Raw genomic sequence first — 72,089 nt, 5'->3', positions numbered from 1 at the left:
AATGCATTTTGATGAAAAAAAAAAGTTTTACGTTCAAACGTAAAGGTCGTGACTTGCGACAAACGCCTAGTTTCCTGAATCGGGTCACAAATGTGTTTGATGGACCGCGAGAAAAGAGCAGGAATAGGCTTTTGTAGGCTACAGTCCAAGCTATGTCTTCCAATGCTGTGACTGCTGTCGGCATCCAAAGATTATCCAACTTGAATAAAGGCTTGGAGGTAAGGATGACAGCAGTGGTGTAGTCTACGGCGACACGGATATCACTTATTATTGATATCTACATAGCGCGTTGATGTGAATCACATCGCTGCTGTCTCATTTAGCTATGGGCGCCTTACGGATTGTGATTGTTGTGGATGAATCCAAAAATGGTTGAATTCAAGAAGTTTAAGCTGCCTATCAATAATTGTTTTGGACAGCCAATGAAAAAAGCGCTCTTGCAACAGCTGCATAATGCAGATCCCAGCCTATGGAATGAAAGTGAGGCTTTTATTGCTCCATCTAATTCATGCTGATACTTAAAAAAAAAAAGATCTACAGGGCTAATGGACACATGTTCAAACTCGCACACTTTTGATGGACTTAAAATGGCAATCTTTTGTTGCTTACATCCATTTTTGGACTTATAAATATATATATCCATTGATTCTTGAAGAATATAACTTGTAAATTCCTCATGAGCTTAGTTCAACTGTCACACTCCATGAGAACCCAAAATATAAACTTGTTTTTCTCCAATGTTTGTAAACATTGTAAGTGTAAACAAACACTGTATAGCATCATAACATGGTTAAATCAATACTTTTGATATCATGGATGGTCGGTCCTTACATCCATAGCTCTGTCTATTCATCTGAGAGTGGTTACATTTATCCATGCCCATCTCTCAGCTTTTTGCCAAAACATAGGTGGGGCGGCCACTTGTTATTGTTTCATCTCTGTATTTCCCTATAAACAGCTGCATGTTATCAAGATATCAAAGTGTCACCAACAAAAAGGTAAACAATAGGCCTACAGCAAATGCAGCATATGACAGTCATTTTGCAGATGTAAATAGCACTTTACAGTAGTGCTCAAAGCATGCCATTTCATGAGTGCAGCATTTATTTTTCAACTCAACCCAATAAGCCCAATCAGTCCTCCATGACAACAAAACCATAAACAACAGAGTAGAGCTGTCTAATAAGTCCTTCGTTCTGGGGTTATGTTCAGGTAAAACAATTTGGCAAATCTATACTTCCATATTTCCAAGTACTATTCTTGAAGATCAAGGGCTATAACATTTATCGGAATGACTGGAATTCTGTTAGACTTTGGTTTTTAATGTAAAGATATCATTTAATCTAATTATTACATGTAGTAGAAAGTGATGGGTTAGAAGAAGTCTACATAACCAACCCATTAAGTAACATTGAACATCCATATATGACCAGATATGTAAACGTTAACATTGATTTATCCTGCAATAGATGTTGTTCAATTGGTAACATACATTTTTGTCTTCTTCTAATGACACTTAATGGGAAAGTAATCTGAAAGTAACTGAATGTAATCAGATCACGTTACTGAGTTTGGGTAATCCAAAAGTTACGTTACTGATTACAGTTTTGGACAGGTAACTAGTAACTGCAACGGATTACATTTAGAAAGTAACCTACCAAACCCTAGCTACCTCAAATACCTAACCCTGCACATTGACCCGGTACTCCCTGTTTGTAGCCATGTTATTTTTTACTCATTATTGTTATTCATTACTCACTGTGTATTTATTTCTCACGTCACTATTTTATTTTTATTCTATTATTTTCACTCTAAGTTGTTGGAAAAGGACCCGTAAGTAAGCATTTCAGTTGTTTATGAAGCATGTGACAAATTTGACATTTGATTTGAAGTAAGCATTATGATTTGATCAATCAATTGAACTGAAACAAATGTATTTTAGGCAGCAGGAACAGAGCTAGGCAGAGGAGCCTACCATAGCTATACACTGGTAGAACTCTACACCCAGTCAGAACTCTCTACCCCCAGTCAGAACTCCATACCCCCAGTCAGAACTCTCTACCCCATTCAGAACTCTCTACCCCCAGTCAGAACTCTCTACCCCCAGTCAGAAATCCATAACCCCAGTCAGAACTCCATACCCCCAGTCAGAACTCCATACCCCCAGTCAGAACTCCATTCCCCCAGTCAGAACTCCATTCCCCCAGTCAGGACTCTCTACCCCAGTCAGTGAGAAGACATCTAATTGCTAATCTATAATCATTTTAATATGCTCTTTGCCTTTTTGCAATTGATCTATCGCCATCCGTAACAGCACCACCAGAGGCTACAGTAATCCCATCATAGGTGAGGCTGCAATACATATGGCCCTAAGAATCCAAACAGCTGTATTAACCTTGCCACCAACTCTCTCTCTCTCTTCACCCGATGCGTCCGTCAATTACTTTTGTTATTGATAACCTCGTCAAGCAGACAAAAGGGAGAAAAAAACAGTCAGTCACCATTTCTACTTTTTCTACCATTTCAACTTTTTTCTACCATTTCTGGAATCAGCATCAATAAATGTTTGGCTCATATTCACTGTGTGTAGGCCTAATATTAATGGTGTTATGCCTACTGAAACTGGTGGGGCAGGTGCCCTCTCAATTCGATCCATTTGTAAATAAAAAAAATAAACAAGGTATAGCTTATTTTATTGATTCAAATATAGAGAATATGGCCTTCAGTGTCCACTCCAAAACATCAGATAACACTTACGCATATCATTCTCTTTTCATGGACGCCATAACAGGTTATTCACTTCATGCCAACGTGCATAAGAATGTGTATAGATCACTCTCTCAACTGTGAAGGGACCTCTGACCCTTTGAAATTAGACAATCTAAAGCAGCGGTCAGGTCACTCTCAAGGTTGTTGTTGGCCCAGATGGTGAACTCCATTCAATTACATTTAAAATACCAGAATATAACCACAAATGGGCTTTTAACGAATGACAACCAGATTTTAAGATTGAAGAGATTAATGAAAATATATATTTATGAACAAGAATATTGCTCCGTGTCTTGTCATTGGGCCTAGATTCAATCCGGGCCGCGGCAGATCCATGTTATAGCGCGATGGACCTTTCAAGGCAATTTCCGATTGAGCCGACATATGCAGCTTTTACCGTGAATGTGGTCTCCGCGAATACAGGTACATTGCCTGTAAAACATGCATAGAGGACAAAACACGATCAGATTGTATTTGGCCCTTGGTTCAGTTACACCACTGTCGTGATCATCATGCATCAATAAATGTAAATGTAATATTGTTTAATTTTACTGATATTATAGCTCCAGGCGCATAAATGAATACATTGATATACATGAATATATTGAAATGTCAGTATATATCAAGGTAATATACATCATACATCTTTATATAATATTAACTGTACAGTTTAAATTGTACCCATATAACACGTCCACAGGGGCATCTGTCTGCATTCATAAATAATACATAAATATCTTTCTAATATATATAAATATCATCCGCAATATAATGAAACATTGAAGCATAACCCTCAGGTTATATTGACGTCCCACACAAAGTGGCCCTCCTCTGGAGTCCACTTCATTAACCCTGGTCAATAGAACCCAGAGAAAGAGAGAGAGAGGGGGAGAGAGAGAGGGGGAAAGAGAGAGATTGAGAGAAATAGATGGAGAGAGAGCGATAGAGATGGGGGAGAGAGAGAGACAGATAGAGGGAGAGGGAGATGGAGAGAAAGAGAGAGATGGAGAGACAAACAAGAGAACACATTTCAATCTGCCTATTTCGGATCCAATGACCCAGAATAATGACCTCAAGGCTTAACTCAGATATCCCCATTTAAATCCAAAAATAGAATTCAAAATGTCTCTAAGAATGTTTGTTTTTTGTTAGATTTTCAGTTTCCAGAGGCCAAAGTTGGTTCTGTGTTTGTAGCTATGTAGGCTAGATGAGACTCGAGAGGTCAGGATTTGATCATAAAGGCAAGCTTCTGATAAAAAGGTTGAAAGATGAGGAAGTCTATATGAGGCTGAGCTGGATGAGGTGAATAAAGGGTGTGTGCTTATCAAATTAATTAATTTATCTAAACAAGATTAAAATACTATAAGGTTTAATCAGACAACCTTCCTTCCAAAGCCCTGAGGCTGTGCTCTGTCTTTCAGACACAATCAGTATTCATTAATATATATTTTATGGTGTTATTGAAGTTTTAATAAGAATAACAAACAACGGGTAGGAAAGACTAACACTCTGGAAGTCAGGCACTCTGGCTCCCTCTGGGAAACGGTTATTATTATTAAGTGCGAGCATAACCTTTTATCTCTCTGTCACTTACAGTTATTCATTTAGTTTTAATGGAATTTGGAGGGAGGGAGGGAGGGAGGGAGGTGAGGTTGTGGAGGGAGGAGTTAGAGAAAGTTAGACAAGCTACAACGATTGCCTCACGACAGAACAAATTGACTATATTATTTCTCACAAAATCTAAATATAGTAATTTAAGTTTGACTTTTTAAAAGAAATGTTATAAAGCTACTGCTTTGATTATATTTAAAATACTACTTAGTATGAATTTTAATCAGATAAAAAAAAAAACAGATGTCGGAAGTAAATTCAGACAACTTTGAAGAACTGACATAGTGTTACAAACCATCTACTGTCTGGCATGTACGTTCTATGCTCCAAAATACACCTACGAACCAGAACTTTGATTCCCGGTTCAATCTACACATGAAAATGTCATGGAAAATTGATATGAAATTTCTGCTCCTATGAGAAATGCATTATGGCCTTCTGCTGCCTTCCCGGTAGTACCGGGGAAATAACAGGGGGGGAAATGGCAGTTGCTCCTGATGATGCTTTCAAAAAATGCTTTCAAATAAAAGGTTATTTGCTCTCTCTCCTGACAGGGGTCAATGATTTCTCATCCTGTTCCTCACTCAAACCAAAGGAGATGTGACATCTGAATATCAAATATAAGAGGCTTGAATACCAAGTATAAGAGAACACCGAGAGACTTTAGCGCACAGACAATCAGGGCAGAGACTTCAGCGCACAGACATTCAGGGTACAGACAATGGATGATGATGACTCACTGGCAACCAATAGGAAGTGAGATGGAAACAAGAGTAATACACATTTAGGTTTAACATAACATGAGCATATTTATGTCTCTTCTCAGTAATTGTCAAATTAGCTCTGGGGCAATTTTACCTGAACCGATAAATGAGCTCAACTAATGAACAAACACTATATAGTGAAGTGTGAACTTTACTGTCTTATCTGTTTTGAGTGGAAATGTCCTGAGGATGTTTCAGTCCTAGAACAAAAACAAAGTCCTGAAGAACAAAAGTCTATGAGGGAGGAAGTGTCCTGAAGAACAAAAGTCTATGAGGGAGGAAGTGTCCTGAAGAACAAAAGTCTATGAAGGAGGAAGTGTCCTGAAGAACAAAAGTCTATGAGGGAGGAAGTGTCCTGAAGAACAAAAGTCTATGAAGGAGGAAGTGTCCTGAAGAACAAAAGTCTATGGGGGAGGAAGTGTCCTGAAGAACAAAAGTCTATGAGGGAGGAAGTGTCCTGAAGAACAAAAGTCTATGAGGGAGGAAGTGTCCTGAAGAACAAAAGTCTATGAGGGAGGAAGTGTCCTGAAGTGCACCTTTATTTGCCATTTCAAATTCAGTGGTAATTTAGCCACCACCATCGTCCAATCCCAAACCTTCCAGGAAATGATGAGCAACAATTTGGAGGTGAGCAGTAATGGTAGCAGGTGAAGAACACAGTTGCGAAGATTCAGGAGTGATTAATGGAAACTCATTTTTCATGGCAATTAAAATGATTAAAGCCAGAGGGCCTTTCTGCAGTAACTCCGAATTGCTCCAGGAACAAGGCGGTGCCACAAACCTGAAGAACCAAAATTGCATTAGTGGTCGAGGAGAACTGTATTAAAATGCAAATGTACAGCTGTTAATAGTTCTTCAAAAACAATAATCCCCCACCGTCAGTCATGTGTCAAAATGGTTAATGGAAAAATACCCCAGAGACACGCAAGGTCCTTTTTCTATTCTGACTTTGATTAAAGGAAGAAATTCTGCTCAGGGAAAACTGTTCAGGGCTGGATGGGACTGGGTCTCTGTCCCAAATAGCACCTTCTTCCCTGTGTAGTGCATTACTATTGATCAGGGGCGATAGGGATTTTGTCAAAAGAGGTGCACTATTTAAGGAATAGGGTGCCATTTGGGATGTACCCTGGGACTGGATGGGGATAGGATTGGCAGAGTGTGGCTTAATGTGGGCAGGATCCCAAACTCATTGTTCAGACTTCCTGATTCCAGAGATAGGCCTTCTCATGGGAATAGCCTGTCTGTGTTGCCGACAAGGGGGAAGACGATCCCATCTCTACAGCTCTAAATCTGACCTGCATGTATTAAAGACATTCATCACCCCGTTGTGTTTAGCACTTAACCTGTATTGAGTAACACTTCAATGAAATGCTTATGATACATCTGCCTGCCTGTGAATGAAGAGGGAGGTTAGGGAGCAGCTGTGGCTGAAGGAGTGTCACACAGAAAGACATAATTGAATGAATAGTCTACTTGGTTATTCTGTCACTTCATTATGATTCTGCTGGGGGTTATAGAGAGATGAGAGTGTTCTCTCTCACCAGAGGGCAAAATGCCATTTTCATTCCAACTAGACAGCATGGGCCATGGGGAGACATGTTGTTGTTGCACATTGAAGCAAATTTATTAAGGATATTATGATTCGTTATGAAACCTCAGATAACACAGAGACTAAGTAAAACATGTATGTCTGTTTATGACCAATCACCCATCCCTGATCATCAAATTGTGTCTTGATACGTGTCTGTCACTGAATAGATATAATGGCCACGTTAAAGGGAACCTTCACCTCTAGACACTATTTGGGGTGTTTTCCCAGTCACCCTACATTATTATGAGAGGGTGTTTCAGGCGTAAGTATGCATTATAGCTGTATTTTGTCATTTTAGCATTGGGAAAGTTCAACCAATGACATCATTGGTTGAATGAGTCTGCTGTCTGATCGAAAAATTAATGGATTCATGTGTTGAAGCAATTATTGTGGTCTTTATTTTGCAGATTGCACGATCAGGTTCATTAGAGCTATTGAACATGTCTCAATGGTGTTCCTATCTGCCAAGACATTGCAGGATAGCTAGGTTGACTCATTTTCCCTAGCTTTGTAAAGACTACAGCCTGATGGGAGCCATACTTCCTTGTCCCCAGCCTCGAAGGCAGGCTTTTCAAAATGGGAGTGGTGCTAGTTTACAGGTTCACGGGAGGTATGTTACCGTGTACTGTCTACCTGAGACTGCTAAATAATTAGCTACAATGGCTACTTCAATCCAACAGTTTCATCTGAGTGCACAAATCAGTATGCCTACCAGTATGCCTTCTGGAGCACAGACTCCAGAAAACCAACAATGGCGAGGGTGTTACTTGCTGATATGTCCAAAGCCTTTGATCGAGTAGATCACACAAAGCTCCTGCAACATCTGTCTGACATTGAACTGTGTCCAAGGTTACTAGCCTGGTTCACAGCTACACCACAGGAACAAGACAGAGGGTGATGGTTACTAGCCTGGTTCACAGCTACACCACAGGAAGAAGACAGAGGGTGATGGTTACTAGCCTGGCTCCACAGTTACACCACAGGAAGAAGACAGAGGGTGATGGTTACTAGCCTGGCTCCACAGATACACCACAGGAAGAAGACAGAGGGTGATGGTTACTAGCCTGGTTCACAGCTACACCACAGGAACAAGACAGAGGGTGATGGTTACTAGCCTGGTTCACAGCTACACCACAGGAAGAAGACAGAGGGTGATGGTTACTAGCCTGGTTCACAGCTACACCACAGGAAGAAGACAGAGGGTGATGGTTACTAGCCTGGCTCCACAGCTACACCACAGGAAGAAGACAGAGGGTGATGGTTACTAGCCTGGCTCCACAGCTACACCACAGGAAGAAGACAGAGGGTGATGGTTACTAGCCTGGCTCCACAGCTACACCACAGGAAGAAGACAGAGGGTGATGGTTACTAGCCTGGCTCCACAGCTACACCACAGGAAGAAGACAGAGGGTGATGGTTACTAGCCTGGCTCCACAGTTACACCACAGGAAGAAGACAGAGGGTGATGGTTACTAGCCTGGTTCACAGCTACACCACAGGTAGAAGACAGAGGGTGATGGTTACTAGCCTGGTTCACAGCTACACTACAGGTAGAAGACAGAGGGTGATGGTTACTAGCCTGGCTCCACAGCTACACCACAGGAAGAAGACAGAGGGTGATGGTTACTAGCCTGGTTCACAGCTACACCACAGGAACAAGACAGAGGGTGATGGTTACTAGCCTGGTTCACAGCTACACCACAGGAACAAGACAGAGGGTGATGGTTACTAGCCTGGTTCACAGCTACACCACAGGAAGAAGACAGAGGGTGATGGTTACTAGCCTGGCTCCACAGCTACACCACAGGAAGAAGACAGAGGGTGATGGTTACTAGCCTGGCTCCACAGCTACACCACAGGAAGAAGACAGAGGGTGATGGTTACTAGCCTGGCTCAGCAGCTACACCACAGGAAGAAGGCAGAGGGTGATGGTTACTAGCCTGGCTCACAGCTACACCACAGGAAGAAGGCAGAGGGTGATGGTTACTAGCCTGGCTCAGCAGCTACACCACAGGAAGAAGGCAGAGGGTGATGGTTACTAGCCTGGCTCACAGCTACACCACAGGAAGAAGGCAGAGGGTGATGGTTACTAGCCTGGCTCAGCAGCTACACCACAGGAAGAAGGCAGAGGGTGATGGTTACTAGCCTGGCTCAGCAGCTACACCACAGGAAGAAGACAGAGGGTGATTATTACTAGCCTGGCTCACAGCTACACCACAGGAAGAAGGCAGAGGGTGATGGTTACTAGCCTGGCTCACAGCTACACCACAGGAAGAAGACAGAGGGTGATTATTACTAGCCTGGCTCAGCAGCTAGGAAGAAGGCAGAGGGTGATGGTTACTAGCCTGGCTCACAGCTACACCACAGGAAGAAGACAGAGGGTGATGGTTACTAGCCTGGCTCACAGCTACACCACAGGAAGAAGACAGAGGGTGATGGTTACTAGCCTGGCTCACAGCTACACCACAGGAAGAAGGCAGAGGGTGATGGTTACTAGCCTGGCTCACAGCTACACCACAGGAAGAAGACAGAGGGTGATTATTACTAGCCTGGCTCAGCAGCTACACCACAGGAAGAAGACAGAGGGTGATTATTACTAGCCTGGCTCACAGCTACACCACAGGAAGAAGACAGAGGGTGATTATTACTAGCCTGGCTCAGCAGCTACACCACAGGAAGAAGGCAGAGGGTGATGGTTACTAGCCTGGCTCACAGCTACACCACAGGAAGAAGGCAGAGGGTGATGGTTACTAGCCTGGCTCAGCAGCTACACCACAGGAAGAAGACAGAGGGTGATGGTTACTAGCCTGGTTCACAGCTACACCACAGGTAGAAGACAGAGGGTGATGGTTACTAGCCTGGTTCACAGCTACACCACAGGTAGAAGACAGAGGGTGATGGTTACTAGCCTGGTTCACAGCTACACCACAGGAAGAAGACAGAGGGTGATGGTTACTAGCCTGGTTCACAGCTACACCACAGGAAGAAGACAGAGGGTGATGGTTACTAGCCTGGTTCACAGCTACACCACAGGAAGAAGACAGAGGGTGATGGTTACTAGCCTGGTTCACAGCTACACCACAGGAAGAAGACAGAGGGTGATGGTTACTAGCCTGGTTCACAGCTACACCACAGGAAAGACAGAGGGTGATGGTTACTAGCCTGGCTCCACAGCTACACCACAGGAAGAAGACAGAGGGTGATGGTTACTAGCCTGGCTCCACAGCCACCACAGGAAGAAGACAGAGGGTGATGGTTACTAGCCTGGCTCCACAGCTACACCACAGGAAGAAGACAGAGGGTGATGGTTACTAGCCTGGCTCCACAGCTACACCACAGGAAGAAGACAGAGGGTGATGGTTACTAGCCTGGCTCCACAGCTACACCACAGGTAGAAGACAGAGGGTGATGGTTACTAGCCTGGCTCCACAGCTACACCACAGGAAGAGGACAGAGGGTGATGGTTACTAGCCTGGCTCCACAGCTACACCACAGGAAGAAGGCAGAGGGTGATGGCAAATGGCACATTTAGCCCTGGGTCAGAGGTCACTTCTGGTGTGCCACAAGGGGGCGTGGTTTCACCTTCACATGTCCACCCGAAAAGTTGTCTTCATTGACACACTGGACACTGGGTATGTAGATGATGTAGGGCTGTCCTGAGCCATACCATTAACCAGCATCCAAGAGGACATTTCCATGGGCTTAGAGGTGAAGCAGCTGGAAGAGTGGGCCACATCCAACAACATGCTCCTGAATGGGGAAAAGTCTGTGGAAATTGGGATGTTTTTCTAGAGACCATCCACAACCTACACCACTAATTACCCACGAAGGAGGGTAATTGACAAACAAGTAAGTTCATGTGCTGTCGGTAGATAACTACCAATATAGCTCTCTTCTAAACGAGGCAGTGTTGTGTAGTACAGTACAATTTGGTGATTGATTTGGCCATAATGGGGGCTTGCTAGAACCACTACAAGCCAATAGTTGTTTGTTATATTTAAAATGTATTGTGGTATAACATTATAGCTAGCTAGCAAACTAGCCTAGCTAGCCTCATGCATCTCATTATGAGCAAAACTGTAGAATTGTTTCGATGATGATGGCGGAGAGTAAAGGAATGAGTTTGGCTTGATGACTCATATTAGTAACTATACCTGTGTCTGTGAGATCTCTCATATTCTACACCATGCTGATACAGTAGGAATGCAGAGAGTACACAACGGTTGCCCATGGATGTGTAATAGTGTTTTCGTCTTCCTCTCAGATAATACCACTTGGATACAAAGAAGTTGATGACTCTCAAGAGATGTGAACCACCCAAACACACCATTTGCAAGTATTCTCTTTGCAGAACTGTAGTACTTATTAGAAGCATTATTAGTATATTTTCCTTCTATTGTGTACTGTATATGTCATACATTGCCATAACTGTTCCTGCATACTGCTGTGTAAACTCACCTCGGTCTCCACAGCAAGTCAAAGCCCTGTCTACTTATATGCGATATTGACAGACAAATCTACTGTCTAATTAAAACAGGTTTAAATATGCTGTACCCGTAAAATGTACAGAACCAGTGTGCGAAGCTGTCATCAAGGCAAAGGGTGGCTACTTTGAAGAATCTCACATATAAAATATATTTTGATTGGTTTAACACTTTTTTGGTTACTACATGATTCCATATGTGTTATTTCATAGTTTTGATGTCTTCACTATTATAGTAATAATAATAATAATAATAATAATAATGTAGAAAATAGTAAAAAATAAAGAAAAACCCTTGAATGAGTAGGTATGTCCAAACTTTTGACTGGTACTGTATGTACAACAGCTAGCAATGTCTACAGTGAATTCAGAAAATATTCAGACCCCTTCCCCTTTTCCATATTTTGTTACGTTACAGCCTTATTCTAAAAAGTATTACATATTGTTTTTCTCATCAATCTACACACGATACCCCATAATGACAAAGTGATATTTATTACAAAAATATTTATTACAAACAAAAAAAAGAAATGATTTATTTACGTATGTATTCAGACCCTTTGCTATGAGACTCAAAATTGATTTCCGGTGTATCCTGTTTCCATTGATCATCCTTGAGAGGTTTCTACAACTTGATTGGAGTCCACCTGTGTTAAATTCATTTAATTGGACATGATTTGGAAAGGCACACATATATCTATATAAGGTCCCACAGTTGATAGTGTATGTCAGAGCAAAAATCTAACCATGAGGTTGAAGGAATTGTCCGTAGAGCACCAAGACATGATTGTGTCAAGGGTACCAAAAACTGTTTGCAGCATTGAAGGTCCCTAAGAACACTGTGGCCTTCGTCATTCTTAAATGGAAGATGTTTGGAACCACCAAGACTCTTCCTAGAGCTGGCCATCTGGCCAAACTGAGCAATCAGGGGAGAAGGGCCTTGGTCAGGAAGGTGTCCAAGAACCTGATGGTCACTCTGACAGAGCTCCAGAGTTTCTCTGTGGAGATGGGAGAACCTTCCAAAAGGACAACCATCTCTGCAGCACTCCAACAATCAGGCCTTTATGGTAGAGTGGCCAGACGCAAGCCAATCCTCAGTAAAAGGACCATGACAGCCAGCTTGGAGTTTGCCAAAAGGCACCTAAAGAACTCTCAGACCATGAGAAACAAGATTCTCTGGTCTGATGAAACCAAGATTGAACTCTTTGGCCTGAATGCCAAGCGTCACATCTGGAGGAAACCTGGCACCATCCCAATGGTGAAGCATGGTGGCAGCATCATGCTGTGGGGATGTTTTTCAGTGGCAGGGACTGGGAGACTAGTCGGGATCGGGGGAAAGATGAACAGAGCAAAGTACAGAGAGATCCTTGATGAAAACCTGCTCCAGAGCGCTCATGACCTCAGACTGGGGTGAAGGTTGACCTTCCAACAGGACAATGACCCTAAGCACATAGCCAAGACAACACAGGATTGGCTTTGGGATACGTCTCTGAATATCCTTGAGTGGCCCAGCAAGAGCCCAGACTTGAACACAATCTAACATCTCTGGAGAGGCCTCATAATAGCTGTGCAGCGATGCTCCCCATCCAACATGGCAGAGCTTGAGAGGATCTCCACCCGGCACAGCTAGAAGAGGACTGGCAACCCGTTAGAGCCCAGTTCCTCTCCAGGTTTCTTCCTAGGTTTCTGCCTTTCTAGAGAATTTTTCCTAGTCACCGTGTTTCTATATCTGCATTGCTTGCTGTTTGGGGTTTTAGGCTGGGTTTCTGGATAGCACTTTGTTACATCTGCTGATGTAAAAAGGGCTTCATGAATACATTTGATTGATTGATCTGCAGAGAAGAATGGGAGAAACTCCCCAAATACAGGTGTACCAAGCTTGTAGCGTCATACCCAAGAAGACTGTAATCGCTGCCAAAGGGGCTTCAACAAAGTACTGAGTAAAGGGTCTGAATACTTATGTAAATCTGATATTTCAGTTTTTTAAGTGTTCAACACATTTGCAAAAATGTTATTTAAAAAAAAAAAACATTTTAGAATGAGGCTGTAACGTAACAAAATGTGGAAAAAGTCAAGGGGTCTGAATATTTTCCAAATGCACCGTACACCACAATGCAGATGTAAGCAGACTAGGCATTCTATATTACACTACAACATCAGTCTAACTGAATATGGAGTTAGTTGGGTAATGGCAGCTGGTGTAGTAAGCTTTGGCGCTGTGGCGATGTTGACAGGGATGTTAGATTTGGGGGGCTGAGATTTTGTCTCCTCGTAGACAACTGTCTGGTCCATTCTGCACTCCACAGCCAGGTTGACAAGCTTCTCCTACAGTTTCTTCACCCACTACTTTGACTTCTTACAGAATATATGTTTGTACTGCAAGCGTCCTGGAAAGAAATGAAGACTGGTCATGAAGATGTGTAAAACATGAAGACTGGTCATGAAGATGTGTAAAACATGACAACTGATCATGAAGATGTGTAAAACATGAAGACTGGTCATGAAGATGTGTAAAACATGACAACTGACCATGAAGATGTGTAAAACATGAAGACTGGTCATGAAGATGTGTAAAACATGAAGACTGGTCATGAAGATGTGTAAAACATGACAACTGACCATGAAGATGTGTAAAACATGAAGACTGGTCATGAAGATGTGTAAAACATGAAGACTGGTCATGAAGATGTGTAAAACATGAAGACCGGTCATGAAGATGTGTAAAACATGAAGACTGGTCATGAAGATGTGTAAAACATGAAGACTGGTCATGAAGATGTGTAAAACATGAAGACTGGTCATGAAGATGTGTAAAACATGAAGACTGGTCATGAAGATGTGTAAAACATGAAGACTGGTCATGAAGATGTGTAAAACATGACAACTGATCATGAAGATGTGTAAAACATGAAGACTGGTCATGAAGATGTGTAAAACATGACAACTGATCATGAAGATGTGTAAAACATGAAGACTGGTCATGAAGATGTGTAAAACATGAAGACTGATCATGAAGATGTGTAAAACATGAAGACTGATCATGAAGATGTGTAAAACATGAAGACTAGTCATGAAGATGTGTAAAACATGAAGACTGGTCATGAAGATGTGTAACCATACAATAAACCATGTTCATCTGTAAACTAAATGATACAGTGGACTGGTATGTGTTTTGTTACACTCAGAGTCAATCATTGTTACACTCAGAGTCAATCATTGTTACACTCAGAGTCAATAATTTTGCATCAGGCTGTTAGTAAAGACGTGAACGTTTTGAGGGGGGCTGGACTCATAGACAGTAGAGTTGTATATTTTTTGTTTATGAGCACCTACAGTTGTGCGGACAAGCACTGCCACCAAAGGAGTGAATAGGCTAGAAGAGTACACTAACAGCCCCTTTGCCCCCATGCCAAGGAACTGACTAGCTAGAGAAAGGGGGATACCTAATCAGCTGTACAACTGAATGCGCCTGCCGTATTGAACCCAACACTTCTGAATCAGACCGGTGCAGGGGGTTGGCCTTAATCAATATCCATGTCGGGAACAGTGGGTTAACGGCCCAAAAAGACAGAGTTTTAACTGGTCAGCTCGGGAATTCGACCCAGCATACTTTCAGTTACAGGCCCAACGCTCCTACTCGCCAGGCTACCTGCTGCCCTGGTAATGTTAGCTACGTTTCCTCACAACTCTTAGCATCCTCTTTGAAGTGAAATGGAAAATTGATAGAATAGCATCACTTGTCAACGTTTGATGATATGGCAACCTCATCAGTTGAGAATTTTGTTCCGTTTCGAAATCCTCTGGCTACAGACATTTCGATTTCTCACGCCTCCATGGGACGGCCCTGACGTCCTGAAGTCGCTATGAATTCTGGATATTGTAGTTTGCTTACAACCAGGCGATGTAGATTGCCTGTTTCTACCAGTGAGATACAGAAACGCTCATATATGGCATACAAAAATTCTAAATTGGTATGACATATGACATAATAACATATTAAATGGACATATATAGTGAAATAGAGGAGAGCTGACATTAAATGGACATGTAGAGGTGAAATAGAGCATGAAGACATTAAATGGACATATATAGTGAAACAGAGCAGAGGTGACATTTAATATTGTCTCGATTACTGTGGTCAGATAAATCTGAATCAATCTGAATCTTATCGATAAAGATAGGGGCTGTAGACATACTGTAATGAAACAGCAGGGAGCTTCGAGCACGAGGTCTGGCGCGCTATCGACTATGCCGCGAAAGCATGTTGAACCGCAGAGGCTATTTCCGCGCTTGTAAAGACAGGGTCGTTACCCCCCTTTCAAAGAGCGCGTCTTCGCGCTAGCTTGAGAATCTAAGACTTACAGGAACGCGCTCACCGGCTAAGTACAAGCACTGTCGTGGATGTGAGGTCCGATCACTTCTGACACCAGTGTAATGAAACAGGCAGAGAGCAGGTCTCGAACCCTCGATCTTCGAGGTCCGGCACGCTATCGACTGTGCCGCAACAGCAAGCTCGAGGGGCAGGGTCGATTTCCGCGCTTGTAAACCCAGGGTCGTTACACTACTATTCCTCGTGGAGCAATTTGTCTGTAATACAGTATGTTTGAGTGTATACGTTCAAAACATATGCCAAATATCACACATTAGAGTACATCCCTGTAGACTTGTTAAAAGTGAATAATTCAGGGCTAAACTTTAGGAGGCCTATTCCTTAATGAGGCCGGCTGTAAAAGCACCCTGCAGACAGCCGATGAACACACAAACCTGGCACACACTTTAATTACTGATAAATTGTGAGCCAGATAAACGCAGCGAGGAGCGGATTTCTTCTCCAGAGGGTTCTAATCGCTGTAAAGCCGAGTGCTGATCCTAACTGCCGACTACGAGGCTTCCATGGCAGGTGCCACTGCACTGAGGAGTCCCACAACAGACGCTGCTATCTGCTATTGACTCGAAACGGCACTCACTCACAATCTCCTCAATCTCTCTCACAGGGACTGGAACACAACTTGGCTTCCATGCACAACTTCTCTCTGTAGACTATAAGGAAAACACGGTATCATAGATCAGAGTGACTCTAGGAAGAATTGAAGCTTAAACTCAGGAAGTATAGAGCTTACTGTATATGTATTGTATGGTCTTCTGATTGGTCTTGGAGTGAATGGTGTGATCAGTTTTGCTTTGATGAAGTTGGAAAAAGTTTGGTTCTTGTCTTGATCAGGAAGATCAAGAACCAATTCTAAGAAGTTCCGGAATGTATAGGCTCTATAAGGAATGGTAGATAAGGATAACATTTATTTTTATATATCTTATTAAAATGTTACAGATTATGTAACATTATGATGCGCTAAGAAAAGCATGGAGCTCAGTTTGATCTGTATCTTTGGAGTGAGATGTGTGAATACTGAGGAAATCGATTAAATGTATACTATGCACTATTAGGTACAGCATGTTGGAAGACTCAATTATGTTGAGAATAATTATTGTACATGCTTCAATGTCTGGCAATTGAGATATCCTTAATATCTATTGACCTTGAAATCCTACCATCATTATAATCATTGAGACATGCGTATAAAGAAATCACACTCAAGAACATTAAACTGATAAAACGTACAGTATTTTTATTCATATGTACACCTCCATCCCATCCGTCCCCCATAAATAAATGTTTTAGTCATACAGTTGATGAGTACGTATAATATATTTAGACAGTTCTACAGCGTATGTACAGGGTAGCTGTTTTCAAGGATTCACGTCTACATCATCAGCAAAATCAGTGTCTTTGTTTGAGGGACCAATAATGAGTATTAATGGAATGAGAGAGAAAGGGAGAGAGAGTGAGTGAGTGAGAGCGAGAGAGCAAGAGAAGGAGAGAACGAGAAAGAGAGAGTTTGTGGGAAGAGGGAGACAGCTTTATGTGGGCATATACAGACACAGGTCAATTCGGGATAAACTATGTACAATACAAACCATTCATACAAATTAGGCTCTCTAAGACATAAAATTCATTACATTACATGTTTTATTAAGTCAATGACAATGAGCAAAGCCCCAAGTCAATAACTGAATATTAACAATAAACTTAATAAGGCTGTGATTTTCTAATAATAATCTGAGCCAAGATTTATACAGGGACACTCCAAATAAGCTGAAGAATGAACAGCATCATTTCTGAACATGTAAAATGCTTAATTTTTTAAATCTTTTTTTATAAAACATGCCTGCGGGAGAAGCCTGCTCAATGCTAGCTGAATGCTAAGTCCGTCAGGCCATGGGACCATCTCCACCTGATGCTTCGATTGCACACCGACACACTCCTCTTCTTCAGCTCTCTCGCCTTTGGGGTCGAAGGGTTTGGAAATGTGTGGGAATCTTGAAGGCCTTCAAGGATAAGAGTCTGGACTGTTATTTCTGAGAGAGCGGAATTGAACTACCTTGAATGAAGAGTATTGCAGGTGCAAACAAAACACAGGATCCTGTACGTTGCAGTCCAATTGGTAGCTCACAGAACTGAACTTTCATACAGAAAGTTGGCCCTAAGGAGCAAAGTAAGAAATACTAAAAGGAGAAAATCTAGGCATTTAGAAACAAACTGGACCAAGCAAATGTACCTAACATAACATAAAAAGTTGTTACAAACTAATAAGACTTACATGAAATGCTGATTTTACTTAGTTACAAATGGAACTATCAACCTCAAATATGTACACATTATGCATCTATGAAATCATTGATGGAAAAAAGGTATGAAAACAATAAAACAAATGGATTATAATCAATATTATTTGTTTAGTCATAGTATTTGTATACTAATAACATAGTTATAATTATACAAATAATAATGGTTTTGCACAACATTTGAATTAAAAAAAGTACTGCTCCCATAAATATTCACTTTCTGTATTGTCATCAAAAGTCTTCATTTTATATATAGGTAATTAATTCATTTTACACATTCTTTTATGTTCAGAACATTACAGCTAACATATATTTCTCTGGGTGGGGAAAAATAAGAAGCCCCACTAAGTAACTTTCTGCTCCACATTGGGGTTGTTGTTGTGGGAGTAGTCAGCCAGAGGGGAAGTAGGGAGTTTCACTGTGGTAGTTGTAGTCCGGACAGACTTTCTGCACCAGCTTGTAGTCAGTGCTGTAGAAGGAGATGTAGATGCAGATTACTTTAAAGGGCTTGGAACAGAGCCAGGAGACGTGGCTCTGAGTCTGCTCCTGGTAACATGTCTTGGATGGGTCGAAGTTACACAGCGTGTTCCTGGCACCCTTCTCCACCTTCTCGTACTCGATGCGGCAGTTGAAGGACTTGGAGTCCTTGGCGTCAATCACGGACTGCTGGGCTGCCACATCGAACTCCACGATCTTCGTTGGCGGGACGAGACTCACAGACACGTTTCCCTGGCCTGTGGAGTTGTGTCTGAAGTAGACGCTGAAGGTTCCGTTGCCGTGGTCCACAATCTTCCCGGTGATGAGGAGGTTGAGCTTGACTGTCTTGATGTTGGAGTGGAAGTCTCCCCAGCCAAACATCTTCTTGAACTTGCCTGTCTTGACCATAGGCCGCCGTTTGGCTCTAGGTCTAGAATCATGGAGGTCGGTGGAGTTCCTCAGCCAGTCCCAGAGGTCCTGCTCGGAGTAGGGCTCCGGGGTGTCGTAGCGCAGGTCCAGGGCCGTGGTGTTCTCTTTGCCATGGAGAGTCTGTGACAGCAACCTGCTGATTGACAGGTCCTTGCCGCTTTCTGTCCATATGTGTTTTAACGTTGACTTGGGGCTGCCCGATTTGAGGAGGTCTCCCTTGGAAGCATGTACACTTGTCACCTGAAACAAAGAGAGAAGAGGAGATACGTTTCTCTAACTGGTTTGTCATACATTTAGAGGCTGTTACAGGAGACACGGTAGTACTAGAGACAATTAAACATTTATCTAAACAGACAACGAGACACATCAGCAGATATTAATATCAGATTCTGAAAATATTGACTTCACATTCAGGCCCAGCACACAGCTTCCTACAAAACTGACCGATCAAAAGGGATTCTAAAGTGGGGAGATACTGGTAATCCATCTTCCAACGATCTTCAATTTAAAAATGTAGCAGACAGCCCCCATTTGGGAGTTAGAATGTGAGAGACAGAACACAGCGATTCTCTCTCTCTCTCTCTCTCTCTCTCTCTCTCTCTCTCTCTCTCTCTCTCTCTCTCTCTCTCTCTCTCTCTCTCTCTCTCTCTCTCTCTCTCTCTCTCTCTCTCTCTCTCTCTCTCTCTCTCTCTCTCTCTCTCTCTCTCTCTCTCTCTCTCTCTCTCTCTCTCTCTCTCTCTCTCTCTGTCAGTCAGATAGTAGAAGGGATTTCCACTTGGCTCCCCCAGATAGATAAATGCAGTGGCTATTCAGTGAATAAAGACCAGACTATTAAACACAGAGCGCTGCTTGGATTGATGATTGATGAACCCCCAGGATTTCACCATTTAGCCAAGATGAGCGGAATTAGGTTCATTCAGGCCCCGGCGGCGGAAAGTGACATTGATTGGCTGATTTCTACTGTAAGACATGACAGCAGATCCGTCTTGCCCAGGGTTTTTGCATTTTGTGGGCTGAGGCACTCCGGGGTCGATATGTAGAAAATAAGGTTTCGCTACCAATAAGTTTGCTCTTTGGACATGAATTTACTTCCTCCCTACAGACAAGTTTAAACATATCATTGTGTAGGGAAATATGCCTATATGGTTCCCATAAGGCTCTTGGTGTAGAGAAAAAATAAATAAAAATAAAAACGTTGAATGACCTGGGGTGTGTTTTGAATTGCACATTAAAAGCCATTTGAACCTAGCTTGGAATAGAGTAGAACATTATCATATAATTTCTGTAGGAAGTGTTCTTTGCGCACTGGCCAGAAGTAGGATCTTAATTTGAGCCAGTTTGCTACAACAGGAAAATAATCCTGCAGTAACAGGAAATGTGAATAATTATGTGGATTATAATGAATAATTATAGTAGTTACAGGTGACATTTTACAACCTCTATTTTAGCCTTGTTTCTATTGACCACAGGGTAATGGGTACAGTATTCCACTCTGAACCTGCGTATGAAGAATAGCCTTAAGCCCTGACTGCTTGAAATACCTTGAAGTACCAAATTCATAAGTTCCCATTAAACTACATATTGCTACTAAACATACACAATTTCATTGATTACATAAGGAGATTACAATACAAATGTATTGATCAGAAATCTTCTCTGCATCTGGTTTAATTCAATGGAAACGTTTACAGATTCATTGAGATAAAATATGAAGGAAGATTAGCCTACTGAACAGGGCCGAATACATGGATATTGATTAAGGCAGCCCTCCGCAACGCTCTAATTCAGAGGGGTTGGGTTAAATGCGGAAGACACATTTCAGTTGAATGCATTCAGTTGCACAACTGACTAGGTCTCCCCTTTCCCTTTCCTTTCCCTTTAATAGCATATGCAATAATGTGTATTTTTTGTTGTTGTTGAGCTCATTCATTTGCATGATGTGATGGCACACTAAAATGTGGATATTTATCCATACTTACTGTTTGTCCATTGTCCACCATAGACAGCCACCGCACAATATACACACACACACATCGATCTACGAAGCTTTGGGCAGTTTATCTGACTTCATCATCCAGCATGCTTTGGGCTTTGGGCCAATGTGTTTGACTCCATTTTACAGCATGCTTTGGGCCATGGGCCAGTGTGTCTGCTGAGGCTCAGTGCTGCCAGATGGGTAGTTTACCTTGGGGGACGGACGGTGCATCTGGTAAACATGGACAGCACTCTGGCCAGCAGAGGCCTGAGCCTCACAGCTGACTATAGCCAGACACAGACAGATGGCTTCCCCTGGGCCTAGGCTATAGGTACAGGGAGATGGCTGGGTCAGAGAGAGCTGTACATGCTCTGTGTGTTCAGGATGTAAGTCATTACACAACGCAACAGCAGTCGACACAGTGGTTCATCAATCATCAACAGCAGATGCTATGGAATGACACACACATACATGTACGCACACATGAACCAATAAATGCACAAACACACACACAAACACACACACGCACTATAGCAGGATACCATTTGACCCAAGCAGCAAGAGGACTAATGTGCATCTATAGTGCCTGGTTGACCTCCACTCCAGGTCACAATACTGTTAGTCTGTCTCTACTGCAAGCTAGCTGATAACCATCACAACTCAGCTAGCTGATTACCATCACAACTCAGCTAGCTGATAACCATCACAACTCAGCTAGCTGAAACTCATCACATCTCAGCTAGCTGATACCCATCACATCTCAGCTACCTGATACCCATCACATTTCAGCTAGCTGATACCCATCACAATTCAGCTACCTGATACCCATCACATCTCAGCTAGCCGATACGCATCACATCTCAGCTAGCCGATAACCATCACAACTCAGCTAACCGGTAACATCACAACTCAGATAGCCAATAACCATCACAACTCAGCTAGCGGATAACCATCACAACTCAGCTAGCTGATAACCATCACAACTCAGCTAGCTGATAACCATCACAACTCAGCTAGCAGATAACATCACAACTCAGATAGCCAATAACCATCACAACTCAGCTAGCGGATAACCATCACAACTCAGCTAGCTGATAACCATCACAACTCAGCTAGCAGATAACCATCACAACTCAGCTAGCTGATAACCATCACAACTCAGCTAGCCGATAACCATCACAAATCAGATAGCTGATAACCATCACAACTCAGCTAGCCGATAACCATCACAACTCAGCTACCTGATAACCCTCACAACTCAGCTACCTGATAACCATCACAACTCAGCTAGCGGATAACCATCACAACTCAGCTAGCTGATAACCATCACAACTCAGTTAGCTGATAACCATCACAACTCAGCTAGCCGATAACAATCACAAATCAGCTAGCCGATAACCATCACAACTCAGCTAGCCGATAACCATCACAACTCAGCTACCCGATAACCATCACAACTCAGCTAGCCGATAACAATCACAAATCAGCTAGCCGATAACCATCACAACTCAGCTAGCTGATAACCATCACAACTCAGCTAGCTGATACCCATCACATCTCAGCTTGCTGACACCCATCACATCTCAGCTAGCTGATAACCATCACATCTCAGCTACCTGATAACCATCATATCTCAGCTACCTGATAACCATCACACCTCAGCTACCTGATAACCATCATATCTCAGCTACCTGATAACCATCACATCTCAGCTACCTGATACCATCACATCTCAGCTACCTGATACCATCACAACTCAGCTAGCTGATAGCCATCAAAACTCAGCTAGCTGATAACCATCACAACTCAGCTAGCTGATAACCATCAAAACTCAGCTAGCTGATAGCCATCACAACTCAGCGACCTGATACCATCACATCTCAGCTACCTGATACCCATCACATCTCAGCTATTTAATGCCCATCACAACTCAGCTAGCTGATAACCATCACAACTCAGCGACCTGATACCATCACATCTCAGCTACCTGATACCCATCACATCTCAGCTATTTAATGCCCATCACAACTTAGCTAGCTGATAACTATCACAACTCAGCTAGTTGATAACCATCACAACTCAGCTAGCTGATAACCATCACAACTCAGCTAGCCAATAACCATCACATCTCAGCTAGCTGATAACCATCCCAACTCAGCTAGCTGATAACCATCACAACTCAGCTAGCTGATAACAATCACAACTCAGCTACCTGATACCATCACATCTCATCTACCTAATGCCTATCACAACTCAGCTAGCTGATAACCATCACAACTCAGCTAGCTGATAACCATCACAACTCAGCTAGCTGATAACAATCACAACTCAGCTACCTGATACCATCACATCTCATCTACCTAATGCCTATCACAACTCAGCTAGCTGATAACCATCACAACTCAGCTAGCTGATACCCATCACATCTCAGCTTGCTGACACCCATCACATCTCAGCTAGCTGATAACCATCACAACTCAGCTACCTGATAACCCTCACAACTTAGCTACCTGATAACCATCACAACTCAGCTAGCTGATAACCATCACAACTCAGCTAGCTGATAACCATCACAACTCAGCTACCTGATACCAATCACAACTCAGCTAGCTGATAACCATCACAACTCAGCTAGCTGATAACCATCACAACTCAGCTAGCTGATAACCATCACAACTCAGCTACCTGATAACCATCACATCTCAGCTACCTCATAACCATCACATCTCAGCCTCCTGATAACCATCACATCTCAGCTACCTGAGAACCATCACATCTCAGCTACCTGAGAACCATCACAACTCATCGCTGAATGGACTGCTGTCACCAATGACATGCCAAAATCCCCTTATACATAATTTAGTGGTGATTCTGAAATAGCACCCTATTTCCTATATGCAGTTGGGCACTTGTTTTGCCCAACCAAGCCCACTACATAGAGGTCTGGTCAAAAGTATTGCACTATAAAGGTAATAGGGTCCTGAAGATATGATGGAGTGGAAGTTTTTCTTCAACTACTAGCAAACAGAGAACACCAATAGAAAGCAGCATAGTCCAAACTCATCCATTCATTAAGAGTTTGAGAACAAAATGGATGCCTTAAAATTGTTACAACTGATGCAGTCTAAAAAGATATACAAAGCTGCAATATGTAACTTTTTGGCGACCGGGCCAAAGTCACATAGAATGTGAGTTCTAGATCTGTCATTCTCATTGAAAGCAAGTCTAAGAAGCGGTAGACCTGTTCTATGTGCTTTATACAATGATTCTTTACACTATACTTGTTTGTTTTGTCACAAACTAAAATTAGGCAAAATATTTGAATTTTAACAACCAGGGAACGACGGAGTGATTTCTGCATATTGCACTTTTAACTACAACAGCAATCTATAGCTCCTTAGGCTGGAAAACCAATATTTACTGTCCTTTAGTGATGGCAGACTGTTTTCATCTATGGAATATTAAAAGTCTTTATAGTGCTGTGATGCTACAGTATATATTCTAATAAAGAGAACATTGATTGTGTGGCTATAGTTAAGTACCATATCATTCTGTTTAAACAAATGAAGACATGGTCTAAGACTTAATGCAAACACCACAGATAGGGGTGACAACATGTCAGCCTTTAGTCTAACAGATAAACACACCCCTTATTAACACCCCCTGAAATCAATATCCAGAGCCCCTTAGCAATATCTTAAATCAAAACAAAATGATTTTATGTGGGGGGCAACAGAGTTTGGTTCAACCTACAGTACATACTGCCAGGGGAAATACTGTGCCTTGTGACCCCAGTTTAGGATGTGCATGTTAATGATGAGCATGAGAGAAGACTATATGATCAAATTAAACTATCAAAATGTAATAGTTAACATGATTATAATTATTATTGCTACATCTGAGTACTGATTAGCAGAAATCAAGGTTTCACAAGGCGTAAGTTCATTAACAGAACATCAACCATAGTTTGAGCTATGACATTCACCGCAGTACATTAAAGAGTTTCATACTTGAATAACATGACATGATATCACACACATAAAGTTGTCCTACTTAAGGTCTGCCAAAAAAGTGAAGGCATTGCCCATACTTAACATATACCACAATGACACTTTACAATGAAATGATATGGTTTATATTTTTCACACAACACACATTTCATACTGTTAAAAAACAACCTTCTACTTAGCCTATTGGACGACTGAGTTGATGTTAATATTAGAAAATCGAATTTAGTCTTCATTTGCAAAAGAGAGTCGACAAAAGATTGGAGAAGAGATGAGCTTCCTAACGTTCTACTTAGCTCGTATTGAAAACCTCCAATCATATCCATGGTAAAGAAACTGCAAAGCTTTTCCTGAGATGTAATTCTAGGGGAAGAATGAAGTCCGGCAGACTATAATGGGTTGAATGAAAATATCCCTCATGAAAGACGATGGAGAAAGGGAACAGAAAGAGAGGGAGAGTCGACAGTTCTATAAGAAGGAGAGAGAAGGACAGTGGAGGAGTGACCCTGGGCATACATACAGTTAACCTCCAATTGAGTAAAGTATTATCAGCGAGAGTATAGAATCTTCTTTCAGTATTGATTGGCCAGCTGTAACTAATAAGAAACGGGATCTTCACAAGACAATACTCATAGCTAACCACATCCCTTGCAGCCACTGTAACCTTGTACTGTATGCATCTAAATATTTCCTCTGAACCTTTTTCTTTGTTTCTTTGTTTTTTTGTCATTGATGACTTTTTTGTAATACTTGAATGCAATGGAGAATGTGAAACTATTGCTCTTTCTTACAGAACAACAACAACACTCTGTTTTCTTTTGAATCAATATCACTACTGCCAACCTCTTCAAATACATTACTTTTGCTATATATTCAGTCAGAACCCATTCAACAAGGGTACCATTAGCTGACAGTCCCCGATTTCAGGCACTAAACTTTAAAAAAACAACGTTTTATTTGATCAAACACTATACATCTGACCGTATGTTGGCTCATACAGTTGGGATCCGGTCCTCTATTCCCCTACTATAAGTACAGGGCCGTAAAACAGAGTCATCACTAACATGACTACTCAGTATGCTTGCCTTGGGCTGAAACCATTGGTGCTGGAGAGCAGAGCCGGCACTGCAGAGAGCAAGACAGCTGTTAAGCAGTGCTGTAATATCACATTGTGACCATGCACTAGAACTGCCTAATGGTCTTGTAAGAAGGCTGTTAGATGCACAATTAAAGCAGACTCTTCTTACTGTGTATGTGCCTGTGTGTGTGTGCGTGTGTGGATGAGAGAATGTGTGTGTGGATGAGAGAATGTGTATGTGTGTGTATGTGTATTTGTAAAATGACCATAGGCTCCATGTGGCATCGGTAAGTAGGTAATGTGATAGAAAAGCACAGTCCCAGACACACAGTAAAGGAAGTGGAGCAGAGACCACTGTTTTAAGGTGATCAGGGGCCTGGAGCTCCAACCAACCAAGCAACCAACCAAGCAACCAAGTAACCACACTCTAAAAGGACATTTACAACCTGTTTGTTCCCTTCCACCATTGTTGTGCTTTATGTTGGTATCTAGAACAAATATATGAAAATAAAGTGGCATTTGCTGTGAGCTTTTAAATGTAATCAGCTTGTGTGACTGGCGCACGTTGTCTTGCTCTCCTCCCTACTGCAGCAAAAAGACACCACAGCAGAGCAAGTGTTCATTGCGCTGAATATCATTTCAGCCATTTATTTTCTTACTGAACATCTCTTGTTACCGATATCCCTAATTTGTTGAGGAGAAACATTCCCTATTTCCGCAACCCTTGCTCTCTTTACGTGAAACACGTAAGCATCATATGCATATGACCAATAAGGCCTGACCTATAGCCTATCATAATGACGTCAATAAAATGGTTATAACAAACTCCATACACATTTATATCGACACCAAAATGGATGCGGAGGAGGCAAAAAGGAAACTCGAAATGGGCAAATGTTTACTGGATAAACAGGAGGTAAAGGGGAAGTCAGATCTGTGGAACACAAAGATCTGAGATCACAAAAAAAGGCAGGTATAATAGCAAGCGTTAGGTGAGTATTATGTGTGCAAATAGTTGCTCTTAGATTACAATATTATAATTTTGTCTGAACATTTGGAACAGTGTAAACATTTAAGTGATATTGCCCAAGAAGCTGGTGTTTGAAGGATATATTGCCACGGGTGTTGTTAGGCCCGAAAACCAGCTTCAAGGGCATTATCACTTTTATACAACGGGTTACCAACATATTCAAATAAACATTATTTTGATGAATTTATTCATACTATTTCATCCTTCCACAAGTTATAGTCACCACACAAATCTAAGGTTGCTACCCAAGCTGGCTGGTCGTTCGTTCTATCAGTTCGGTTGCCAGAGACGTGACCCAGTCGTTAACTATTTTTGTTCTGCATCTATGGACACAACCCAGTCGTTCATTCTAAATGTTCCATTATCATACTGGCTAGCAACGTTCTTATCCCTTGCTTGCTATCTAGCCAAACACGGATAACTTACTATCACATCAAACAGTGCAGCCAGAATAACAGCAGCTACATTTGCATTTGTTTAAGCTGTTTTCTAGTGACATTTACATTTGGATACATCCGTAACAATGATGTACGATTTCGCCTGGTATAGGAAATTTGCTCTCTCGTCAGGACACTGTTGTTCAGAGGAGCTAGCCAACAACACAGCTAACACAATCACTTAAAACAGAAGCTGGAAAGATTTCAATATTGAAACAATGTTGCAAATGTCAGAGAAAAAGACAGCAAGGTTTATACAAATCTCCGCTGTTAAAAACCAAATGCTAGTCTAAAAGAAATGGGAGATAATGTCTAGATGCTTTTTATTGTGGAGATCAAGTTGATAAATTGACTGGCTGGGTTGATGAGACAATGGATTGCGCATTGAGATGGACAGTCTAAATAGGCATTTCAACGTCATAGCCTTAGACTCTGGTAACTTGTGGAATAGTCACCGGCAGGGAAGCGGTTTTAACTAATCAGCTTCTAGGATTAGATCTAACCGTTCATATAACACGAAATAAATAAGTTTACCAGAGCATTGACATCACCAGACCCGGGCTTTCGGGGCACTGAATCCCTGCTGGGATGATGTAAAACAAACTAGTCTACACTGCATTACACACTGCAATGAATACTCCAATCATGAGCCCTGGCCTGCCCTGCCTTTTTAGTGCTGCTTAAAACCAGCATTTCTGTGTACGGTGGCACTTTAGGAGGTGGAGTCAAAGTGTTTTTCCAAAGTAATTTTTGATTCGTCCAAAGAAATGTTAATTCTCTGAGGGCGAGAGTGCAAAGATGAGAAGGACGTTGGTAACCTTCATTAGCTTGCCACTACAATAGGACATTTTGTTACTGAACTCACAGTAAGCCAGATTTGAGTAACTTGTTGTTGACTCAAAAGCTGCACTGACAGATAAAATACTAACTAACGTTAGGGACTACCCAGTCTAGCTAACAGTGCTGCTAACATTAGCTATCCAGTACATTTTATGAGCAGGATTTTGACAGTAATTGATTAGCTATCTAGACACTGAATCCAACTGCTTGAACTCAGTTCACCATCCGACAAGTATCACTAACTAACCAATTACTGTCTAATCAAGTACTGTCCGAATATGCAAAAAAATGACAATAAAGCTAGCTACCTAACTTAAGGCTAATATGACATTAGCTACTTTTGTTAACATCAGCTAAATTACAGTAGCTAGCTACCGTATCTGTAGAAAAAACAAAGCAATATATACAGTGCCTTGCAAAAGTATTCATCCCCCTTGGCATTTTTCCTATTTTGTTGCATTACAACCTGTAATTTAAATAGATTTTATTTGGATTTCATGTAATGGACATACACAAAATAGTCAAAATTAGTGAAGTGAAATGAAAAAATATATTTGTTTCAAAAGAATAAAAAACAGAAAAATGGTGCATGCATATGTATTCCCCCCCTTTGCTATAAAGCCCTTAAATAAGATAATAAATTAAATAAAGTCTGCCTGTGTGCAATCGAAGTGTCACATGATCTCAGTATACATACACCTGTTCTGAAAAGCCCTAGAGTCTGTAACACCACTCAGCAAGGGGCACCACCAAGCAAGCGGCACCATGAACACCAAGGAGCTCTCCTAACAGGTCAGGGACAAAGTTGTGGAGAAGTACAGATCAGGGTTGGGTTATAAAAAAATCTCAGATACTTTGAACATCCCACGGTTCACCATTAAATCTATTATAAAAAAAATTGAAAGAAAATGGGACCACCACAAACCTGCCAAGAGGGCCGCCCACCAAAATTCACGGACCAGGCAAGGAGGGCATTAATCAGAGAGGCAACAAAGAGACCAAAGGTAACCCTGAAGGAGCTGCAAAGCTCCACAGATGAGATTGGAGTATCTATCCATAGGACCACTTTAAGCCGAACACTCCACAGAGCTGGGCTTTATGGAAGAGAAGAAAATAAGCAAACACGTTTGGTGTTCGCCAAAAGGCATGTGGGTGACTTCCCGAACATATGGAAGAAGGTACTCTGGTCAGATGAGACTAGAATTGAGCTTTTTGGCCATCAAGGAAAACGTTATGTCTGGCGCAAACCCAACATCTCTCATCACCCCGAGAACAACATCCCCACAGTGAAGCATGGTGGTGGCGGCATCATGCTGTGGGGATGTTTGCCATTTGCAGGGACTGGGAAACTGGTCAGAATTAAAGGAATGATGGATGGTGCTAAATACATGGATAATCTTGAGGGAAACCTGTTTCAGCCTACCAGAGATTTGAGACTGGGACGGAAGTTCACCTTCCAGCAGGACAATGACCCTAAGCATACCGCTAAAGCAACACTTGAGTGGTTTAAGGGGAAAGATTTAAATGTCTTGGAATGGCCTAGTCAAAGCCCAGACCTCAATCCAATTGAGAATCTGTGGTATGACTTAAATATTGCTGTACACCAGTGGAACCCATCCAACTTGAAGGAGATGGAGAAGTTTTGCCTTGAATAATGGGAAAAAATCCCAGTGGCTAGATGTGCCAAGCTTCTAGAGACATACTCCAAGATACTTGCAGCTGTAATTGCTGCAAAAGGTGGCTCTATAAAGTATTGACATTGGGGGGGGTTGAATAGTTATGCACACTCAAGTTCTGTTTTTTTGTCTTAATTCTTGTTTGTTTCACAATAAAACATATTTTACACCCTCAAAGTGGTAGGCATGTTGTGTAAATCAAATGATACAACCCCCCCAAAAACATTTTAATTCCAGGTTGTAAGGCAACAAAATAGGAAAAATGCCAAGGGGGTGAATACATTCGCAAGCCATTGTATAAGATGGACATAGATTATTTATTATTGAGGAAGAGGTCGAGAGATGCAGCTCAGCAAACACAGAGACGGTTGTTGTATTTGCAGGAGTAAGTGAATCGATTTTGTGTGTGTTTACAATACAATTATGTAGCAAGTAGCTACATAGATGGGTTGGCTGACAGTGTCACAATCAATTTGTGAGCTTCCATGGGGCAGAAGTCAGCCTGTTGTGATTCTGGATGGCCAGATTGATAACAATAATGACAAACTGATATGTGGGGAATTGTAAGTGGCTCATTTCAGCATGTTTCATCATGTTATCAAATAAAATGTTAAAATCACATTTTATTTGTGTGACGCTCGTCTGAAGAAGTGGACCAAGATGCAGCGTGGGGTAGGTTAATCATATTCTTTAATGATCACCAGAAAAACAAGAACGAGAGAACCAACGAAACGTACAGCCTTGTAGGGCTCAACAGCAACAATACAAGGACAAGATCCCACAACATAGATGGGAAAAAAGGCTACCTAAGTATGATTCCCAATCAGAGACAACGATAGACAGCTGCCTCTGATTGGGAACCACACTCGGCCAAACACAAAGAAATACAACACATAGAATGCCCACGCAAATCACACCCTGACCAAACCAAATAGAGACATAAAAAGGCTCTCTAAGGTCAGGGCGTGACAATTTGTCACATACACATATTTATCAGATGTTATTGCGGGTATAGCGAAATGCTTGTAGTAAGGTGTTTAGTCCCAGATTCCTCATTGATATCATGTCTTGTTTTGAGGTGTTTTGACTGATTTCATGTCAATGCAAATATGGCAAAAATTTGCTAGCAGCTAACCAACAACTCTAATGATGTATTTGAGACAACAAGTAATTATTGTGCAAATGTATTTGTTTGCAATAAACATTGGAGACGAAATATACCTTACATGTTGTCAACTATCTAAGCCAACCTCATCTGTTTTTCCCCATGGTTGCATGCATGTCGATTGTGTTGCTAAAGCGACAGAGAGAGAGAGAACACAGGTATTGTGGTTAGTGAAGGGTAAGACAGTTGAATATTAATTGGGCTTAAGATTGAGTGAACTGCTAATAACACAATTATGTCATGGCATTAGAAGCTTCTGATAGGCTACATGACATCATTTGAGTCAATTGGAGGTGTACCTGTGGATGTATTTCAAGGCCTACCTTCAAACTCAGTGCCTTTTGCTTGACATCATGGGGAAATCAAAACAAATCAGCCAAGACCTCAGTAAAATAATTGTAGACCTCATCTGTACAAACAATAGTACGCAAGTATAAACACCATGGGACCACGCAGCCGTCATACCGCTCAGGAAGGAGACGCATTCTGTCTCCTAGAGATGAACGTACTTTGGTGCAAAAAGTGCAAATCAATCCCAGAACAACAGCAAATGACCTTGTGAAGATGCTGGAGGAAACAGGTACAAAAGTATCCATATCCACAGCAAAACGAGTCCTATATCGACGTAACCTGAAAGGCCGCTCAGCAAGGAAGAAGCCACCACTCCAAAACCACCATAAAAAAGCCAGACTATGGTTTGCAACTGCACATGGGGACAAAGATCGTACTTTTTGGAGAAATGTCCGCTGGTCTGATGAAACAAAAATATAACTTTTTGGCCACAATGACCATCGTTATGTTTGGAGGAAAAAGGGGGAGGCTTGCAAGCTGAAGAACACCATCCCAACCGCGAGGCACGGGGTTGGCAGCATCATGTTGTGGGGGTGCTTTGCTGCAGGAGGGTCTGGTGCATTTCACAAAATAGATGGCATCATGAGGCAGGATAATTATGTTGATATATTGAAGCAACATCTCAAGACATGAGTCAGGAAGTTAAAGCTTGGTCGCAAATAGGTCTTCCAAATGGACAATGACCCCAAGCATACTTCCAAAGTTGTGGCAAAATGGCTTAAGGACACCAAAGTCAAGGTATTGGAGTGGCCATCACAAAGCCCTGGCCTCAATTCCTATAGAAAATATGTAGACAGAACTGAAAAAGCGTGTGCTAGCAAGGAGGCCTACAAACCTGACTCAGTTACACCAGCTCTGTCAGGAGGAACGGGCCAAAATTCACCCAACTTATTGTGGGGAGCTTGTGGAAGGCTACCCAAAACGTTTGACCCAAGTTAAACAATTTAAAGGAAATGCTACCAAATACTAATTGAGTGTATGTGAACTTCTGACCCACTGGGAATGTGATGAAAGAAATAAAAGCTGAAATAAATCATTCTCTCAACTATTACTCTGACATTTCACATTCTTAAAATAAGGTGTTGATCCTAACTGACGTAAGACAGGGAATTTCTTCTAGTTTTAAATGTCAGGAATTGTGAAAAACTGAGTTTAAATGCATTTGGCTAAGGTGTATGTAAACTTCCGACTTCAACTGTACTAACACGCTTGGGAAAGAGTGAAGTCATAGACAGGTCTTCACCTACAGTTTAATTTAGTTTTCTAATCTTTATGGATGGATTAACATCCTAGTACTATGTAATATAACTAGAAAACATTGTTAATATTTAGTTGGAGAAAGGATTGTATGCTGGTATGTACATATGTGTAAAATTGTGAAGTGTAATTGGAGGGGGTGTATTTGTTTTTGTGTAATTAAATGAGTAGAAATATTATCCTGTAGCTAATTGACATTGGAATCTGTGATTTATTGCCACAAATATTATGAAATCCAATTTTCAAGTGCGTTTGGTGCCTGCGTTTGTACATAATGTATCTGCAAATGTTATCCTCCCCACACTCTACAGTTATAATACAAGTTTACTGCTAATGTGAGTTTACGCAGTTCCAACATAATCCCAAAAATGGCAGTTCAAAATCCCAATCCTGCTAAATTACACCTAACTAAAACATTATTTCATGCAAAACATTCATTTGTGGTCTAGGCTGGCACCCTTTGGATTGTTTTGGAACTGCACAGTGCGCGCAGGATGACTAGCTCACATTAGTTAGCAGTAATGGGACCAACATCAACATGAGGCTTTTTCTTTATTGCTAAATCAAATATTGGACATTGTTTATAAAAAGATTACAACAAAAGAATGAGAAATACTTTTTACAACAATTTTCTTCATGGAAAATGACGATATAGTTATGCACTTGTAATTAGTACTTGCTTATAGATTTTTTTAGATGATTAACACCATATTCCATGGTTTACTGACCACAATCCATTGAATTAATATTAAGAAGTGTTGATTATTTGGCGTCAGGAGAGCATAGCGCATGGAAGAAAGCTATGCAACATAGCCTTATGTTTCTGCACAATGTTCTCTGCTAGCGTGCGAGGTCAAGAGTGCGGGGCGCTTCATATTGGTTGCGCAGGGATCAAATCCCCCCCACCCTGAGTCAGCCCCAGGTCTTCAGGGCTAAGCCTGGGATGTTCTGAATGTCTAGTGACGTCCCTGCACCAGAGAGTTCTAACAAGAAAAAACATATATATAGTTGTATATAAAGCCTTTAATACAGCAGACTAAAAACAGTTGCATGCATTTATGAATTGCGGTTTATGTATTGTTTATGCTAATTATTATTAAAAGCTCCCTTTGTTATTTAATTGCTTGATTGTATTTCAAAGCATGAATGTCTCCTATTCTGTCTGGTGGCATGAACGAAAGAGTGATTGACTGACACAGCAGCCTATATATTGAATTATAAACTGGGCGGTTCGAGTCCTGAATGCTGATTGGCATATACCACGGGTATGACAAAACATTTATTTGTAATGCTCTAATTACGTTGATAACCAGTTTGTAATAGCAATAAGCCACTTCAGGGGTTTGTGGTATATTGTCAATATACCACGGCTAAGTGCTGTATCCAGGCAGACCGCGATGCGTCGTGCAGAAGAACAGCCCATAGCAATGGTATATTGGCCATATACTACACCCCTTCATGCCTTATTGCTTAAATATAGGCTAAAAATGTTACGATATTTAGATTTAACAGGATGCGTTCTTAGGCCTACAGCTTGATGGTGGTTATACAAGGCTAATATAGAAAGCGTACTAATGATAAACAAAATGACTTATTATTATAATGACGATCGTGATAATTATAATAACAATAAGAAGGAGATCAAGAAACAAAGAGATCTTCTGTTGATTCGGACAATTAATCTTGATGGTTGTACAGTCGTCTCAAATAAAACTGTGAAGGACCTCTGCGTTACTCTGGACCCTGATCTCTCTTTTGACGAACATATCAAGACTGTTTCAAGGACAGATTTTTTCCATCTACGTAACATTGCAAAAATCAGAAACTTTCTGTCCAAAAATGATGCAGAAAAATTAATCCATGCTTTTGTTACTTCTTGGTTAGACTACTGCAATGCTCTACTTTCCGGCTACCCGGATAAAGCACTAAATAAACTTCAGTTAGTGCTAAATACGGCTGCTAGAATCCTGACTAGAACCCAAAAATTTGATCATATTACTCCAGTGCTAGCCTCCCTACACTGGCTTCCTGTTAAGGCAAGGGCTGATTTCAAGGTTCTACTGCTAACCTACAAAGCATTACATGGGCTTGCTCCTACCTATCTCTCTGATTTGGTCCTGCCGTACATACCTACACGTACGCTACGGTCACAAGACGCAGGCCTCCTAATTGTCCCTAGAATTTCTAAGCAAACAGCTGGAGGCAGGGCTTTCTCCTATAGAGCTCCATTTTCATGGAATGGTCTGCCTACCCATGTGAGAGACCCAGACTCGGTCTCAACCTTTAAGTCTTTACTGAAGACTCATCTCTTCAGTGGGTCATATGATTGAGTGTAGTCTGGCCCATGAGTGTGACGGTGAACGGAAAGGCTCTGGAGCAATGAACCGCCCTTGCTGTCTCTGCCTGACTGGTTCCCCTCTCTCCACTGGGATTCTCTGCCTCTAACCCTATTACAGGGGCTGAGTCACTGGCTTACTGGTGCTCTTTCATGTCGTCCCTAGGAGGGGTGCGTCACTTGAGTGGGTTGAGTCACTGACGTGATCTTCCTGTCTGGGTTGGCGCCCCACCTTGGGTTGTGCCGTGGCGGAGATCTTTGTGGGCTATACTCGGCCTTGTCTCAGGATGGTAAGTTGGTGGTTGAAGATATCCCTCTAGTGGTGTGGGGGCTGTGCTTTGGCAAAGTGGGTGGGGTTATATCCTTCCTGTTTGGCCCTGTCCGGGGGTATCATCGGATGGGGCCACAGTGTCTCCTGACCACTCCTGTCTCAGCCTCCAGTATTTATGCTGCAGTAGTTTGTGTCGGGGGGCTAGGGTCAGTTTGTTATATCTGGAGTACTTCTCCTGTCTTATCCGGTGTCCTGTGTGAATTTAAGTATGCTCTCTCTAATTCTCTCTTTCTCTCTTTCTTTCTCTCTCTCGGAGGACCTGAGCCCGAGGACCATGCCTCAGGACTACCTGGCATGATGACTCCTTGCTGTCCCCAGTCTACCTGGTCGTGCTGCTGCTCCAGTTTCAACTGTTCTGCCTGCGGCTATGGAATCCTGACCTGTTCACCGGACGTGCTACCTGTCCCAGACCTGCTGTTTTCAACTCTCTAGAGACAGCAGGAGTGGTAGAGATACTCTTAATGATCGGCTATGAAAAGCCAACTGACATTTACTCCTGAGGTGCTGAGTTGCTGCACCCTCGACAACTACTGTGATTATTATTATTTGACAATGCTGGTCATTTATGAACATTTGAACATCTTGGCCATGTTCTGTCATAATCTCCACCCGGCACAGCCAGAAGAGGACTGGCCACCCCTCATAGCCTGGTTCCTCTCTAGGTTTCTTTCTAGGTTTTGGCCTTTGTAGGGAGTTTTTCCTAGCCACCGTGCTTCTACACCTGCATTGCTTGCTGTTTGGGGTTTTAGGCTGGGTTTCTGTACAGCACTTTGAGATATCAGCTGATGTACGAAGGGCTATATAAATTTGATTTGATTTGAAAAAGGAGGCTATAGGAGCGAGAGCTGCGTGCATATTATGTGTGACAAACAGCTGCTGTTAGATCAAATAATATTTGATTTATTTGTGTTGCACCATTATTTTTACATAATATAATCATATACAATTTCAGTATCATATATCTTGGAGTGATGGACTATGCCATCCCCGTAGCCTCCACAATGGATCAGTCCACTGAGCCATGCGCAAATCAGAATGGTGTCTTGTGCACCATGAATATACACTGCGACTGCTCGAATAAATAAATCTCGGTTGACCAACATCCTATTGACCAAACAATCGACCAGTCGACTAAATGGGGTCATCCCTACTATCTATCAAAGAACACTATGTGAGATTTTCCTGTATTTCCATTTCTATATAAAAGCCAGTCCCTATCAGATAAGAACTCTCACCATAACCATAACAACACATTGTGAGAACACGTGTACAGTGCTGTAAACTGACTTCCTCATACAATAGACCCTCTGTTTGTCAACTTTCTCATCTTCTGCTGCATGATGGAAGTCTAATCTTCCATTTTCAGAGTCTCCATCTAGACTTTTCTTGTAGATAATTACATGGTGATTGAATAAAGGAAAGTACATTTACAGACTGCTTGTGTACCACAGCAGATGATCAGGGAGGAAAAGTACAGTGGTATCCTATAGCACCACTAATTTACAGATGATCAGGGAGGAAAAGCACAGTGGTATCCTATAGCACCACTAATTTACAGATGATCAGGGAGGAAAAGCACAGTGGTATCCTATAGCACCACTAATTTACAGATGATCAGGGAGGAAAAGCACAGTGGTATCCTATAGCACCACTAATTTACAGATGATCAGGGAGGAAAAGTACAGTGGTATCCTATAGCACCACTAATTTACAGATTATTTTTATGAACTTCTATAGCCAGACAGAAATGTGTGATAAGTTTGTGTTTAAATATTGATTCTAATACCCAGACACACAATGATGTTTGTTCGTGTTCTAGAATCCTGATTCTAATATATCTTGAGGCTCCATAAATCAAAGCTGGCTTTATGTTGTCATCACGTAGATGGCACGACGCCAAATTCACCCCAATTAAAGACCTGAGGAGGAGAGTTAAAGGGGGGAGAGTGTTCCCTCAAAGGGAAGAGAGGGCACCTGTTCACCTGTCATATCCTCATAGCCTCTTCTGATCAGTGACTGAGCGTTTTCCCCTCCTCAGAGCAGCTCGTTCCAATGCAGAATTAATGAAGGCAAACAAAGCTAAAGTCTCCTCCTCTTCCTCCCCTCACTGGCAGCCCAGAGCACGCAGCCCTTTGTGTGCTCATTCTCTCTCCACTTTGGTCCCTCTCAACAAATCTTCAGTGTCACACTTAATGAGATTTTCAGTTTGTAAAGTAGGTAGAGCAGCAATGCCCTCCCTCCCCCTCTGTCGCTGCCACCACCATCTCCCCTAATGTGTCTAAAGTGTCCACTTCTTCTCTGTAAGTCGTCTTAGTCTTATGCATTTTTAAGGCTTTTAAAAGCACATTCAATTATTCACTGTACAAATATGAATATCTGGTGTATAATACAAAATGTTATGGTATTATAATATTAGTTCCATCATTTATAATGATCTGTTTGAGAGAGGTCTCGACGCAGCGACAAAACAAGGAAGGAGTCATTTAATCGTGTTTCGACAGAATTATGCAAACATACAAAATTAATTTCCTTAGCTAAGTAAATGTCAATTAACAATTTGCTGATTAGCATAACACTAAATGACGGCTAATGATCTCCTCTTACAGGACATGGAGTGTAGCGTGTCATACAGTTTTACATTTTGATTTTAACTGGGTTAAAATGGGTTAAATTGGACCTTAGGGATGGTTTCCTGGACCCAGATTAAGCCCTTGAGAGTGATTGATGGCAGATTAACCCACAATTCAAAGTTAATGTCTCGCATTTGGATATGATTCCTAAACTGACAAGTGTGAGTGTGTGTATGTGTGTGTGTGTGTGTGTGTGTGTGTGTGTGTGTGTGTGTGTGTGTGTGTGTGTGTGTGTGTGTGTAGTAGTAGTAAACAAGACACACACACACACCACAACAGCACAGTCAGCTGACCTTTCAGAAACACAACACCATTGCAAAACAGCTTAGAATTAGTTTCTACAGTGCCCTTTATTTATCCAGGTTAGTTTCACTAACCAGGTTTCCATCCAACCTTTTTATGCGAGTACAGTACATGTCGGATGATTTTTTTAATGACAGGTCTGATGGAAACAGGACATTTTTCAGTAAACTTTCCAAATGTCAGCAAAAGAAAATATGCTAGACAAGGTGGGATCTTTTCGAGTCGGTAAAATGAACGATGTGAGAAATGCAAGTATTGATATAATAACCATCATATCGAAGTAAACTTGAAGTCACGCGATGATATGTTGTGTGGTCCTCCCACTACGACTCGGGAAAGCATGCAGTTTATTAGGCTACAGATGAAATAAGTTATGATGAACTTCATGCTCCTTTCCAATAAATACTGAGGGTCTTATTCTGGTGTCATGATCGTTGACACTTAGCTACCGTTTGACAAAAATAATCATGCTCTTTTGTCCATAATAACAATCTCATCATGTAGGTTGCGTGCACTGTTGGCTAGAGCAATATCAGAGTCCGTACATTCCCTATATACCGCAAAACATTTTTGTAAGAAATTGCGATAGAAACCCATTTAACTTGCCTTTTTTATTCGGTACATGGGAATTTAACCCCAAAAGGTATTTTATGTGCACTACGTCAACAAGTCAATTTGATGGAAACATCTCTGGAGGGAAAATATGCATGTTGTTTTTAATGCAGATTTTTGAATATTCGCATGAAAATCGGTCACCAATTGGAAGGAATCCTAGCTACTGAGAGAAAGGTGATTAGTTAGTTAGTAGACTAAGATTACATGTATTCCTCGAACCTTTCTTACAGGCAGAGAGAGAGCTGACTTGTAAATAGTCTGTAATAAGAAACACAGGAGAACCTTGCTTATGAGCGGAAGAATGAAGATTTCATCCTGTGAGGTAACGAGAAGGTTCCAGGAGTCAGGTAAAGGAAGATAGAAAGAAGAGAGAGAGAAAGAGAGTCAGGTAATCAGGGAAAGAGAGAGAGGGAGAAACAGTCAGAGAGAAAGAGAGAGAGAGAGACACTGTATATATATATATATATATATATATATAATATGACATTTGGAATGTCTTTATTGTTTTGAAACTTCTGTATGTGTAATGTTTACTGTTAATTTTGATTGTTTATTTGACTTTTGTATATTATCTACCTCACTTGCTTTGGCAATGTTAACACATGTTTCCCATGCCAATAAAGCCCCTTGAATTGAGAGATTGAGATTGAGAGAGACAGGGTAGAGAGAGAGAGAGAGAGAGAGACCCACATTAAAAAATACTACAGTTTACTGTAGAATACTACAGTACATACTATAGAATTCTGTAGTAAACTGTAGTTTGCTGTATAATACTATACTACACACTGTAGTATCCCTCGATCATGTGTAGTTCTAGGTCATTTTGTAGAATACTGTAAAATACTATAGTAAATACTGCAGTATTATCCACAAAAAAACATTGTATTACATTTTACAGTAATGTCCGCAAAACCCTTCACAGTCCGCAAAACAAATAGTAAATACAACAGTATTTCATTTGAATATACCATGCACCATTCCACTCCCCCATATCCCAATTTTTGCCACCCATAAGTGAGAAACTTATTCCAAGTGTACAGTAGACTATATATTGTGTTCTATACAGGGTACATACAGAGCACAAGCTCTGAACTAATCATTTTAACCCCAGTCTTAACTACCTTCTTCGTCAAAGATAATAAAACAAAAACACTGCAGTAAATAATATAGTATACTACAATCCGCAAAAACACCACATTAATTACAATAGTATATACGACAGCTTTCTTTCACTACAGTATTTATACTATAGTTAACTGTAAATACTACAGTATAATACAGTAAATACTTCAGTCCTCAGAAAACTCTACAGTGAATACTACAGTGAAGTCCGCAAAAACCCTGCAGTGAATACTATACGATATAAATATATTAATGCTACATTATTTAGACTCTCTAATAGTATGTTTTATATGGGGTGTAGAGAGAGAGCGATGGGAATATATCGACTTTGCTCTTTGGGGAGTCCTCCTACATTCTCATGCATGTTCCAGTCATTGTTGGAAATCAAAGTAAACCCATAATCCAATAAACTGCCATTTCTGTTTCCAATGACCCCAGCGGACCTCATTTTAAACCCATGACAAGTTTCAATCAATATGATTTAGTGGTTGAGGACACTAATAACTCAGGTGGAAGAGACGAAACGAGATGGATTTGCAGGATCACACTAACAAACACACACACACACACACACACACACACACACACACACACACACACACACACACACAGAGGATCCCTTCACTCCTCCTGTATTGGGCGTCTGTAATTGCATTTTATAAATGAGTTTTAGTTTCGAACTTTCCTCCATTGATTTTTGGTCAGGAGGTGACACAGTACATTGTGAAAAGGAGGAGGAGAGGGAGAGAAAGGAGAGGTGTCAATAGCAGCCCCTTGAGGCATATCCCACGGGCTAATACATTAGATTAACGTCCAAATCCGATTGAATTATTGACAGTGCAATAAAATATCAATGTGAAACATGCCAATGCTTGAAAGCCTATTGTTCATGTATGGTTGATAGATATAGCCACACACAGTTGAAAGCATTTCTATCACACACAATAAAGTTTAACAATATGATTGGGATCTATAAAGAACATCTCAAAAACATTTAAAAAAACTACATTTAGCTAAATTCAGAAGAAGAAAAATCAGAAAATGCTTTTATAATCACCAGAAAAACTTTCACTATTTCTCAGAACTCCCAAAAAGAGAGTCTTCCTAATGAAACCTGAAACAGCCAACTTAATTCCATTTAAATCCAGCCAAATGACTTTCTATTCAAGGCATGCTGCCCAGGCTACGCTGATTTAACAAACTACAGATAGTAATAGCTAAGTGATTGAAGTTCATTTTCATTTCGATGAAGTAGACAGGTCTGCCAAGCACTAGCCTAGCCTAGCATCTTAGTGCTCCCACTGGAACTGGCTTCAAGGGATTTAGTTTAGAGGCAGAGAGGAAGGCCATGGTTACACACACGTACACACACGTACACACACACACGCTAATGCATGGGATCTAGAAAGACTAAATGAACAGCGGCTATTCCAAGATCAGCCCTTATCTGCCTGAGTGTATGTGTACGCGGTTGTGAGTGTGTGCGGGTGTCTACCTGCGTGCCTAGTGTGAAGCTCTGTCCCTAAGGCAGCAGCTACTATTCCTGGGATCCAGCTAAATTAAGGCAGTTATACATTTAAAAAACATTACAATACACAACCTGTTAAGTGTGTGCCCTCAGGCCTCTACTCTGCTACCACATATCTATAACACAATCCATGTGTACATGTGTGTATAGTGTGTATGTTATGGTGTGTTTGTATGCATGTGTCTATGTTTGTGTTGCTTCACAGTCCCCGCTGTTCCATAAGGTGCATTTTGATCCGTTTTTCATATGAACATCAAGACAGTACAGTGGACAGGTATGCCTCCTCTCCTCTCTTCTAGAGCTCAGAGTGCTGATGTGAAAAATCAAAGGCTTGTGTCAGGACTGAATGCAGAGACCGTCTCCTCTAGAGGGGAGAATCAGAGTGAACATCATGTTCTGCATTTCATTTCATTTCATACCATGTCATGTCCTCTCTCATGTTAAAAAGAGCAACATGGGACTGTGGTCCCTCATCTGCACCGTATAACTCCCCTCTTACATGTTTGTCGTGCCCTGACCTTAGAGATCCTTTTTATGTCTCTATTTTGGTTTGGTCAAGGCATGAGTTGGGGTGGGTATTCTATGTTTTGTGTTCTATGTTTTCAATTTCTGTGTGTTTTGAATCTCACTTGAGAACCATACTTAGGTAGCCTTTTCCCACCTGTGTTTTGTGGGTAGTTATTTTCTTCTTCCTGCACCAGACAGAACTGTTTTGTTTGTTCCGCTTTGTTATTTTTTGTTCTAGTGTTCAGTTTGATTAAAAATCATGAACATGTACCACGCTGCACCTTGGTCCTCTTCTTCAAACAGCCGTAACAATGTTCTACCTAATATAATGAGTTTGAACTGGTTGAGGGGCTGACTAACATCATTACATCAAAGCTGCAGTGGTTATGTGACCTGTGAAGGCTAAACCTGCCAACGCGCCACTACTTAATGAAATGGCAGTTGTAGACTTGAATCAATTACCCTTCCATATGGTACATACAGTACATCCACACAGAGCCATCCCATTTAGGACTATACTGCAGTGCATCCAAGCAGGAAAAGGCCACTGTCCCTCAGGTATGCTGTCACCATGCCAACATGTACCCCTCAGACACTGGGGACAGACAATTCACACCACACACACACACACACACACACACACACACACACACACACACACACACACACACACACACACACACACACACACACACACACACACACACACACACACACACACACACCCCAAAGAAAGACCTAGGCCTGTAGAAATGGCAGTATAGCAGACAAGCATCACTAGAGACTAAGGATTATATCATTATGATTAGTTGGCTTTGCACAGAATCATGGTGCAGGGATGAATGCCAAGTAGACAGCCAGCACACTGAGGTCTTCATCATTTACACACAATGTGATGTTGTGGAATGTAATGTATTGCTATGCTTGGGAGACACAAGACACATTTCCCCAAAGGGGTTCAATACAGTAAACTATTGTCTGAGTATTCACTGTCTGACTTGACCTTTTAAAAGCTACACTATTTTACTTTTTGGGCGACCAAACCAAATTCACATAGAAATGTGAGTTACAGATCTTTCATTCCCGTTGAAAGCAAGTCTAAGAAGTGGATAATCTGTTCTACTGTATGAGCGCTATTTCTATGCTTCCCGTTCTGAAGATTCGTTTTTGCATCTTTTACTTTTTGTTTTCTACACCAGTTTCAAACAGCTGAAAATACAATATTTTGGGTTATAGAAAATATATTTCTCAGCAGTTTAAATGATACAATTATTCTCTACACAATGACTGCTTGTTTTGTCTCATAAACTGAAATTAGGCAAACTATTAGAATTTATCGCAACTTCTGCATATTGCAGCTTTAATAGATGGCCAACCACGATCCCCAGCAGGGTTCTTCATCTCAACCGTGCAACCTTGTGTGTAGCCAAGTTGACAAAATAAAACCAATCTGTCAGACAGTACACGGTCCTGATTTAGCAATTTATACAGTGCTTGCTTCTAGAACAGCCAGTGAAATTTGAACAAAAGACTGTTCAGGCTGTCTTTGTCTATGTGGAGAGCTAGCCTATTGTCCAGTTCCACGACAGAGCTTTTGTAGACGATCACATCCATTTAAAATCACACACAGGCACGCACGCACGCGCAAGCACACACACACATGTATGCACACACACACATACATGCACACACACGCATGCAAGCACACACGTCTTTTTGTAGAAGTGACGTCCATTTAAAATCGTCTTTGTCCTCCCAGTCTGCCTTTCAGCCTGGCGCCATGCTCCATTAATCACACAAGACAGACAGAGCAATGCTGCAGACATCCTTACACACACACACACACACACACACACACACACACACACACACACATGCACACGCACACGCGCACACGCACGCACGCACAGGCACAGTCAAATGGACACGCGCAAGCACACACTGATGGGGAACGAGGCTAATCTCAATTTCTAGGAGGTGATGGGCCTACGGCAGATCTACAATGTGTGTACAGTCCACCTTTAATGCTGATCTTGTAATTTACGCAACTTACTGTCTAACAGCCACAGAATTAGATGTGCGCTTGCCTGTTCTTATTTTCTCTTTTTGTCCTCAGATAAAAGGACACTGAAAGAGTTCACCAAGAAGTACACAAGCTACAGACTACAATACCCAGTGCTATATACACTATACACACCTCTATATACTGTATGGCTCTGAATACAAACCCTTGTCCAACACTGTGAAGCAGTCTTAGTGGAATCACATGAGCGAATCAACAGTGAGCAACATTATTCCAGTCCTTCCCCGCACTTTAGTCGTGAATAGAAGGACAACAGCAGCACAACATCGGACGGCCACAGATATTCCTAGTCTGCTGACTAGGAAAAGCTGAGCAGAGCAGCTTACAGCGCTGTGGGTGTGATGCATAGCCAGAGAGAGAGAGAGAGAGAGAGAGAGAGAGAGAGAGAGGAGAGAGAAAGGGAGGGAGGGAGGGGGAAAAGATTATTCAGAACGACTTACATTTACAGGCTGTGCAGAGAAAGCAGCAGCAGCATTACAAATGAAAGTGGATTTTAAATGCTAGATTTAACCTTAAATGGTTTTGCTATGTGGTTCTTATCAAGTCTTTACAATGGTACGGGAGGGTCAGCTCACTGCGCCTTTATCCAGCCCAGGAAATAGCATTTTCTGGGCAGAATTACACCTGAATGGATGAACACCTGCCGAACAGTATGTATTCTTCAGCTCCCACTGCAAAACAAGAAATTACACCTCCTCTTGATAACTCACACACAGATTTAGAGTAGTGGAGTTGGCTCCCAATCTACCATTGACTTATTAGGCGCAGTACCTGTGATGCTCCAATAGAAAGAATCCTTCATGGACAATAACAACTGATGTGATGTGTGGCTTGGAATCTAAATGTTTGAAATACCCTTGAAAACTTACAGCGTATGAAATAGACCCTTTGGCCTCAAGTTTCATTTGGCAGCAGATGAAGCTTGCTTGGAGTTAAATTAGACCTCCCTTGCGCTCTTTCCCATATTTTCCCTATATTTTAGATTAGTTCCTCCCTCACTTCCCCCTCTTTCCCTTCTCTCTCGTTTTCCTCCCTCCTCTGCTTATCCTTCTATTGTGGCAGCAGCATGCTGCCCATCCTCCATCCATGCATTATGAATTCAACTTAACTCTACCCAGCCAATGGATAAATTGTCACCTCGTCGGATTCTTAAAAATCGTAGTTCTGCTTGTGTCACATTCTCTACTACAACTTGATTGTATTAACTCTGTTTCTTCCCCTGACTGAAAGCTGCTCGTTTTAGTCCACCCATTGAGAGGAAGCTATTTAAACCGAAGATTATGGAACCAATTTCAGCACTCCCCCCTCCCCCAGTACACCTGCTACTCACGTCTTCTATTATTGGTCTAACGCTTCTCTAAACAGACTACAAACATATATAAAGAAGGATTGAGTTGTTGAGAGCAGTCATGCAGACTTCATTTAATGGCTTAGGACATCAGCAGACTTCGGGTATGATTTGATGAATGACTATCAAATGTGGTGCCCTGAAGCAAAAGATCAGGAGCTTGTCTTAGCCTACTTCATGTGTAACACAATGAATATGTAACAGCATTCATTAAAACATTAGAATAGGACTAGAAACATTAGAGAACATTATTGTAAGCCATAAGAACAGGACCAGAAGACATGAGAAAATATCATAATGATTGGGAATTGCTTTATTGTCTGGGCCATTAACTTGACACTTTCAGACAAATACTTTAACTTAGAGTGTGTATCTGAGTCTAAGAAATAGTGAGTTAAAAAGTACGGGGAATGTGGGGAAAGCATGCATTTTCCTTCAGCAGGACCTCACCATTCTGTATATTTTGAGAGTAGTTTTAGAGGCAAAAAGTGGCACAATTTCTGGGAATCTCTTTTCCAATATGCTCAGCATGCCACATAGGTAAATCATTTCTGCCTGACAGGCATGAGTGTGTATGGCTGTCCGTCACTCCACAGAATACTCAAAACGGCAAAATACCATATCCTCCCACACCCCCACACACACACACATCACACACACACACACACACACACACACACACACACACACACACACACACACACACACACACACACACACACACATTGAGAGGGAGATTATGAGCACCTGTCAGTGGCCCTGTGAAGCATTGGCTGTTAGGGACGCTAATGTTTTAAGTAATGGCATGTGAGGTCTGGCAGATCATCTGTGCTCCGGCAGAGCTGAGGGCCGGCTGCTGAGAAGAACACACCAACACACACACACCTCACTGCCTGTTAGTGGGACTCCCATCAGAGGGCATTGATTTGATAAATGCTCGCATATACAGAGATGGCAGAGAGAGAGAGCGAGAGAGAGGTTATGAGAATATTTATTCCAAACGACTTACAAGGAGAATAACCAAACTCTCTTAAAGTAAAACATGTCAGATGGTTTCATTTCAGAAGCATGTACGGAAACAATTAATTTTTTATATCTTGCAGGTTTGTTTGGCAGGTTGTCAAATGATGTCAGAGGATGTGTCATCATATGGTGATGTCATCGTGAATATAAAGCTGATAGTGGTATTGAGTTTTTTCTCTCTCCAGACAGAGTATTCTATCATTATGCATGTTTTCTCTGCATGGTTGGACAATACACTATAAGTGGAATTATTTTACAATTCTCATAAAGAACACATTTGTGGTCAACGTGAAACGCTGCACACACAAAGACCAGCAGCAAACAATAACCTAGACATCGCATCTAACTCTGAGAAAAGAGACTTTCATTATAGAATAGAGCGAGATATAGTGACAAGGAGATGGAGATAGGAGGAGAGGGAGAGAGCGAGACAGAGCGAGAGAGAGAGAGAGAGGGAGAGAGAGAGAGGGACAGCAAGGGAGCGAGAGAGAAAGAATGAGAGGAGAGAGAAACAGAGAGAGATAGAGAAGCAGAGAGAGAGAGAAAGAGAGAGAGATAATCAGACAGACAGAGACAGAAAAAGACAGACAGAGAGAGAGAGAGAGAGAGAGAGAGAGAGAGAGAAGCAGACAGACAGTGAAAGACACAGAGAGACAGACAGAGAGAGAGAGAGACAGACAGAGAGAGAGAAGCAGAGGCAGACAGAGAGAGAGACGCAGACAGACAGGCACACAGAGAGAGAGAGAGAGAGAGAGAGAGAGAGAGAGAGGGTAAATGAGAAAGAGAGATAATCTCCTCCATCTTATTTCCCAAAACAGAGAGGTGGTCTGATGACACACTAAAGGATCAGTTTTATCTCAGAGACAGATGAGTGACAGGTGTCAGCTCAAACCCTCCACCCCAGAACACCTCATAGCTATTCTCTTTTTTTTCTCCTCTCCTCGATGGCTGGATGCCGATAAGAGACGAAGATATAATTGTAATTCTGAAAATCAATAGTCCTGGAATCTCCTGGGCTGTAAAGGCTCAGTGAAGTAATGTAGTGTTGTCGTTCGCTGTATGCTGGAGTGATATGGTCAATTCCACAGTGTGTGTGTGTGCATGCAGATCATTTTCTCTTTCATGGTCCTGCAGCATGAGTCCTCACTCTTCAATTCTCCAACTGAAGGAGACAATCATGAAATAAAAAAGTATGTAGTTGGTTTTACTTATCAGTAGCGGTACATGGGTATAATCACTGAGGACGCCAAGCCAGTAAAACAGCCATATTACAACCTACGTTGTGATAATTGCGTTGTTTGCTCTATTACCTATTTATTCATATGCCACCGTGATATACAATAAGGCCGACACAACAAAAAGGCAACGGTCACACAGTGGCGGAATAAATTCAACTACACACACGTTGGTTTCATCACAAAACCAGAAAGCAAGCATCTGTCCGTTGAAGTCCACAAAGCAAATATTGCATGTAACAAACCTACAGCATGACCTACAGCATGATCAAGCAAGGTAATGGTTCTGACAGTTTACTAAACTAGTGATTTAGAACCACGGAGAGTTAAAGCAAGTCAGCACGAAGACAACAGGAACATTGCCTCCGCTATTCCAGCACCAGTTAAACTTAAACAATTAGAAAACATCAAATCAACAAGGCTATATATGCTTAGTTTAATACAGTGAAAACAAACCAAAAACAAATGAGGTCCTATCAATGTTCCTAAATATCATGTGGCTGTCCATGGTACTGATTTTATTATTATACCTTTACTTCAACAAGAAACACAGACTGAGACCAACGTCTCTTTTACAGCTGGGCCCTGCATATACATGTTTACACATACAGTTTAGGAACAATGATTATAAAACTACACAAGACAAACAAAAAGATCACAGATAACAAACAAAAAACACAGCAGCAGATTGATACATTTACACACAAGTTATTCTACCAACAGCACAATAACTTGATTTACCCGAAACAGTTACAAGCAATACAAAAATAAAAATCCTCCAATAAATATTTAAAACGGGCGACAGGGGGACAAGAGTCTGAAGTTGAAGTTTAGTCTGCAGGCTATTCCATAGGCAAGGAGCGTAACAGGAAAAGGCAGCCATACCCAACTCTGTGGAAATCACATGGGCCTCAAGTGTAATCCCTGTTTGAGACCTGGTTTTAGGAATTCTAATTCTAATATTGATGAGTGATGATAAATAAGAAGGTAGTTTATTCAGAAGTGCTTTATAGACAAACACGAGAGCATGTTGTTCTCGTCTCACGGACAGCCAAAGTCCAACCCACATTTTGATATAAAACACAGAGGTGAGTTCTGTAACTAGCACCCGTAATAAGTGCACAATGATAAGTAGCATCCAGCTATTTAAGTGTTGATGCCGTAGCATGCATGTAAATAATATCCCCATAATCTATAACAAACATAAAAGTAGCTTTCACAGTCAGTCTTCTATTTGTAGAGGACAAACATGTCCTGTTTCTATAGAGGAAGCCCAGCTGGAAATTTAGCCGTTTACAAAGTTCATCAATATGCATTTTAAAAGACAGTTTATCATCCAACTATATCCCTAAGTATTTATATGCAGAGACCTGATTAATTCGAGAACCATCTAAGCTCATAAGTGACCCTTGTAATATTTTAAAATATGTATCCAATAGTGCAAATTTTTGGTCAGCCATTGAAGTGATAGAGTACATGACAGTGTCATCAGCATATAAATGAATTTGACATTTTCTTATCTCATCACCGATATTGGTTATGTAGAGAGTGAACAGTAATGGACCAAGAATAGAACCTTGTTGGACCCCTTTAACCAACTCCAATGGCTCCAACTGGATGCTGTCGACAGCCTGACTTCTATCCTTTAGATAGTCATGAAACCAACGACAGACCACGGCTGTTGTGGAACGGGTAGGGGTTGTAACTTCTCTCTGGGCAGGTGCCTGGGAGCCTTGCACTGGGGGCACACCGAGCAGGAGGAAACATAAACCCTCAAGTCCTTGGCCAAAGTGGACCACCAGTACTTCCCACTAAGGCAACGCACCCTCCGACCAATCCCAGTCCTATTGACGACAGCTTACCCAAAAGTATCGCATGCTCTAAAGTGTCAAAAGCTTTAGACAAATCTATGAACAAGGCGACAAAGTACTAGGGCATTAGTAATATAATTAGTAATATAATTTACAACACATACAGTGGCCATAATAGTACTGTGTTGGCCTGAAGCCAGATTGATTACTAGAAAGAGTATTGTTAACAGTTTAAAAAGATTGTAGTTGCCTATTCACCAACGACTCTAGAATTTAAGCCAAACAGGAGAGCTTAGAGATTGGCCGATAATTATCCAACTCACTACCATCACCTCCCTTGAGGAGTGGGAAAACAAAAGCTGTTGTCGAAGATTTAGGAATCTTTCCTACGACCAATGTTTGATTAGAGATATGTATCACTACACCAGCAATAATAGGTGCCGCACACTTGAGTAAATATGGATCGAGATTGTCTGAGTGTGAGTGCATGTGCACACGCAAGTAGAAAAACATGTTGTTGACACCCTACTTGTAGACTGAACACCAATGCCATCCTCCTCGCTGTCCTTTTGGAAAAAATGGTCTATGATGTCCTAGACTAGGCTACCTGGCTTAAATGCTTGCTAGCCTAACTTCCTTGCATGGGGAACAATGAACCAGGTAAGTTAGCGAGCTAGTTAACGTGAGCCTACTACATCTACAGCTATCCTACATATTGAACTCGTGGATTAAATATGAATTTATGGTTAGATCAGAATCGCTGATGTCCAAATCCTCATCTCCATCCATGGCTTAGGAAAGGCCTGATTTAGCTAGATAGCTACTGCAGGAATGAAATACCACAGTCGCAACATGTCATTCTCTTCTTGGCCAGTCAGATACAGTTGAAGTTGGAAGTTTACAATCACTTAGGTTTGAGTCATTAAAACTCGTTTTTCAACCACTCCACAAATGTCTTGTTAGCAAACTATAGTTAAGGCAAGTCAGTTGGTGGGTCAGGAGTTTACATACACTAAGTTGACTGTGCCTTTAAACAGCTTGGAAAATTCCAGAAAATGATGTCTTGGCTTTAGAAGCTTCGGATAGGCTACAGGACATCATTTGAGTCAATTGGAGGTGTACCTGTGGATGTATTTCAAGGACTACCTTCAAACTCAGTGCCTCTTTGCTTGACCTTATGGGAAAATCAAATCAAATCAGCCAAGACCTCAGTAAAAAAATTGTAGACCTACACAAGTCTGGATCATCCTTGGGAACAATTTCCAAATGCCTGAAGGTACCACGTTCATTTGTACAAACAGTAGTACGCAAGTATAAACACCATGGGACCACACAGCCGTCATACCACTCAGGAAGGAGACACGTTCTGTCTCCAAGAGATGAACGTACATTGGTGCGAATAGTGCAAATCAATCCCAGAACAACAGCAAAAGACCTTGTGAAGATGCTGGAGGAAACAGGTACAAAAGTATCTATATCCACAGTAAAACGAGTCCTATATTGACATAACCTGAAAGGCTGCTCCAAAACCGCAATTAAAAAGCCAGACTACGGTTTGCAACTGCACATGGGGACAAAGGTCGTACTTTTTGGAGAAATGTCCTTTGGTCTGATGAAACAAAAATAGAACTGTTTGGCCATAATGACCATTGTTATGTTTGGAGGAAAAAGGGGGACACTTGCAAGCCAAAGAACACCATCCCAACCGTGAAGCATGGGGTTGGCAGCATCATGTTGTGGGGGTGCTTTGCTGCAGGAGGGTCTGGTGCACTTCACAAAATAGATGGCATCATGAGGGAGGAAAATTATGTGGATATATTCAAGAAACATCTCAAGACATGAGTCAGGAAGTTAAACCTTGGTCGTAAATGGGTCTTCTAAATGGACAATGACCCCAAGCATACTTCCAAAGTTGTGGCAAAATGGCTTAAAGACAACAAAGTCAAGGTATTGGAGTGTCCATCACAAAGCCCTGACCTCAATTCCCATAGAAAATATGTGGGCAGAACTGAAAAAGCGTGTGCAAGCAAGGAGGCCTACAAACCTGACTCAGTTACACCAGCTCTGTCAGGGGGAATGGGCCAAAATTCACCCAACTTCTTGTGGGAAGCTTGTAGAAGGCTACCCAAAACATTTGACCCAATTTAAACAATTTAAAGGTAATGCTACCAAATACTAATTGAGTGTATGTAAACTTCTCACCCACTGGGAATGTGATGAAAGAAATAAAAGCTGAAATAAATCATTCTCTCTACTAATATTCTGACATTTCACATTCTTAAAATAAAGTGGTGATCCTAACTGACCTAAAACAGGGCATTTTTACTTGGATTAAATGTCAGGAATTGTGAAAATCTGAGATTAAATGTATTTGGGTAAGGTGTATGTAAACTTCTGACTTCAACTGTAGCTACTCATCTCTCAAATGATTTCTCCAGTGTGACAGGCACAGTCACTTTTGAATTTAAGGAAATTATAAAACTCAGAGAGACGAAAGATCAATGTTTTGTACATTTCATTTTTTTATTGATCACATTTTTTGTGGGAAGCCTGGCTTCTCTTGGCATCCGTGAATATACGTCACTGTTACATATTGATTGGTAGGTCATTTTAAGATAATCAGTACATAAGTGTGTGTAGTAAATGTAATTAAATGATCATTATAAAAAGCTAATAAAAACAAAATATTCCCTCGACTCGTTCTGATCAATTTGTTCCAACTCAAACTCATTGCATCACCTCGTGACACAAGAGTATTCTGGGAACAGCCTATAAGTGATAAGCTAATCAATAACAGCACTCTGACGAGGGTAGATGTATTATTAGCAGATAATAACTCAATTTAAGCTTAAAGAAATACTTAAGCTTAAAGGAATAGTTCACAAAACGGATTATTTATTTCTGCGGTTGGTGATAGTGGCTAGGTAAAAAAAATCCAACTTGCATTCCGTCATTGTCATAGACTACTTACAAGGTAAGGAACCAAGTACATAATCTTGTAATTTTTGTGAACTACCCCTTTAATAACAGCAGTATTGTGTCAGTTTGCTGTTACACGTATAAACTTTATTGTTCATTATTCTATTCTAAATCATGAAGGTACAACTCCACCAATCAGATCCGCTTCCAGTCTGATACATTAATGTGTTGCTCCTTTGCCTGGAGTGACAGCGAAAATACAAACAGTCAGACTGTTGAAACCAACACAAGCTGACACACACATACGGGTGTCAACGACAACAAACTGGATGCTCACAAACAATAATTGAAGCAACATGACAATCAAAAGACACGGCGCCGCTGTCCTCATCCTCTCCTCCTCCTCCTCTCCTCCTCCTCCTCCTCCTCCTCCTCCTCCTCCTCTCCTCCTCCTCCTCCTTTCTCCAATAGTCTCACCCTCTTTTCCTTCCGGTTTTGATTTTCTCTCCCTTCTCTCACTTAAACCTGTAATTTAATCCTCAATGAATTTCCTCTTCACCTCTTTTTTAGAAATTTGGTCAAATGATCTTCAAAATGCAATAGTGCTATTCAATGTGCCATGTAGAAATAGCTAGCACAGTAAGGAAGTCTGTGTGTAGCTGGTGTATAGGAGTCAGGCGCAGGACAGCAGATATGAGTAAATAAACTTATTTTACTCAACATAATATAAATGCAATACAAAAACAGAGCACACAATAACGGACCTTCCTACATAGAAACAATCCCTCACAAACAAACATGTGGGAACAGAGGGTTAAATAATGAACAGGTAATTGGGGAATTGAAACCAGGTGTGTAAGACAAAGACTAAACAAATGGAAAATGAAAAGTGGATCGGCAATCGCTAGAAGGCTGGTGACGTCGATCGCCGAACGCCGCCCGAACAAGGAAAGGGACCGACTTCGTCGGAAGTCGTGACAGTACCCCCCTTGACCTGCCGCTTCAGCAGCGCTCCGACACCGACCTCGGGGACGACCCGGAGAAAAGAGGCGCAGGGCGATCCGGATGGAGACGGTGGAACTCCCGCAGCAACGAAGGGTCCAAGACGTCCTCCACCGGCACCCAGCATCTCTCCTCCAGACCGTACCCCTCCCACTCCACGAGGTACTGAAGGCTCGAACAGCATACGCCGGGCCTCCTTGATGTCCAGAGGGGGCAGAGGAACCTCCCGCACCTCAGACTGTTGGAGTGGACCAGCCACCACCGGCCTGAGGATAGACACATGGAACGAGGGATTAATACGGTAATCTGGGGGAAGCTGTAACCTGTAGCATACCTCATTCGGTCTCCTCAGGACTTTGAATGGCCCCACAAACCATGGACCCAGCTTCCGGCAGGGCATGCGGAGGGGCAGGTTTCGGGTCGAGAGCCAGACCCTGTCCCCCGGTGTGAACACTGGGGCCTCACTGCGGTGGCGGTCGGAGCTCGTCTTCTGCCACCTCATGGCCCGTTGCAGGTGCACATGGACGGCGTCCCAGGTCTCCTCCGAGCGTTTAAACCATTCGTCAACCGCAGGAGCTTCGATCTGGCTCTGACGCCACGGTGCCAGAACCGGCTGATACCCCAGTACGCACTGGAAAGGAGAGAGGTTAGTGGAGGAGTGGGAGTTTTGGTCCATCTCTGCCCATGGGATGAATGCCGCCCACTCCCCCGGCCGGGTCCTGGCAAAATGACCGCAGAAACCTACCCACATCCTGATTTACTCTCTCCACCTGCCCATTACTCTTGGGCTGAAAACCTGAGGTGAGGCTTCCCGAGACCCCTAGACGTTCCATGAACACTCTCCAGACCCTGGACGTGAACTGGGGACCCCGATCAGAGACTATATCCTCAGGCACCCCGTAGTGCTGGAAGACATGAGTGAACAGGGCCTCCGTAGTCTGTAGGGCCATAGGGAGACCGGGCAAAGGGAGGAGACGGCAGGACTTAGAAAACCGATCCACAACAACCAGGATCGTGGTGTTGCCCTGTGATGGAGGAAGATCTATCAGGAAGTCCACCGACAGGTGTGACCACGGCTGTTGTGGAACGGGTAGGGGTTGTAACTTCTCTCTGGGCAGGTGCCTGGGAGCCTTGCACTGGGGGCACACCGAGCAGGAGGAAACATAAACCCTCAAGTCCTTGGCCAAAGTGGACCACCAGTACTTCCCACTAAGGCAACGCACCCTCCGACCAATGCCAGGGTGACCAACGGAGAGTGACGTGTGGCCCAATAGATCAAACGGTCGCGGACAGCAGACGGAACGTACAGGTGCCCAGCTGGACACTGAGTGGGAGTGGGCTCTGTGCGTAACGCCTGCTCTATGTCCACGTCCAACTCCCACACCACCGGTGCCACTAGGCAAGAGGCCGGAAGTATGGGAGTGTGATCCATTGACCGCTCCTCTGTGTCATACATTCGGGACAGTGCATCTGCCTTAGCGTTCTAGGAACCTGGTCTGTAGGACAGAGTGAAAACAAAACAGGTAAAGAACATGGCCCACCTTGCCTGGCGAGGGTTCAGTCTCCTCGTCGCCCGGATGTACTCCAGATTGCCTCAGCCGACCACTGCAGCCGCACTGGTCCCCCCTTCAGCAGTGATGTAATGGGAGCTGCTACCTGACAAAAACCCCGGATAAACCTCCGTTAGTAGTTGGCAAACCCTAGAAACCGCTGCTCTTCCTTTACCGTGGTGGGAGTCAGCCAATTATGCACGGCTGAAATGCGGTCACTCTCCATCTCCACCCCTGAAGTGGAAATGCGGTACCCTAGGAAGGAGACAGACTGCTGGAAGAACAGACATTTCTCAGCCTTTACGTACAGGTCATGCTCCAACAGTCGACCAAGCACCCTGCGCACCAGATGCACATGCTCGGCGCGTGTAGCGGAGTATATCAGAATGTCGTCGATATACACCACTACACACTGCCCATGCAGGTCAGGGAAAATCTTGTGAACAAAGGCCTGGAAGACTGATGGAGCATTCATCAACCCATACCGCATGACTAGGTACTCATAGATACACGGGAGCAGACCACCATCTTTCTTCTTCACAAAAAAATAACTCGAGGAGGCAGGTGAAGTGGAGGGCCAAATGTATCCCTGCCCCAGGGATTCGGAGACATATGTTTCCCTAGCCACCATCTCCTTCTGTGACAGAGGATATAAGTGACTCCTGGGAAGTGCTGCATCTACCAGGAGATGTATTGCACAATTCCCCCTTCGATGAGGGTGTAATTTAGGTTGTAATTTTGTCGCCCTCTTCTTACAGAAGGCGAGAGCCAAATCGGCATTTTCTGAGGGGATGCGCATGGTGGAGACCTTGTCTGGACTGTCCACGGCAGTTGCACCGATGGAAACCCCAACACACCTCCCTGAGCACTCTCGTGACCACCCTTTGAGAGCCCTCTGTTGCCACAAAATAGTTGGGTCATGACAGGCCAACCAGGGTAGGCCCAGCACCATGGGAAATGCAGGAGAATCAATAAGGAAGAGATTGATTCTCTCCTTATGACCCTCCTGCGTAACCATGTCTAGTGGAGTGGTGGCGTCCCTAATCAGCCCTAACTCTAATGGTCGACTATCTAGGGCGTGCACAGGGAAGGGCATATCCACAGGAACAAGGGGGTTCCCTAAACTATGGGCAAATGAACGGTCAATAAAATTCCCTGCTGCGCCTGAACCTATGAGCGCCTTATGCTGGGAATGCAGGGAAAACTCAGGAAATAAACACATACATGTGAGCAACAGGGGGCTCTGGGTGAGCCTGGTGCCGACTCACCTGGGGTGACACGACAGTGCCCTGCCTGCTGCCTTGACTCTCTGAGGAACCCCCCCAGCACCGACCAGCAGTGTGCCCTCTGCGGCCACAGATGGTGCAGGGAATGGCCCCTCCTCAGGTCACCCTAAGTGCAGCACCTCCCAGCTCCATTGCGTCGGAGCGGAGGTGGATGGAACTGACAGGCCCTGATCCGGACGTCCACGGGCCGTCAGCAGGTTGTCCAGCCAGATGGACATGTCCACCAGCTGGTCCAATGTGAGGGTGGTGTCTCGGCAGGCCAACTCCCGACGCACGTCCTTGCGCAGACTGCACTGGTAGTGATCGATCAGGGCCCTGTCGTTTCATCCCACGCTGGCAGCCAGGGTCCGGAAGTCCAATGCAAAATCCTGTGCGCTCCTCGTCCCCTGCCTTAGGTGGAACAGTCGTTCACCCGCCGCTCGACCCTCAGGCGGGTGGTCAAAAACTGCCCGAAAGCAGCTGGTGAACTCTGCGTAATGGTCCAACGCCGCGTCTCCCTCACTCCATACGGCATTGGCCCACTTCAGGGCTTTGCCTGAGAGGCAGGAGATGAGGGCGGACACACTCTCACATCCCGAAGGAGCCGGGTGCACGGTCGCCAGGTAGCGCTCAAGCTGGAGTAGGAACCCCTGGCATCCGGCAGCCGTCCCATCATACTCCTTCGGGAGCATGAGCCGAATCCCGCTGGAACCGGGTGAAGGAGGGGTGGACAGTGGGACCGGCTGTAGTGGGGCCGCTGGACGACCTCCTCCTCTCTCCCAACGATCCATCTCTGCAGCACGCGATCCATGGCGGGGCCCAGATGCTGGACGCACTCCTCTATCTCTGAAAGGAGGGCGTCTGCTCCTGCTGACTCCATTCTTTCGGGTGAGTGATTCAGTAAGGAAGTCTGTGTGTAGCTGGTGTATAGGAGTCAGGCGCAGGACAGCAGATATGAGTAAATAAACTTATTTTACTCAACATAATATAAATGCAATACAAAAACAGAGCCCACAATAACGGACCTTCCTACATAGAAACAATCACTCACAAACAAACATGTGGGAACAGAGGGTTAAATACTGAACAAGTAATTGGGGAATTGAAACCAGGTGTGTAAGACAAAGACAAAACAAATGGAAAATGAAAAGTGGATCGGCGATGGCTAGAAGGCCGGTGATGTCGACCGCCGAACGCCGCCCGAACAAGGAGAGGGACCGACTTCGGCGGAAGTCGTGACAAGCACAAAAAATACCAGACAGATCTAAGGGTACATTCATTGTTTCTCATAAAATATTCACAAAAATCAGGGGGCGAGAGAGAGAGAGAGAGAGAGAGAGAGAGAGAGAGAGATGCTCAAGTGCTTCCAATTTCCCCTCTCTCTTAATCAAATTTTCCTGGATCTTGATAGCTTAGAGGTCGAAACAAGAAGTGGTATCACAACGGAAGTTAATTGATTAAGCGGATTAAGGAGCACACACACACACACAGATGGAGACATGATCATGAGAGGAGCTGAATGGCCGGTAGTACCAAGGCCACACAGACGAACTGTGGTTAGTCTCCCTGATCAATAATTACAATTGTGACGGTGTGATGACTCTGGTTGATCTTGCTTGATTAAGACCGAAACATGACTTCAACAAGCAGAGGAGAGGACAATCAACTGATTCAGTGGAGGAATGTAATTTACTGTAAACCAGGGCCTGGTCAAATATAGTCCACTAAAAAAGGGATAGGCTGCTGTTAGGGACACTTACTAAATTATGTGTAATTTACATAGAAACAACATGGTAACAATATCTACAAGACCATTACGTAGGAATAACCTGTAAATGTAAACCACAATCCTGTCATGACTGGCCTGGAAAACCATTCCCAGAAAGGCATCAAATCGGTACCAGTGGTGCTCTCTCATGGAAGCTTTATGTTCCACCTAGGAACAAATATGATTAAGTAATCCCTGTCAAAATGTGTTTGTTTAAACTAGAGATATGTTTAGTTTTGCTGCATCGGCTGCGCCTTAATCCACCTCATCCACCAATGGTGGCCTGGAAGGTGACTGAACTACAACGGTGTTGGTCAGACATCCCGAAAATCGGTATTCTCACGAAAACGTCTGTTGCATCCGAACAGTTTTGTTTACACACCAATATGGAAAGGTGAGACTCTCACGAACACATATGTGTCTGTTCTATTGCTCTATGATGCCCACAAGCTCCACAAGACTAATCTGAATGTACCCTGGTACCAGTTAAGAAAATCTGTTTTTCCATGTGTGAATCTGTTATGAAATATGTTTCTATGGGCTAATCTGGAGCAGAGGTTGCAACCGAAAAACCTATGTCTAGTGTCTTTAAACCTAAGGTGCTGTGCTATTCTGCCAACAGACAGACAGACACAGCATTTACAGTTACTTGGAAGTGTGTTCATCCCTCATGGATTTGTTCATAAAGCTCTTCCAAACGTAGCCTGATTAAACCAGCATGAACGCTGCTCTTCCTATGGACACATTGTTCAGTGTGGTCTAACCAGGGTATGGAAACGTACCCCTGAAGCTAGAATGGAGCTAGTGCTCCCCATGGCCAGTCTCTGTTACTGAAGGGGAAAGATCAGGAAGATAAATCCCGGGCTTCTGGCCTGTAGCTGTGTATCTCGGACGGTGCGGCAGACACGACCCTGTGGATAGATCCATCACCACTGGTGTGTTGCAGGGACGGAAGTTTACACCCCTCCTCCCCTTCCTCTTCTCTCCCGTCCCTTTCCCTCTTCCTAGACCCAGCCAAGCAGGAGTGCTTCCCCCTCTACCCCTCCCCTACCTCCTCTCCCCCCCCTTCCCCTATCCGCTCCCTGCCACATAGACCCAGTCAAGCGAGAGTGTCTGATCTCTGCTCTGGTAAAGTGGTCAATCAAGCCCATCAGCAGGCTTATGCAATCCATCACCACTGCTGTTAGGTACAAATGCCATCACTAGTCAACACACATTCACTACAGCTATTCACTAAGGCAGGAACAACTCCCAGTCTACTGAATGCCACTGTTTTCTTCCATGCATATGCTGGTGCTGGCATGTTACAACAACCAACCATGCCTAAGGAAAGATACTGGGAAACAGGACAGAGACAAGAGGCAAGACAAGGGCTATTTCCAGAAAACCCAGCTTGAAAATTAATACAGGCAGCGCTAGCAATGTCGATAGAGATTGTTGAATGCTTCTGCCAACAACAAAAACTTCCCTTTCAGCTTTCAAAACACAATTATCTGTTCAGAGCACTAAATAAAGACTCGTCTTCAGACTCGTCCTGGGAGTAACTCTGGCCATGGAAAGCAGGTTGTCAGTGGGTCATCTCATTTATTTCCTGCCTTTAGAAACAATTTACCAAGTAGCTCTACTCTACAGCTCTACAGTTCTACAACACTACAACTCTACAAAGCAGCCCTGGGTTCATACCCTATTCAAAATATTTTAGATATTTTGAAAGATTGTATATGTTTCTGCTCAAGCCTGCCAGGTGTACCAGATGGGCAAGGGTTTCTGCTCTATCCTGCCAGCTGAACCAGATGGGCGAGGGTTTCTGCTCTATCCTGCCAGCTGTACCAGATGGGTGGGGGTTTCTGCTCTATCCTGCCAGCTGTACCAGATGGGTGGGGGTTTCTGCTCTATCCTGCCAGGTGAACCATATGGGTGGGGGTTTCTGCTCAAGCCTGCCAGGTGTACCAGATGGGTGGGGGTTTTCTGCTCAAGCCTGCCAGGTGTACCAGATGGGTGGGGGTTTCTGCTCAAGCCTGCCAGGTGTGCCAGATGGGTGTGGGTTTCTTCGCAAGCCTGCCAGGTGTACCAGATGGGTGGGGGTTTCTGCTCAAGCCTGCCAGGTGTACCAGATGGGTGGGGGTTTCTGCTCTATCCTGCCAGGTGTGCCAGATGGGTGGGGGTTTCTGCTCAAGCCTGCCAGGTGTACCAGATGGGTAGGGGTTTCTGCTCAAGCCTGCCAGGTGTACCAGATGGGTGGGGGTTTCTGCTCTATCCTGCCAGGTGTACCAGATGGGTGGGGGTTTTAAATGTTGGAACTATTCTATTGGTTCCAATGTGCCAGGCAAGCTCAATCAAGCCCAGATAAGGTATTTGAAATAATTAAAATAGTATTTGAACCAAGGTAGGTCTGCTACAACGCTCTTCCTATCAAGAGGCTACAGATAGACTTACCACAGCTCCCAGACAGAGAATAGCAGAGTAGTGGAGCAGACAGAGAAGAGTCCCCCAGAGGTTCAAACCTCAGGTCAGGCCAGGCCTCAATTATATTTTTCAGAAACAGTCAGTGCCCTTCAGTGGTTAGCTCCAAATATGACCCTAGACCTCTGAATGTGATTGAAAAACTAGAGCAGTGCACGGTGGGGAAAGATGGAGGCTGTTGTCATTAATCACATAGAATGCATGCGTACGAGCAGACATGGATGCACACAAAAATGCACACACACACCCAGAGACATATATTGTCAGATCCCAAGTGCCTTCACAGTCAGGGGTCAGGGTTATTTTGGTTGTTTAGATGGTATGTGCAGGTTAGGGGTCTGGTCATCAATGAAAGACTTCCAAATTAAAACACCATAAAAGATGACAACTGTGCTGTAAATATTTGCCAGCTTCCCCCAATAGGATTTGAATAAACAAAACTGTAATGATCCATGCAGTCAAAAATTAACCAACGCCCGTCAAGGGGCAATTCCAACAACTATAGACCATTATCATTGACTTTCTGCCCCAAACCAAGGTCAAGTACACACACACAGCTTACTGTCTCCTATGCAGGGTGTTATTGGTCCAGGGAGACAGAGTAAGGGTTGATAAAAGAGAAAGGAGTGTTGCCCCCAGGTCACACGTGTCATCATAAGTGGACTACCAGGTGTGTCATCATCAGTGGACCACAAGAGCAGTTCAGCAGAGGAGCACAGCAGAGTCAGGTCACCTTGAGGTGTGAATTACAGAGGTGCACCACACGGGGTCTTCTGAGACACACACCCACACACACACACACACACACACAGGTGGCAGGTTTCTCTTCTGAGACACTTCCAGTCTCTGATCGAAGGGTCAAAGGTCAGCAGTACTGAACTGAAGCAAGTTTTTAGAGTCTAAATAAGATAGATACCAAGTTAATTCAACTTAAAGCATATTTTTCCCCCTCCACATTTAAACCTAGATTTAAACCCGAAAACAAAGTAATTAGTTGAATTCACATTTCATAAAAACTCTATCAAAAATCTACCAAAATTGGATGTTGGGTATGAAGTGTACTATGTAAATACATGAGTACACCATATACGACCTCAGCTATATCAAGGAGCCAAGCAACTGACAATACATCATAATGCTGATGTATTGATATTAATTCATAAAAGATACATACATAGAAATATGAAGAGTCATTTCTAGGAAATATTCACAATAATAACAGATTCCTCTTAAAGTGTGATTTCCATCAAAGATAATGTGATTGCAGTGGATGGTCAATGGGCATGGAGACAATTGGTTGTATTGTAATGCTGGTCGAGAGCTACTTGAGTTCCTCAATTAAAGTAGATCCTTCACTGTTAATTCACATGTAACATAGCTGCTAGCGGACCACTTGGCTGTGCTGTGAAGGGTCTGGGGGTTTAATAGAGGATTATAGTGCTGCGTGCTAAGAGACTGAACTCTCGGCCATGCCCCTTTACGGCTCTGCTCTCGGCCTACAGTATGTGGACTTCTGGATAAAGGTAGTGCTACAGTTTAGGGAACAGGGTTCCATTTGGGATGCAACCAATTCAACATAATTGACAACCTTATAGTCTTCCACACACAGTGTGCTCTGTGTAGGATCTCAGTGTAGCATCCTCTCTCTCCTCTCCCACTATTGTAGGATCTTCATTTTAGCCAGTTTGCTACAGCAGGCAAATAATCTTGCAGTAAAAGGAAATGAGAATTATTATGTGTATTATCATTACTGTAAATTGTTGTAGGGGTTGACACATTTTTCAAAAGGGAAAATCTCATCTGAAATTTCAAAGTGGAAATTACAAACTTCAGATGCTTTTTTAATCCTCAAATACAGTTCAGGTTTTACATGTATTGCATTGCAGGGAAGTTGTCTTGCAACAAGGTGATCAAATTAAGATCCTACATCTGTATATTTCCCAATAAATGGGAATGAAATGGCTGACAAAAATCATAAAGTAATTTGTGTTCAATGAAAGGACAGACTCACAATTGGACTGATATGCGTTCTTTGCTGATGTAATGTAATATTGCCTGACAAGACTCAAATGCAAGCAGTATTTCCCCATTCACTGATCTGTGTGTGGCAATCCCTTCTCCCACTGTGCTGACTGCTTGCTATGGCAGGGCTGGTCGCAACATCTACAGCATGTTATGATGATTTAATACTACTAACAATTAGGGCCGGGACGATACCAGTGTTGCAATACTTGTTAGTATTGTGGCAAGGAAACAAAGCACTAAATGGATTTAGCAGCACTAATGTTGGAAACAAACTTCATTAGCTATGTTGTCATTCAGAGTCACATGTATGCATATTCCAAGCTATAGCACACAATATTTTACATACAGCAAAGAGTTTGGTCTTCTTCGTGTTTTCATTTTTGCCATGGAAAAGATATTGCGGTACTTGAATCTTCACAGCTCCACTAACAAACAATGGTGAGAGGCTGGCCAAACATAGTGCACTATACAGGGAATAGAGTTCCATTTAGGATGCAGCACTGTCGGTGTCTCTCCCACTGCGCCAACTGCTTGGCATGTCAGGCCCTCTCGCCAGCCTGTTAAACAATGATGGTGTAGTTGTAATATGCCTGGCCTAAAACAGTGCACTATTTAGGGAACAAGGTGCCATTTAGGAGTCATTATGTCTGTGTCTGTCTGTCTGTCCCTCAGGAACAGAGCCTCCTCATTGCCCCCAGAGCCCCCCCACACACACACACACACCTGCCAGTCACTGACAGCCCTGTGTTGCAGCCATAGGAGCCACCCTGCTACCAGTGATGGGGCCAGAGAACATGCTGTTGTTCACACTAGCTGTCAGTCAACAGAGTATCATCAGCAGTCCCTCTGCTGGGAGCAAAACTACCCTAAAAGCATGTCAATTATCTGACTGGGTTTTATTGGAGCTGGCTTGATCAGAAGTAAGATGCAGAAAAAAAACACGCACACGCACACACACGCACCTAGGAAGGCACCGATAACTCCCAACTAAGCCGAATAATGAATACAATCCTATTTTAATTACATTTTGTAGCCATAGGTGACCATATTCATGTGTGAATGCCGCCCTCGCAGAGAGGCGTGCGCTGTATTATACCACTGAACACCTGCATCAACTGTTCTTCAGAGCGAGCACAGTGTTATCCGGGTCAAGGCGCGCCCCGCTCAGACAAGAGGCTTAGAGACGAGACAAGAGCTTTTAACACGAAATAAAACCGTCAAAGTTCAACGGTAATCCCCGTAGGTATGGATAAACCCGACAGTTTAACTGGAACAGTTTAACTGTCTGGAAAATAATAATCTAGGTTTAGTGGAGCGCAGACATGGAGAGAGCAAATATCCAGGTGTAGAATTAAACTAACATGAACCAATTCGTAACTATAAGACAATATAATCAAAGATCTCTTTACAGTCGACTGAAAAAGCCCTACCTTTTTTATGAAGCAAAAGACAAACTGAACCAAGGCTATACATTACAAAGACTACATTTTCATCCCAAAATCTGCAGCCAATATCATTATGTGAAAAGAAACCCTAATCAATTTGTAATATATCCTACCATGGAATATGTATATTGCGTTGCACTGAATTGATTTAAAAAAAACTTTTCCACAAATGTAAATTTAAGTAGTCCTAGGCCTATGCCTAAATTGACAAACCATTTCAGGGCGAGGAAAAGTTGAAAAGTGTCAAATGGCACTTGTCAAATTTGTCATTTCGAACTATTAGGCCTATGTGAATTCAGGTTTCATCATCAAGCCTACATCTTCATTGGTTTGAATGAACAAAACGGACTTTTAAAACATTTTTGCGTCCCACTGCAATGATGTGTTCAATTGGGACTCATTCTACCCGGCTGTTTTTTAAGACGCGTAAAACAACGGTCTTGAATATCAGAACCATGGACAGCTCCCGGTGCCGATAATGCTCCTTGACTCGTTTGATTGGAATTCAGAGGTGAAATTCTATGCGAGAAGAGGTCAAATAAAAAGGGGAAAATTATTTTAAGGTGCCTAATCTATTATACGATAATATTCCTTTATACAGAGAAATGTAATTTGGCCTATAAAATCTGTGATTTTATGTTTACAGCAAAGAAACATTTACGTAGCGGAAAATTACAGGTCATGCTTTGGTCTATATGTTGCATCTGAGATGTTGGTGTTCACATCCTACAAGATAGTCTAGCTGTATCCTTATCAAACAAAGCCCATATAAAATAAGCCCAGGTGTAACGCAAAATATAGATTACATTTAAATTCATTTTATTATGATTACTAAATTTTGCGAGATTTTTTAATTGTATAGGTCCTGAGCACACTCCAATTTTTATAATTCTGTGGAATTGATTAAAACCTCACTCTTAATAATGACATAAGACATCTTCCTGTAAATGTGTCAAAAATGGTAAAACCCTTTGTAGGCCTATCTATATGCTTACATTTAAGCATTGCCCAACGCGCCATGGAAGTTTTCAGACTCATTTGAGATAATGTGGTAAAATAATACCCCACGGACAACTAAAAATAACGACCTGTTTTTCTGAATTAAAATTAAAATTGGCTACGCAATTAAATCGTATTCCGTCAAGCCGAAAGAAAACAACCAGTAAATTAATTAGCTTGATTAGAATAATTTTAGTTTGAATAAATGTCGTTTTGCGTGAGGATTATGCAGATGAAATAATTCGATCCATTATTTAAATGTCAATAGGACAGTTGTAAGAGAAGCCAGTTTAAATTGGCGTATTTCGTGAAATCTAAAATGTGTCGGGGAAAAATGTCCTGTGGTAAGTTCAAAGGAAATAGACAGAAGCCTACCCATTGTGTGTGTGTGTGTGTGTGTGTGTGTGTGTGTGTGTGTGTGTGTGTGTGTGTGTGTGTGTGTGTGTGTGTGTGTGTGTGTGTGTGTGTGTGTGTGTGTGTGCGCGCTTGTGCGTGTGAGTGTGAGTGTTGCGAACTGTATATTACAAAACATTTGACTTACATTAATTTTAACACCGGACAGTATAGTTTGACACAGTGCTGCCGTAGACCTGATAGCAATAGCCTCTTAAATGAATAAATATTTATTTTGAGTTGCGTAGAGAGACTGAGTGAGTGAAGGGAGAGAATCCGCGCTCAATTCCAATCCGCGCTCAATTCCAGTAAGAATCAAAGGCGGATTCATTTAGGTGTATGATGTGGCATCTGCTAGTCTTAGTGTCAAGTTATCTGGGTTAGGGATAGGGAACAGAAGCTTAGGCAACACATTTTTGTGTGAAGACATTAGGCTACTCTCCTCAAGGTGTCTGTAGAATTCACACGAAAGCTGAACGAACGCGTGTGTGTTTATTTTATTTTTTTGCAAATGATAATATAGTCTACTTGGAAAGTGAATTTATTTGAAATATTTAAGTGGCATTCCTTTTTTTTATATCAGAGTCTTCCTGTTACTTTTTAACAAAACTTTGGTGCATGAGAAACCTGTGTTTTCTTTCCACTCAATGTCTTAGCATAAGTTAAATGTTATCACATTATGCTCGCTTTGAGATCAGCAAGATGGAGCTGGGTTGTCCGGGCCACGCACCAAACAACCCTCCTCCATGTTGTGTGTATTATGACTGCTATGAGTGGGATCATTGTTTATGTGGCGGACTGAAAGGAAAACGCGTTACTGGCAAAATCAAAAGTAGAAACTGAGAATTTGAATGGTTCCTCCAGGTTGACGTGTAGCCTTCAGACGCACCTGCCGGTCGTTTTTGGTTTGTTATGACGCCCCCATGAGACGGTTTGTTGGAACTGCAGCACAATCTTGTCCGTTTTCAGCTAGTGTGCGGGAAATAATGTTTTAATCTTACACTTTAAATGTGTTATTTCTTTCACACATGTGTTTAAAAAAATCATGAGTCAAATATGAAATACTTATTCAGTCTTATAACCAAATATATTCATTTTGAAAATTAATTGGACTAATTAGTCCTATTAATTGGACACCATAGACCACAGTTCTGAAATAGAAACGCATACAGTAATGTTAAATGTCTCAGTCATGATGATGTGCAATTTAAATTGTATTTCCCCCCAATACCCTGATACAGGACGACGGAATGTTTTTATGCAATGAACAGGACATGCCCCTGAAGTGAAGAGTTGTCTTCAATAGTTCTGTCAGTGATGTGCATTTCATAAGAAATCGTTTTTACACATGGGATTTTAGTAAAATGTGTCTTTGAAAGACCACAAAACACAGAGACAACAGTGAAACGACAAAATTATTTATAAACACAAACAAAACCACTACTCACCAGGTAAAACGCTGGAGTTAGGAGTAACACCGCACACCAACACGTCGCCTGCATTCTTCCTGGTCTCAAACTTCCACTAGTTTCCCTTCGCTGGCTCTTTGTCTGTGAAGACCATAAATCCACGCGTTATCCGCTTTTACACAACCGTCAAGACCCTCACCAGCCTAGGCGAAAATGAAATTATACACCCCATGACCACTGAAGCTTAGCCTACACTTTGAGACAGATATTGGACGAGATGGGGGAACAAATAACGATTACAAAGGAATTAATCCAGAGAGCAGGGCTGAAGCAATGTCATAGTTCAATGAAAGATGAAAATTCGATTCAGAGCAAACATAAGGGATCAGTCCTTGATTTGATTGTCTTGCTGCCTGCCGTGCGCGTGAGGCTCGCCTAGCAGTTCCTTACTGAAAAGGAGAACAGTTAAAAGTAGAGTCAGATAAATAACGGACGCTTTATAACCGCGCCTCTGGAAAACGCGTGCCTACAACACATCCGGGCTGAGAGAAACACCGTCGCTCTGTCCACACATAATATGAGAGAGAGAAGAGGAGGGAGGGGAGGAGAGGAACGAGGGAAATATAAAAAACGGGGCAAGATTGGTCCGAGACGCAAGGATCACAGAGTAGTCTTTAAACAGCCACTATAGCTCTACGGGAAAGCTGTTCATTTACTGACTGGCGGTAGAGTGGTGGGGTTGGTTGATAGAGATAAACGAGCCGACATTCACAGAGAGCCACAGTGCGTATACAGTATGACTCCAGGACAAACAAACTCACTAGGCTACAGCACCAGCTCCCTCCCTCAATATGTATGGGCAGATCACTGCCATATAAACCAGCACGGCTGGACAATGACATTGTTTTCTTGTAGGCTATAGGTTATGTGCAGAATTTTGACTAACCAAATGCTAATGCATACAAACATGGACCTACTGTATATTTAGTAACAGTCTAAAACATATAATTCAATTTAGCCGTGAAAGATGAGCCTACATTGACAGAAGTGCTAAATGTAGCCTTATTGAGGATGTTCAAGACCTTGGAAGGGTTAAAGCAGAACACTTTGATGTCACTCAAGTGGAAGGTAGGGCCAAAGAAGTAGGCTACTTGAGGGACTCTGGGGTCTTATTATGTGGATGGTCCATAGCTTGACTACCACAAGTGCAAAGTCAATTCATGTCTATGTGCACATGCATGTGCACGTTGCTATCATTGTGCGGTATCAAACTATATGTAAAAGCACTGTCAGAGCACAAGGTTCAAGGAGCGTGCACCACATGCTGAGTGTGTGATTGTTGCAGGTAGTATAGATAGATTCCTTTCAAATGCCATCCTGGAGAAAAAAAGAGGAGGGGAAGAGAGGAGAGGAAAAGACAGGGAGGGTAGTTCTGGTTGAATAAATCGCTGGTCCTCTCAGTGCTATAACATTGTGGTGGTCTGCTACTGTCACTATAACTCACCCCTGGGCCTGATGGATTCCTGTTCTGAATGGCTTAGGTAGCCTTCACAGGAGAGAGAGAGAGAGGGAGAGGGACTAGCCTTCACAGGAGAGAGAGAGAGAGGGAGAGGGACTAGCCTTCACAGGAGAGAGAGAGAGAGGGAGAGGGACTAGCCTTCACAGGAGAGAGAGAGAGAGGGAGAGGGACTAGCCTTCACAGGAGAGAGAGAGAGGGAGAGGGACTAGCCTTCACAGGAGAGAGAAAGAGAGGGAGAGGGACTAGCCTTCACAGGAGAGAGAAAGAGAGGGAGAGGGACTAGCCTTCACAGGAGAGAGAAAGAGAGGGAGAGGGACTAGCCTTCACAGGAGAGAGAGAGAGAGGGAGAGGGACTAGCCTTCACAGGAGAGAGAGAGAGAGGGAGAGGACTAGCCTTCACAGGAGAGAGAGAGAGAGGGAGAGGGACTAGCCTTCACAGGAGAGAGAAAGAGAGGGAGAGGGACTAGCCTTCACAGGAGAGAGAGAGAGAGGGAGAGGGACTAGCCTTCACAGGAGAGAGAGAGAGAGGGAGAGGGACTAGCCTTCACAGGAGAGAGAGAGAGAGGGAGAGGGACTAGCCTTCACAGGAGAGAGAGAGAGAGGGAGAGGGACTAGCCTTCACAGGAGAGAGAGAGAGAGGGAGAGGGACTAGCCTTCACAGGAGAGAGAGAGAGAGGGAGAGGGACTAGCCTTCACAGGAGAGAGAAAGAGAGGGAGAGGGACTAGCCTTCACAGGAGAGAGAAAGAGAGGGAGAGGGACTAGCCTTCACAGGAGAGAGAGAGAGAGGGAGAGGGACTAGCCTTCACAGGAGAGAGAAAGAGAGGGAGAGGGACTAGCCTTCACAGGAGAGAGAGAGAGAGGGAGAGGGACTAGCCTTCACAGGAGAGAGAAAGAGAGGGAGAGGGACTAGCCTTCACAGGAGAGAGAGAGAGAGGAGAGGGACTAGCCTTCACAGGAGAGAGAGAGAGAGGGAGAGGGACTAGCCTTCACAGGAGAGAGAGAGAGAGGGAGAGGGACTAGCCTTCACAGGAGAGAGAGAGAGGGGAGAGGGACTAGCCTTCACAGGAGAGAGAAAGAGAGGGAGAGGGACTAGCCTTCACAGGAGAGAGAAAGAGAGGGAGAGGGACTAGCCTTCACAGGAGAGAGAGAGAGAGGGAGAGGGACTAGCCTTCACAGGAGAGAGAGAGAGAGGGAGAGGGACTAGCCTTCACAACAGCTGCAGCAGCACCAGACCCAGGGGGATAAATCTTTAGAGGCCTGCCATGATGCTGAATCCCAGCCTGGGGTCTGCTGCTACCCTGATACCCCTCATTCTGGAAGTACAGGACTGGTGCCCAAGAACCAGAGGCCCTACCAAGCGACAAAAGTGCTGGTTTAGGATCAGTTCTTACCTTTTAGTTCACAATGAATATGACTACTCATGTGGACTCTAAAACTCTTAATATATGCAGACCCGGGTTTGAGGTTTCAATACTAGCGATTCATCAGGAAGTGAAGTGGAATAAAAAAAATGGGGAATTGGCCAATGTTTTCTTGGAGGATAATTTGCAGCATATGCTCCCGATGTGATTTATTGACACAAATACACAACGCATAGGACCTTCGCCAGGTCCTTGGCAATAGTCGCTCTGCCATGTTTCAGAGCCTAAAACATTTTTGAAAGAGAATAATGTCGGGGCTCAAGGATTTTCAAGGGCAAAACAGCATTACAGAGCATCAAATCAAATTGTATTTGTCACATACACATGGTTAGTAGATGTTAATGCGAGTGTAGTGAAATGCTTGTATCATATTGAAGAGTTACAACTGAACTAGTCAATTTTGCAACATCAGAGATATGAGAGAGAGAGAGAGAGAATCCATTGAAAGGCGCTATGTGAACTAAACACTGAGCTGCAACTTTCTCTTCCTCTTGATCACCCCCCCCCCCCACTTCTCTTTCTCTCTCTCACTCCAAGAGACACCCTAAGTTAAAGGGATAATCAGGGGTTGGTGCTAATTTTCCCTGGCACACCTTTGGTGCCCATTCACTGCAGTGCAGAGCAACGGGCAATGAATTACAAACTAGTCACTTCCCTAATAGTCCTACCCAGGATGGAGGGCGGGACAGGGGACGGTGAGAAAGGAAGGGGAAGGGGATGGAAAGAGGACTAATGAAGGGGAGAGGGAGAGAAAAGAAGGGGGCTGTGGAATGAGCTGAGTGACGTTGGCAGTACATATAGGAGACCGAGCCTGATCCGTCCGGTACTATGAATACGCCCAGCTGGCATGGCTCATTGCCCGATCGTCAGGGCAGATGTTGGGAGCAGAGGAGAGGGGAGCAGGCCCCTTAGCTTCAGGCCTAACCATGATGTGGTGGTGGCAGGGATCTGTGGCTGCCATGTCTATGCCATCCTGCCAGCCATCTGGCATCTGAAGTGCCCACTCCACTCCTCTCTGACTAGACACCCAGAGAGGGACAGACAAGTCTAACATGAGTTTTTACCCCTGACCAGAATGGATGGGTGGTGGGTAGTGGGAGGGTGCCTGGTGGGTTGTTATGGTGGGAGGGTGGGCGCATCGATCTGCCATGTGTGGGTACAAAGCGCGGACTTCCTGGAGCTTGTGGCGGAGGCTGCCAATGTATTTTATGTGGATGTGCGGTCAGGCGGGCAGGCGGGCGGGAACGTGCAGGCGGCGGGCGGATGGACGGAGGGATCTTGGAGATGACAGAGACAAATGCGGGATCAGAATGACGGTCACAGGATGCAGCTGGCAGCCATCACCATCGAGTACTTCCTCCTCATCACAATTAGACCCACTGTGTGTTACTGTGTGCGTGTGTGTGTGTCTGACTGACTGCAGCCTGCAGGCTCTTGGAGCCAGAGGAGAAAGACAGGAGGAGAAATGGAAGAGAGGAAGAACTATGTTTGAATGCTTGTCATTCTGTGGATGAAGTCTTGCAGATGCACTCCAAATTCTCTAAATGAAGGGAGAAGTGGGACAATTAGGGAAATGTTTCTAGTTTAAGCGTTCACAAAAATGGGAAATAAAAGGTTCTCAGCTGACAAAAAACACACGAGGAGCTAAATTCTGCTCCCCAAAGTATGTCAGTCCAGGCTATTTATCTTCCAGACATCGTCAGCAGGAGCATCTGGCAGTGGCCTCTCTACTGGTTACATCACTGATGTCTTGAAAAACAGACACAGACAATTCAGCTAGTACTTATCTAGTACTTATCTAGTACTTAGAGAGTACTCATATAGTACATGGTTTTGTCTGTTGGATATTTAAAGTGATGCCAGGCATTCATCACCAGGCCTCGGCAGACATAAATAACTTTCCTGGAAGCAACTGGCAAGTGTCTTCACTGACATTTTCAACTTCTCCCTGACCAAGTCTGTAATTACCTACATCTACACCATCATCATAAAAACTTTAGATCCACTCCAATTCACATACCGCCCCAAAAGATCCACAGATGACACAATCTCAATCGCACTCCACACTGCCCTTTCCCACCTGGACAAAAGGAACACCTATGTGAGAATGCTGTTCATTGACTACAGTTCAGCGTTGAACACCATAGTGCCACAAAGCTCATCACTAAGCTAAGGACCCTGAAACGAAACACCTCCCTCTGCAACTGGATCCTGGACTTCCTGACGGGCCGCCCTCAGGTGGTAAGGGTAGGCAACAACACATCTGCCACGCTGATCCTCAACACGGGGGCCCCTCAGGGGTGCATGCTTAGTCCCCTCCTGTACTCCCTGTTCACCCATGACTCCAACACCATCATTAAGTTTGCTGATGACACAACAGCGGTGGGCCTGAACACTGACAACGATAAGACAGCCTAT

The 72,089-nt window shown here is 42.9% G+C and overlaps 1 protein-coding gene across 1 annotated transcript; it reads right to left on the bottom strand.

The window, feature by feature from the left end:
* Window positions 1–16,830: 16,830 nt before the first annotated feature.
* On the bottom strand, window positions 16,831–67,431 carry LOC112229604 (neurexophilin-1-like). The gene is made up of 2 exons (XM_024395536.1): window positions 66,770–67,431; window positions 16,831–19,045 (listed from the first exon to the last, which is right to left on the bottom strand). Exons 1-2 carry the CDS (start codon window positions 66,821–66,823, stop codon window positions 18,290–18,292), a joined length of 810 nt encoding a protein of 269 aa, XP_024251304.1. The 5' UTR covers window positions 66,824–67,431; the 3' UTR covers window positions 16,831–18,289.
* Between the last annotated feature and the right edge of the window lie 4,658 nt (window positions 67,432–72,089).

Source organism: Oncorhynchus tshawytscha, unplaced genomic scaffold (genome assembly GCF_018296145.1).
Source record: "Oncorhynchus tshawytscha isolate Ot180627B unplaced genomic scaffold, Otsh_v2.0 Un_scaffold_1528_pilon_pilon, whole genome shotgun sequence".
Taxonomy (NCBI): domain Eukaryota; kingdom Metazoa; phylum Chordata; class Actinopteri; order Salmoniformes; family Salmonidae; genus Oncorhynchus; species Oncorhynchus tshawytscha.
The sequence above is the reverse complement of the archived record's forward strand: the minus strand, read 5'-3'. Positions and strand labels throughout refer to the sequence as shown.

Excerpts from the sequence above, each read along its gene's own strand:
- LOC112229604 (XM_024395536.1), bottom strand. The coding sequence starts at position 66,823 with ATGCAGGCGACGTGTTGGTGTGCGGTGTTACTCCTAACTCCAGCGTTT. Across the intron at positions 19,046-66,769 it reads TAACTCCAGCGTTTTACCTG|GTGACAAGTGTACATGCTTC; the intron begins GTGAGTAGTGGT and ends TCTTTGTTTCAG.